Consider the following 60,948-nt stretch of genomic DNA (forward strand, 5'->3'; position numbering starts at 1 on the left):
TGGACCAAAGGACGACTATAACAGAATCATCAAATGAATTCTCACATCATAATGCTACGAATAAATAACATCTGGCCACCCACATCTGATTTTTGTGGAAGAAAAACATTTTCCTTCCAAATAATTTCCCCAGAAAGAATAGTGTTCATATCTCTTTTAATGCTTCTTTTATGTTCTGTGACAATATTTGATATTTGTACAGACAAACCAAGGATCCTCAATATTGGATTAAGGGATTATGTGCAGTGGGTTTTGCAACCATTTTCATTTTCTCACTCCTATCATACCAGAATTTGCCAAGCTGAAGTGGGCTGGAGGCAAGTTCAATTTCCATCTTTGCTCAGGGGAGTGATTAAATCTGATGCTGAGAAAAGGAAATTCAGTGTGATGAACATAACAAGACTTGACTTGCAAGCCTGTGAGACAGGATTAATACCACAAGCAGAGCAGAGCTACTAAAACACCAGCAGAAAATACAAGGAAAATACACTTTACAAATTTGGGGGAGGCGTGCGGGGAGTGCAGGGGGAGGAAGAGTAGGAAGGAAATAGAAATTTAATCTTTAAAAAAAAAAAAAAAGCAGAACCCAAACACTTAAGCACATTAAACTCAATTCTGTTTTCAATACCAAAGAGCATTCTAGTAAAATTTTATTTTCATGAAGATCCCCTTTAATTTTGAGACAGTTTGGAATACAATTTGAGGTTTGGATTGTGTGGTTAATATGCAACTTTTAACAAACTGTAATGGAAACCTAAGTGAGTTCCACTAGTGTTTGTAGTGTTTGGAGCTGATTCAAATTTTACAGGATTTATTAATTCCTGACAATAAAACATTAAATACTTGCCTCTGTTAGGAAGAGCTGTTCAAACATTTGCTTGTGGCAAGCTGGAATAACCTTTCCTATAAACTGAAACTTTCTACCAACAGAAATAGCATCTCTTCCCTCCAAGAGATCAATGACCACTTCAAAATTAACCACTGCACAAAAAGGACAATTTCTACTTACACAGTCAATTGAACACCTTATTTTGGAGTTATATATTAGTCCAATTTTTTTTTTTTTTTTTTTTTTGTAACCTAGATAGATTCAACTGAGAGCACCACCTTGTCAGGGCTGGCAAAAAAATTATTGACTCAGCACAACTATATACCAAGATTTTCACTATTTTTACTATTTTAAAAGAGTATGATGGCATCTTAAGAACATAATGTTATCCATCCTGTCAGAATGAAGGACTAGAATTTCTTTTCCAAGACTGAATAAAACATATGGAAAGAAGGAATTTTCTTTTAAAACCCTGCTTTTCCTCAAGAAGGAAAAACACAAAGATGTTTTGGGATTCTCTTAGCTTTTTTCTTTTTTATGAAAGCAAGCAGATCATCTAGAGCTAATGCTTGTTAACTTGAGTAAAACTTAGGGAATAAAACAGGTCCAAAATTATTTAATTCAATTTTCATTAGCTGTTGATTTTGAATCAGTTCAAAACTTTTCCGTTTTGAATTAGGAAAAAATATTATAATAACAAAATTATACAATATATAACTGGATTTTAATTAAGATGAACTACTCATAAGTATGTCAGATACCAGCATATGAATATCAACAAAATAACCCTGTTCATCGCAAAGTGCACAGAACCATTTCTACTTAAAAGCAGGTCCATTTGATGAATTACCATCCACAATATCTGTGTGGATTCATGTGTGCTTTAAAGACAGATCATATCCACAACTAGTTTACTGGTTTAATAATTTTAATAGTAAAACTGTACTACTGCATGGCCCACCTTCCCAAAGCAGTGTTTTGTTTTGTCTTTTCATCTACTCATTTTAGCAAATTCACTTGGTATGGGAAAAAACAATTATCAAAGAGCTCAGTTCAGCTGCTCCTTCCAGATGGTTCATGTCAATATCAGCACATTGATACTATCTGCTCTTCACATAAGACTCAAGAATTAGACATGAAGATGCTCAAAACATTGACCATCAGATTTTATATTTTATATCAAATATAAAAGATCTTTTACAACAGGAGCTGAATATATTAGAGTATCTGTACTCTAAGTCATATTAAGCGTGTTCGTGTCATAATTACACAACCACAATGCAGGAAAATGTCCCACACTAACACAGATGCCAGCTGGCCCAGCATCTGTTGTAAAAGTGAATTCATACCTTCTATAGGTAAGATGTTCCCATCTGTGTGCACATTACCACTAAAAAATACAGTAAATATACTTGTAATCACAAAACTCCTTAATGACAAAAGGATAAAAGCGCCTCAATTTTGCATGCAGAGCCATGTGAGAAATGGTTTGTCCTTGCAGCTCCCCAAAAGCTAGAAGAGTTTTCCTAACTGCCCTCTATATGAAGTTCAGAAGTACATTCTAAAGAAATGTATCTAACTTCAGCAATTCATTTTGCTGGAAAAGAATAAAACATTTCAATAGTGAATTATTTAATTACAAACAGCACCATCAATCAGATCTTTCTCTCCTTATTTTGTCTCAGCAGTGTCTCATCAGATGGCATCTAGATTATATGCCATAAATATAAAAGTCCCAGGTAATATAAGGAGAGTTCCTTCCACTTTTCCCAGGAGGCTGAGTGAACTGTTCACTGGTGAGGTTTTACAACAAACATTTGTGACATCAGACAGTGAGCAAATGCTGCCCTGGTGAAGAGGAGGGTGAAGGACAGAAGAATTCATTTAGTTTCAGATTTGCTTTCAAGTTCCAAAACTCATTCAGGCACAGTATAATCAGTCCACACTTTTAAATCTAGAACTAGAGCTAATTCTCTATAAGGCTTCACTCTTTGGGGATTCAAATGTCCCATGTAAAGAAGGCATATGATTTGCTAGCTACTCCTTCACATTAAGCAAATGGGCAGTGGCCAATTTTAGAGAAAAACAAACCAGTGATTACAATGAAGTCAAGGGAGGAACTGTAAGGGTAAACATTCTAATTGACTAAAACTCTAGACTAAATAAAAATTAAAATAAAGTCTGACATGAAAACCATAACAAGTAAACATTCTCACACATAGCTATTCCGTTATATTTGCTCCCATGTATATTAAATGAAGATTGAATACTTCCAAACAGCTGATTTGTGGGGTTCGAGTTTTGGGAATGAAATAATTTATTTACCATTCATTTGTTAAAATATTTCCCACTCTTTCCCTAAAGGGATTAGCAGAAAAATCTTGCAAGATTTTCCTTTCAAAGGCCCTTCTTCATAGATGAGATGTAAAAGCTCCATTATGACAAGTATTTGATACACAGAAACTAATGAGCTATTATTTAACTTCATCCTAAGTGTCAGAAGCCTAAAGCAAATAGGCTTAATTAAGATGATGTGTGCCCCAAGTCTTCTCCCAGGAAACAGGTAAATCACAGCAGATTCCCTTCTCTGCCAGATACATGCACAGAATTATCTGAGCACATCTGTCATCAATATATGAATGGCATGACATCTCCTGCTGTTAATTCAGATTGATTACTTGTTAAACACATTTAATTGAGGCAGAAGGGAGCTTAACTGATGTTTACATAAATATATTTAAAATAATGGAGAAAAAGTACTTGTGGCATTTAAAGAGAGATTGAAGGACTGCTTGAACATCAGATCTTATATGTGTTCAGATGCAACACATGAAATAACCATAAGAAAACTAATGTTTCCTTTATCTTTCACTGTTGTGTACCTAGTCATTTAACAAATTTCAAGGTCTGAATAATATAAACTAGACACGGCAGACCCTTTATTGTTTCTGACAAGAAATAAATTATATTCCTTCATCAAGCAATGACTGCTTCTAAACCCTAATACTTCACACTACAGGCTGTTTACAGAAACAGATGCATTACTAGACAAAACTTATGCTCCTGAAAATACATTACACCTAACTAGAGAAATATTTTCTATAACTTTTGTGTCCTGTGTTGATTGTCCTTCCATTGAATCTCAGAACCAGAAGGGATCCAGCCAGCCGAAACTTAAAGATTGCAAACATTCAGTGAGAGTCAAACCAGGTCTTTTTCAATTTTTGTAAACACACCACGGTTTTGCCTTGATCCTTCTGGGCTAGATCATGGGAAACGTACCAAAAAAGTCTCAGCTTCCTCTCTGGTTAATTGCTCATGCAGAAAAGCTCTGATTCAGGAAATGTATTTTAGGAACACAACTATTGTCACTGCAACCCCAGCCTCTTTCAGCAATGTCATCTCTACAAGTAAAATAACTATTGCCTTTATCTGCTGACTTCTAGGCATAGTGTTTCAATGTCTTCTGGAATATTACTAGTCAAATCGGTTTGCCTTTCCTGAGACTTAATCAACTTGTTGATTAGTAAAACCATCCATTGCTTTGCCACTTTAATCTTACCTGCTCATCTCAAAACACTCTTGATCCTTCACTTTGGAATTAAAATAGGTCAAGAAAGTTGGAAGGGAAAAAGGTAGCAAGACAGTATTAAGAATACCACAGATATCACAAGAGAGATTTTCATCTGCCAAAGGGATGCAGTTTTATGGATTGCAATAGAGCTATTCTGATTCAAATCTGTTGAAAATAGCCTTCTAAGTACAATTGTATCTATTCAGAAATTATTATGACCATTTCTCTTTCTCTCACTATCTTTGTCCAAAATAAAAAGTAAAATTAATTTCAGTTACAAATGGGGCTTATTTAAGTGAAGTATCATCAAATAGTGGGTACATTTAGCAGGTTTGTTTTTTTTTGCTAAAAAGTTCCCTTCTCTTTTCCCCATAATTCATAATTACAATTACTTCTGCAAAATTAAACTAGAATGAAAGTAGGCAAGCTCTCAGAATTTTTTTTCTGTTAACACTGGACCAAAAATCTCAAATCAGGGTAAAAGGTAATTTGTGACCTTAATGCAGGAAGATATGAGAGAGGACAAACTCCATAACACAGTAACTGAATTCCATCTAGCAGGAAATTATTAAAATTCCATTCCTCTCCCCACACACCCCAGGTGAATAGACCGCACAGACCCTAAGTTATGAGCTCTCAGACTCGCTCAAGGGCAAGTTCCACAGTCAGAAAGAGGAGATGGAATGGAAGATAGTTGTTGGTAAACAAATTTACAGCACGTGCTTAGAGGAAATGTACAACCTACCAGCTGCAGATACACCTAGGTCAAGAGAGGCAGCTTTCAAGAAATGCCTAGAACCACAGCTGAAAAGGGGAGAAGGAAAGGCTTGGTAAAGAAATACAATTTCTGGAAAAGCTCCAGAATTTCAGAAACTACAGTGTTTCCCAAAAATAAGATACATGGCAGTTTTGCCATTACTGTATTTTGATTCTTATTATATTTAGGTTTCTGTGTTTCTCATAACACAGCCAGAAACCTGTAAAAATGTTAGGATTAAGAAATGTAAAATTCAAAGTACTAATACTTCTATTTAGAAGCCTTTTCCCCGCCATTTTTGTTGTACTTCAGCATTAAGCAAATGAGGAGAAAGGTAACATGAACTATACAATTTAAAAGTGGACCTGATTTTTTTTTAAGCACAATGTCAAATAATCCTGTTTTATTACTGCTCGGTTATCAAAAGTGAACTTTCTGATCACAAGATTATTTCATACACAGAGTGAAAGGCTGATTAAGCACATATGGCAATAATTGCCTAATTAATAATCATACAGAGATCAATACAAAATCTGTACCTCATTCAAATATATTTCAAACACTGGATTACATATTAAAAGAAGCTTTGAGTCTCTAAGATCTCAGGCTGAAGAAGTGCTTCTTAAAAACATTCACAAACCTGGTAATGAAACCAACTGAATGCTATTTTCATCTCCACAGAAAAAAAGAATATTAATACACTCTCTTCAGGTGCTGGGTAAGCTAATTCAGCATCATATGGTGCATAATTAAACCTGTTAACTCAGAATTCCACAGCCATGATATTCTTTTGAACACAAAGGGTATAAACCTATTCACAAAGGTTTTGACGCTTGTCTCAAAGCAGCAGGTAAAGCAGCACCTCACAACACTCAATAGTATTTATTAATAATTATCTCAACCCAAAGCATCAATTACCAGGAGTTGTCAAGAAGAGTGGAAATGCAATACAGGTAGCAGGCATGTTAAGACTGCTGAAAGTTTTCCTGTTATGATTTATTTTCATCTGTAAATAACCTTGTAAGTAAGAGGCTTGGTTTTCTTATTTTAAACTCAAAGTATCATTCTTATTGCTTCATGCTAACCTGTGCAAAAAGTTGGGGTTTTTTTTAAATGCATGAACTTAGTATGTCCTTCTGTGAAATATCATAAATGAAAAAAGCTTAATACAGATTCCTTTCAGACAAGATTTTTGAGCCATAACTGTCTCTCTGATATAGTAATTCTACAAGGCAGAAATCATGCTTCTAAATGAAATCATACTTACTTCAGGAAGCAAACCACTGCAGGAGTAACAGAGAGTGCTTGGACCTAAATTCCTTACAGAGAAGTATAAGCTCTATTGTGAATTATGTTAATGCCTGGACTTTTTGCTCCCCATGTTTTCTCCTTACAGTTATGACTGTATCCTGGAAAACCACTGTTGGCTGTCAGGTACTAGCACTCATTTTTTTCATCTTTTCACTGATAGTACTGGAATCTCACAAGAAATCACTTACACCGGTAGTCCTGGTTTTGCTTTATCAAAGATGAAAAGAAAAACTTTGAATATTAAGCTAGGAAAAGGTTAGCAGAAATTTGTAGTGTATCCAAGTCCCCTCAGACAGATCCAGTTCCCTTATTTGGATGAGAGCAATGTGGTTTGAGTCTTATGCTGAAGGGAGCTGAATTCAGGTCTCTCCCCAAGTGAGCTCTACCCAGGCAAACAGGATTTCTGCATGAGCACCTGTTCTTCAGAAAACAAGGCCTGCTCATTTCTTTGGATAGTAAAGGAAAAGGCAGAAAGGTGCCTTCTCCTTCAGTAGAAGATCAATACATGTGGAGTCTGAAACAGATAATTGTGACCCCTTTCTGTCATAAAGTGCTAAAGCCTGAAGAGATGCATAATTTATAGTATACGATGACAGAATTTCCCAATCATTCACTTAAGCAACCTTTGCTCAATGCATGGATTGTAATGTCTTTTTGAATTCCAAACATTTTACCCCATGCATATTAACTTCAAGCAGCAAAGAGTTTGCAATCTCATCCAAGACAGCTATAAGTGAAATGTCATAGCTCCGAAGTTTTACATACTTAAGGGCATGTTTTCTGATGTTCTTACATTTTCTTATCTGGAAACAATGTTTTTTCATATTTTGACAAAGGAATGCAAAAAAAAATATTGTGGTTTAATCTGAATGCTTTGAACATTTATTAACACTATCAGCTTAAGCTGTTTTCACCAACAAAGCATAGATGGAAACAAGTTTCAAATGCAGGCGAGCAAGATACTGTCTAGAATGGTTCTATAAGTATTTTGCAAGAAAACACAGGCTAATAGAATCTGTTGTACTATCTAAATTCATACTGTATTTTTCCATGGAAAATTATTTATATGTAAAATGGGATGAAAAGTCAAGTCATTGCAAAGTTGTTAATGCAAAGTAAGGAGAAACATCTCTGAGACACTTCATAGGTACTCCTGTTTATTTCCCCTGAATATAGTATTTTGAATTCTGATGCAAATTTTTCCTTTATCTTGTGTTTTTCATAGAGGAGAAAAAGGACATGGTGACTAAACAACTAACTAAAAATAAAAGCTCTATCCAACATAATAAAAAAAGGAAAACAAAGAATAAAACAAAAGCAGTTTTCAAGTGAGCATGTTTGTTACTAGGAGAAGGTTGTTTACAGGAAGTTCCAAAAGTCTGGAAAAAAGAAAATAGGACAAAATTGTCTACAACAATGGATACTGATCATAGACATCAAATTTACAATGAAACACTGTTTGAATTTGTAGGAATTATTTCCAGATAAAATTACTGATCTAATGGCATTTCATGAAAGCTGACGCATAGGCTTCTCTTTAATGGAAATCAAAGTCAACTTTATAGGCTTACCTCCCCACTACACTTTGAGTATTATTTCCAATTAAGAATGCAATTGCATTATTAATTCAGCGGATACAATTTAAACACACTATTTTGAGTAGACTGCTATTCTCAAATACATCCATTATTACATGTCACACAGTCAAAACACCATGGATATAGGACAACTTGACTGAGTGTTGTTGAAAATCAACATGGCCTGAAAAGTTGAATTTTTTAAAAGTCATATTCAGTGGCATGAATTTCATGACAGGACTGCAATATGAAAATGGATTTTTGAGTAGAATTTCATATTCATGGAGTCTAACATGGCAAGATCCTCCTGTAAAGAATCAGGTTGAACTTACATATATGACTAATGCTGGGGAAATACTTAAACCTCTTCTATATATCTCCAAGTTCCACAAAAGCTTGTAGCCATTTCCAATTTCTAATGGAAACAATTCTATCTACACTTCTGAAGGATTTTGGTTTTAGAATATTTACTTTATAATTATTTGATAAATAGCAAAGAATATACTTCTATCCTCCTCCTAACTATTTGAAAGGTGAAAGTGTCAGAACTGGTTCTCTATTTCTAAAATTATTTAGATAACTTTGGTAAAATACTACTGAATCATTATACCCTGTTTTACACCACTGCTGCAGACTAGAGGGCTTACCATAATAGGGGGGAATTAAAGAATCCATTCTCTACAATGAAAGTGCTGTGACACACACAGCTAGGGAAAACCAAAATAAGGAACAAAATTTTTAATCATCTTGAAGTAGTTACACTTGCTCAGCTTCATGTAAGAATAAAACCTTTATATATAATAAATGTAAACTGAACGTAGTATCTAATAAACATAAAAGATGACTCTCAGAAATCCAGCAAAAGCTCCAGATCTGCAAAGCAAAAAGTGAACCTCTCTTCCAGTAATGACAATAAATCATTGCTCCATTTTAACTGTTACGTAATTGACTCTTCACTGAAACAAAATCGCCAAGAATTTCCACAATGAACAAAACCTCCTCTCCCCTAACCCACGTCCCCAAAAAGGAAATTCACATGCACAGCAAGGAGAAAATAAGCCTGGTAAGGTTTCACAAGCCTTCAACCAGAGGTGGTTATTTGAAGCTACTTCCACCTCACTACTGCTGCAGCAAAGATCCTGAACTCCCGTAGTCTGGTTTTGCACATCCACAGGCTCAGCTGATGAGAACAGTGCTGCAACACACAATTATGCATAGTCAGAACCTTGTGAAGGAAGACTCCATCCCAAGACATTCAGATTTCACTGCACACCAGTTGACAAAAACATGTAGCAGAAGTAGCATCCAAAACAGGCCCATTTGAACCCTGTATCACATCTGTAACATACTAGCTATAATCAATCTGCCTTTCTTCCCACCCTAGAAAGTGTCATGCAACTCCAAAATCTGCAGTTGTGCTCCAAGAGACTTGTAGGGAATGGACAGCTCTGAGCACCAGCACAAAGTACCTTGGCTGCCAGCAGTTAAGCTCAGCATTTACTTTAAAAACTGCCATACCCTCTTTGCCAGAAAATTCAGCTTTGTCTTCTTAAGTATTAAAACCCACCATGCTCCGATAGTACTGGCATATAAGAAACAATACATAAACATCAATGAAAATTATTATAAATTAAGAGACAGCACCAAGGAAGTACTAATCACACTGTCCTGTGCAATTTTTATCCAGTTACACAGTGACATACTAGAGAAAATACCACCACCTTCAGTAATAGAAATCATATACACAAAGACATGACATTCCAGAGTCTAAAACACTATCAACTTCAGTTTCTTGTGCTTCTCCTAACAAAAATCCTCACCATGTCACTGTAATAACATAGTCTGAACTAAAGCTTAGTTTACAAAAAAGCTTAAGAACTCAGATTACTAGGTGATAAAAAAAAATTCCCCCTTTGAAGCTTTACTGGTCCATGCCAACGCTGCTGCCACTGCACCATCACCTGTAACTCATGGTGATTTTCTGAACTCAGAGAATGTAAAATACAGAATTCGCACATCAGGATGCAAAGTCACACTCCACATTAGCCACAGGAACTCTCCACCATAAGTCAGAATTAAAACCAGTTTGTCTCCCAGCATATATCCTCGCCTATGTCGAAACATGAAAATGAAATGACAAAGGAGCTAATCTCACTTTCACAGAAGTCAACAGCAAAGCTCCTGCTGACTTCAATAAGAGCAAAAGCCAGCACTAGAGCTCCAAAAATCATTATTACTTTTTTCAGAGCACCAAATGCATTTCCTATCAGTCCCATGCAGAAGGATGATGGTCTCTCAGCTTCCCAATAATATTGAAAAGCTCTCATATAGAAAAGCACCTCAGACTGCCAGTGCTAATCTAATGTCTATGACTACCTGAGGAATACAGTTTGAATTCAGCATACAGCCCAAAGAGAATGAAAGAATTCATCTCCCTATGAGAGAAGATGATGCCTGCAGTAATTACTCTGTGAAAACTTTGGAACCAACAGAAGAACATCTGCCATATTTTAAGGAGAACTTGTATGAGTATCTCTTCCTCTCTGCACCATAAACAATTAAGATTCAGGGAATAATATTTACTTCTATACAAGAACTTCCTTAGATATTTAGCAGTAAATTACTATCAGAAGTAACATACAAAGAAGAACTTTGACTCTATGGAAAACTATGAGAAAGGGATTAAAAAGTAGTTATGTAGTTAATAGACTTTTAACAAGAATTAACAAGGGTAGCAAAACAAAATCTGCACTTTTCAAGTACCTTTTCTCTTGAACTCATTTGGAATTTGGAAGCAGTCGGAAAAAGCATAAGGATTTAATCCACAAATAAAGTGCAAAGGAAAAGCTATCTTCAGACCCTCAGGAACTGGAGCTTTAGCCACAGCACACAGTTTGAAACCTATGCCATATGAAATCCAACAAGAAGCTACTAATTATGCTCTCTTCTTAAGAGAGCTGTCAGAACACCTGCAACTACTTGATGGAACAAGCTCTGAGCAGAAAGCAACAACAGCTGCTTCTTATTGCATAAACTGAAATTTAGTTAAATTTGCCTTGCCAGCTACACAGGAGAGACCAGCTTCACCTCATTAGTTACACGTACTTACTGGTCCAGAGATGAGGGCATTCTTCTAGCAAGACACATGTGGGACCTGAATCTGGGTTTTCCAATTCAATACTTGTTTGCAAAGAAATCAATAGAGCAGAGAAGGATTACCAGCTGAAAAGTGAAGCTTTCTTCACATTGTCTGTTATTCCCTTCCCAGTGCAAAATTCATGTGGTCAAATTCACAAATGAACCTGTATAGAAATGCAACAGCTGTCCAGTTCTATGTGCAACATTTTTTGGATCTCCATTTCAATGCCAGTAACAGGGAGGAGTTTAGTTGGGGAAAAAAAAAAAAAAAAACTACTGAAAAGCAGAATTGATTCTGCAGGACAAGAAACAATGGCTACCTGGCCACAGCAGAGACAATACAAACCTCCTTTGGAAAGGGAAAACATTAATACTTTAATTACTGTTCTGCTAATTAACCCATGCTACTGATCAGAGTATGTTTATGCTGCAGCATTGCACATACCCATTTCCTAGTTTTCTCTATCAACAAAAGACCATCATAGCACCTTGGTGAAACATCCTTCCGCACTGATGTGTTATTTGTCCTGAGCCCTTGCACATTTCACATGTGTCCTAACTTAAGCAACTGCAATATAGGTACCCCCAGTTTTCTTTCTTTTCTGAATAAAATTTAAAAGACAAAGCACTTGCCCCTTCTTGAGCAGCTGCTTCACTCAACACACAAGCAGAAAGGTAACTTAGTTCATACAGTTTTAATAGAAGTGAATTACTAAAAAAGTTTTCCCTCCAAACATGAGATGTGAAAATCTAATAAAAGGGAATTCACTTGTAATTTGCAAGTACTGTATCGCCCTCTGCAGTCAATAGGTAAGTTCTGCAAAATGAACCTGGGCACATTCCTTGCAAAGATCAATTAAAAAACTTCTACAAGTAGAAACCCAGCAAAACTAAGTTTTTAAATCATGTCTTACTTGTTGGAATCATAGGAACACAATACACAAACTTTTTCGTGCTTGATATAAATGCTCCAGCTGTTACAGATGTGGAAAAGTATGTTCTGCTGTTCCTTCACAATGGGTCAGATTCCTCAATGATACTTCTAGCATTTACTCTCTTGGAATGTGACAGAAGTTTGCCATAGCTATTTCATTTTTTTTTCTTGTTGCTTCTCCTAAATATCCAAAATAAAACACACTTTTTAAAAGTTACATTAGCTGATCCATCAATGACAGAGAAGTATATTTTTACTTCTATGTTCAGGTATTGCACTACTTTATTTAACACAACTTGTAACTTCCATAGGGCATTCTGCTGAGATTTTTACAGCACTGTATTGGTTTCACCCTGGCTAGATGCCAGGTGCCCCCGAAAGTCAATTTTCTATCATTCCCTCTTTTGAACTAGAAAGAGGAGAAAAAACACAACACATCGAGAATAAGAGCAGTAAGAGCGTTCACCTATTACTGTCAGAGGCAAAACAGACTTGCCTTGGAGAAGCAGATCGAATCCTTCGCTGATGAAATCAGAGTAGGATAATGGGAAATAACACCAATTCTTTAAACAATGTAGTGTTTGAATACTGTTCCAAACAAAAGTTAACTCACATGATAGCCACCTGTCTCCTGAATTCTTCACTTTCTTGATCTGCAACGGGGTTTGAAGAAACAGCATGAAGCTGAGTCAGGGGAGGTTCAGGTCAGATAAAGAAAAGGTTTTCCACCCAGAGGGTGGTTGGCCACTGGAACAAGCTCTCCGGGGAAGCAGTCACAGCACTGAATTTGTCTGAGTTCACAAAGCATTTGGACAATGCTCTGGGGCATGTGGTGTCACTCTCAAGGTGTCCTATGCAGGGCCATGAGCTGGAAGAAGCGATCCTTGTGGGCCACTTCCAACTCGGCAGATTCTGTAATTCTCTTAACACTGAATCACACTGCTTTCCATCCAAGCACCTCCATTCCAACTAAACTTTACAACTGCTTGGGGTTTTCCCCTTGGCTCTAGGAATAGATTTTTTTTTCTCTTAAAATAAAAACCTTTGTGCTTTATGAACAGCATATCACCACTAAAACACACATGAAAGCAATGAAGGCAAATTCACAACTTTTTAAAACAAGATTGAACTTTTGAAGATTCACCCTTTTTGCTCTCAGCAGGCAGCTGTAAAGGTCATAGCAAAAATGTGCAAGGGAAAGTATTTAACAGCATTTCATGGTTTCACAGAACAGGACTGATTTGGGTTGGAAGGGACATCAGCCATCAACTACTTCTCACAGGGTGCCATAAGCAGGGACACCACTCACTAGACCATGCTGCTCAGAATCCCGGTACAGAGCACGCTGAACCAGATTCCCTGAAGCTAAGAAGGGTTCGAAAGCCCTCCGGGACGGGCCGTGGCAGCCGGGGCGGGTCGCTGGCGCTGCCCGCCTGCCGCGCTCCCCGCGTTGCCCCGCGACGCCGCCGCCGCCGTTGCCGCTGCGGCGCCGCGCGGAGTCCCCGGGCGGGCCGGGAAGGGCCGGGGCGAGCCAGCCCGGGGGAGGGCGGACACAGCCCTCACGCTGCTCGGCGGCCGGGCAGCCTCCCTCTGAGGCCCTGCTGACGTCGGGACCGGCTCCCTGGGCATACCGGGGGTAAGGCGGGAGCAGCCGCGGGGGCTGAGGAAAGGCGCCTCTCAGGCGCACCGAGCGCAGGACCGAAGGGGAGGCGCCGGCCGCCCGTGCGGCGGACAGGCGCGGCGCCGGTGGCTGAGCCCGGTTCAGCTCCGCGGGCACCCAGGGCCAGCAGCGCAAGCCGCTGAGCCGCTGCGGGTGCCGCCACCAAACATCGGGCGGAGACGCGCCGGGACGAGGCTCCCGGGGCACCGGGGCACGGCACAGCATGGATCGGTCACCAGAATCAGACCCTGCGGAGGAACCACAAAGTGCCTACCCGCAAGATGCCCGTGAAGTTGGGCATGGCCCTTACCAGCCGCACGAACCGGGTTATGGTCTTGACCAGCCCGGATACAGCCCGTATGAGGATGAGATTCCCGATCCCCAAACCCGGATGCTGGCAATCAAGAACGCAAAAGCCTATTTACTGAAGACCAGCACAAAATCTGGCCTGAATTTGTAAGTCTTAAAAAAGATCACAATCAAATAGGGTAGGAAGTATGAGTGGAGAAAAAGGTAAAAGGACAAAGGGAGGTGCATATAGAATGGGATAATGTTATACATCCAATATTTCATCACTAGTGATACTTGCATGTGTCCAGCATCTTTCAGATCCAAAATTCCCAATGGAATTTTATAGAAAGTTCAAAAAGAAGTTGATATGATGGAGGATAAGTTTAAATTCAGATTCAGATCATAGATGGGGTATATACTGGAAATGGAGGGTGGGAATGCTCTTAAGTATAATCAGACTAGTTTTAACTCTAATTTGCCTTAAGGCTCCATGATCCCCTTTCTTCTAACTATTCCAATGATTTCTCCAAAGTTCCAGATGATTCGCCTTTACTTTTTTTAAGTAAAAGCTTACTAAAAAGCATAATATTATGCTTTTACTAAAAGCATAATACTCTATGACTTTTGTATAGTAAGCCAGCAATATTTACATTTATATGACAGATATGATCATTTTGCTAATATACTAACAAAGATCCTGGACGAACAGCCCGCAAATACAGTAGACATAATTGAGAATATCAGCCAGGATGTGAAGAGGGCACAGTTTCGGAAAAAAATGGATACTCTTCGAGATGAACATGTGATCCCTCCCACAGTCGAAGCTGCAGAAAAGTATAAAGCTTTGTTTGTCAAGGAAGGTGGAGAAGATGAACAGGAAGAACTAGAAGAAGAGATGGTGAGTTATTATTGGAGTGAAACAGGTACCAAATATATCAGGGAAGGGGTGGGTGGATGGTGAGAAGGGAAAGGAGAAGGGGAGGAAGTTGTGGTCTCTTCTGTAGTGCTGCCTCTCCTGAACATGCAAATAATTGCAGTCACAGCACCATGTACCTTCCTCACAGCTGAGGTCGTCCCATGTCTAGTTCCGAAGGAAAAAACCCATCTGGTTACTTAGTTGAAATGTTTTCCTGTAGTAAATCTAATATCCTGAGCTGTTTTAATCACGGATGTCCCAGAGGTGATAAACAGAAAGTAAGGTTTATAGCATCCAGTTCAACATGGAATATTGCATCCAAGTTTATTTTCTTTTTATAAAAGGGATGTTTCTTTACCTAAAGTGACCATAGTTCTTGTTACCAGTTTGACAATATTGTACACAACTGCTGCTGTAAAATAGCAGAATGCAGAATTTTATGATTCTTCCAACTCCTGGTGTGGTTCCAGTCTGTCCTTCCCCAACTGAAACAAAATCCGGTTTTAATTAAGAACTAATATAATTGAAAAGCCATTTCTTAAAACAAGATTTTTAATTATTCAATTGCTTATATGCAGAAGCATTTCCACCCAAGAAAAAAAGAGAATTCTTATAATGAGAAGTTTAAGAATATAAATGAGAATTATAATAGCCATTCAACAAGATGTTGCTTTTCATATGAAGTTTACCAGTACATATTCAAATGAATTACCATCGCAGAATACAAATACCAGCCTCAGAAGAGACAGTCCTCCATCTTTCCCATAGCCTGTTATATATCTTACATTAACAGTATAGGATGCTGAAAATGAAAAAAAGGTAGGGTATTTACAAAAGGAATTCTGAATTTTTCATAATCCTGTCAGTCTTCCTTTGGTATAAGAAACCTGTCAGATCCAAAGAAATTCCATATGAAACTAGAACTAATTCTTCCAAATTCCCAGCCCTGTCATGTCCAACTTCTAATAACTGTCTGTGTTATATGATCACCTGACCCCCATTAAATGAGAGATGGGTGATAGAGCAACTGGAAATACTTAATTATTGACCTAGTTCTGCTTCCACTGAAGCCAGATGGAGTCTTACAATGGACTTTGATAAGAACAGAGGGCAATATTTTAAAAACTGCAGGCAGCTGTATGCCAAACAACATTCATTCCAGAGAAATGTTGTTGGTATGGTGCCTAAATATATAAAATCTCTATTATCTACAACAAAAGGCAACACAGTGTCACTGTTTGCAGCATCAAGACTTCTTAGCTGACATGCCCTAGCATTGAATCCCTTGTAGAGCTTGTGTAAGAATGCTGACTTCCCTTATTTTGCAGTAATTAGGAATTTGAATTTTGAAAATCTATGGTCTAAGAGCTGCTGTGTTCTCTTCTTTACCACTGAAAGACTTTTAATTTTTCTAAATGATAGCTTAAAAAGTAGTGAATGAATGTGTGCAAAGCACTTTGAGATAGTGAGTGGCACTACAGGAAAGTGAAGTATAATGTTCAGTAGATAACATGTTCAAGTTTTAAAATAGATAATTATCCTATTCTCTAGCTCTAACTCTGAATCTTCTTTCCTAGGGACAGCCCTCTCTACCAAATGTGATGGAAACAGCCTTTTATTTCGAACAGGCTGGAATTGGCCTGAGCAGAGATGAATCCTATTACATATTCCTTGCCCTTAAAAACCTAATTAATGTTCAGCCAATCCAGACTTGTCGCTTCTGGGGCAAAATCTTGGGCCTGGAAATGAACTATATTATAGCTGAAGTACAGTTACGGGAAGAGGAAGAGGAGGAGGAGGAAACAGAAGAGGAAGGAGAGGAAATAATTGCAGAAGAACAGAATGAGATGGATGAGGCTGAAGAAGATGAGCAGAAAGAAAAAGAACCTGAACCACCAAAGTCCACCTATAAACCCCCACCTGATATCCCAAAAGAAGCAAATGGGACTGGGACTAATAAATATGTCTACTTTGTCTGTAACGAGCCAGGCAAACCCTGGGTGAAGTTGCCTCCAGTGACACCAGCCCAGATTGTCTGTGCCAGGCAAATCAAGAAGTTCTTCACTGGTCACTTGGATGCTCCTGTTGTGAGCTTCCCTCCTTTTCCTGGAAATGAGGCCAATTACCTGCGTGCACAGATAGCTCGAATCTCAGCAGGAACCCATGTCTCTCCCACTGGATTTTACCAGTTTCCAGTGGACGAAGAAGAAGAAGCAGATACATATGAAGAAAACCTTGAGTTTGAGCCTCCTCCTGTGGCTGAAATGGTGGAGTCCCTTGCCACGTGGGCACACCACGTCAAGGAGATTCTAAAGCAGGTGTGTGCCAGTATAGCTCACGTGGGCCTGGGATGCCACTCACACTGCAGTGCTTGTAGGGTTACAGAATGTGAATGACACTCCTAACCTGCACATGCAAACTATTCACCAGAAATGGTATTGGATTGAAAGATTTTTATATAGGAAATACATTTTATATCATATGTATTATCCAAATATCTTACACATAAAACATGTATTTTTACATGTTATATAACACATAAATATCTTGCATGTGTTTACATATACCATCTGGTTTTATGTGTGTGTATATGTATATTTAGGAACCCTCTAGGTTTAGTATTTTTTCCAGTGATGTGTTCTTGAGATTGAAACTTATTTTTAAATAACAGTATGGAGTTAGGCCCTGATAGATAACAATAATTTCTTGCAATATTCTGTATGAGGTTTTCTGCTTTGAGATCCTTATTTGACAAAAGTGTTTAAAATTCTCTTTTCTTGAGTAGGATGTTAAAAAGCAGATAGCTTATGGCTGTACGCTAAATGGAATTTATGTGGTGTGTTCTTCTGGTTAATTTTTTGTTTTATACTTTCTGCTGTGAAACATTAACATGAAAAAACTTAAAAACATATTGTATCAGACTAGTGCTAGAAGGAGGTATTACTAATTCAGTTTTTATTGCTGGATGATTTGATGGCCAGTCTACCAAGTCAAGAATGCTAGTGTAAAATAACAGCAAATTATTGGAAATAAGGTTTAAACGTATTACCAGCAAAAAAATTACTGTAAAAAATAAAAATAGTATGCATTAAAATCTTAAGAACATTCTGTTATGTTCTCTGACTGGTAGCCAAATAAAAATGCAGATTTTAAAAAGATGGAATAAGTCCATAGTTTGCAGTAACTAGTAATCTAGCAAGGATATAAACTAAACTGGCCAGGAACTGAAGAATACAAAATGACAAAAAGCTGATAACAGAGGTATAAGGTTATTCTCAAACAGTAAGCAGGAATGAGTAAAGGGAGGATTGAGGGGAACATTCTGCCAAAAGGATGTTGGTAATAATATTTTATTAACAATATTCCAGTTATGGAATATATATTTTTCTTCTTCCTATCCCTTAACTGTGTATGTCTCTGAGCCAAATGTTTTAATTTGTTTTAACTTGTATTCTTTCAATTATTGTTAGATGTATTTATAACTTTTCCACATCAATTATAGGGTCGTTGTGTTTGGATTAAACCTGCTCAAAAATCAGAAGAAAATGAAGAAGATGAGGAAGAGGAGGAGGAAGAAGAGCAAGAGGAAGAAAGAGGACAAGCCCTTCTTACTCTAATCTCTGAAGATGAAGGTACTCTTCATGGAATATGAAGGTTTTGATAGAGAGTCACTAGGAATGTTGTCATTTAGCAGTAAATATTTGAAGTTATAAAACTCTGACACTTCTTGGAGCAATATACTTTGTAGGGTAAACATTCTTTTACAAAATCAATCAAAAGCAAAATGGTTAATAGTATTGACATTAAAACTGAAATCATCAGGTTTATTAGGTAACCATCTTGTTGAGATTAAAAGGAAAAAATAACTTGTCATGTTATTGCAAGTTCAAAACAGCTTACTACATGAAATACATTCAGCTATTTTTATCTCATCTTTTTAAGAAAAAAGAAAAATGTGTGTTTATGTGTAAGTAAATAGAATAATTAATGTGTACACACATGCACTGATACACATTACTTGTATAAGAATTTAGATCTTTTAGCATATTACTGCAGCAAATCATGGGAGTAAAGGAGCCTGAATATTAGATTACATCAATATTTGACTATTTTTCTACTCTCCATTCTTTAATCAAGGTAAAATATAGCTATACAATTTATCTATAAGTGATAAAAAGTCTTTGACAATTGCCGTAGGGGTGAATGTTATTGAATTTTTTCTATATGTGGGGATCTATCAGCATTCCTGTTGGAAAAGAGTGCCTACACTTACTGTTTCTGACTTTCTGTTGTGCAACTTAACATAAACCTTGCTTGAATTCTGTGCAAGCCTTGTAGCTCAGTCTTAAGTATTTTGTAGAGGCTCGTGATGTCCATTTGTTTGGCTGTCTCCAGGCATAAAAAACATCCCTGCTTGGACAGTTCAGGCTTCTACAGACCTGATCCCAGAATATGCTGTTGCAATCCTGCAGTCTAACCGATGGCCTGGAGCTTATGCCTTTGCATCTGGCAGGTGAGAGTCCAGCTGATATGGTTACAACACTGACTGTATGTGCTACACACAGATGCCTCTCAAATGCAGGCAGAGTTACTTTATTATTAATTCATTGATTGAATTACAGCTATTCCAGAGGCTGATGGAGAAGGCCACTTAAATGTGCACAGCAACAGTAAATAGGTATTTAAGACTGAAAAAAAAATAATCATTGGAAAGGCTGGCATAAAGTTAATGGATGTAAACGCTGAGTTAGCATTTGAGCACAGTCCTTGATTTACAACACATATTCTTGTGTTTGTGGGACTGTTTACAAAACCAGCTACATTCTGTGGTTCTAATGTTTGTTTGTTTCCCTACACGTGGTTATTACCCTCATGTGTATTTCCAGTACACAGTCTTTCCACTACACTGTACTGCAGTGCAGTGCAGTGACACTTCATCATTTTAAACAGAGGATGCATTAACAACCATTAGGGCAGTTAAAAAGAGGCGCCATGTTTAAAATTCTTCTGCTATAGGGTATGTGCACCACAGTGACTTCTTGCACAGCAGAGTAAGGATGCCTGACAGTCTCTCTGCTAATATTTTGTCGGGGGATGTGTGTGATCTTTCACTTCTCTTTCTCAGGAAATTTGAGAACATCTATTTTGGCTGGGGTCACAAATACAATCAAGAAAACCACACTCCTGCATTGCCCCCACCAGCAGAAGCAGAATTCCCCAGTGATCCAGGAATAACTGAGAGAGCAGACCCCACTGTGGAAGAGGAAATGGCTTTCAAGGCTGCACAGGAAGAAGCCTTAGCTGAAGCTGAGGAGGAGGAAAATGAGGAAGTGGAGGATGATTAAAATACGGAAGAAAACAGATTGTTTTAAAATATTGAATATAAAAAGCTTTTTCTTTTTTAGTCATTTTTTAGTAAAAATATTTAGTCTTTTTTTTTTCTGACCTCAAATTATTTTTGAGTGTGTCTTCTTTTTTGATTTCTGTAGGCTTTTCTTGGCAACTGTCTTCTTCTCCTTCCCCACCCCTCAAACCTGTCTACACTGGCATGAAGGCTTTTTCTGTTTGTTTAACTAAGCAAACATAGTCTGCTTCTTAAAATGGTGCTGCTTTGAACTAAGAACTACCACCCACAAGATGTTCACACAGTTTTTCTAGCCCTCATTTCAATTCATACATACATTTTACTTAAATAAACTTTTTTAAAAATCCCATTACAGTGTCGCTCTTATGTATAAAAGTGTACAGTAGGCAGCTTATTGAGGTTCTGGGGGATGAGTGTATGGCAGTGATAACCACTCATCATTGGCACTGGGGGCTGCATCTCCAATACCGTGCTCAGTTTTGGGCTGCATCTCCAATCCTGTGCTCCGTTTTGGGCCGTCACTGCAAGAGACATGGAGATGCTCGAGCGCATCCAGAGAACGGCAGTGGAACTGGGAAAGGGTCTGGAGCACTGTGAGGAGCGGCTGAGGGGGCTGGCGGTGTTGAGCCTGGCGGAAAGGAGGCTCGGGGGAGACCTTATCCCGGCATACAAGTGCCTGACAGCAGCGTGTATCCACGTGGGGGTTGGCCTCTTCTTCCCCAGTTACAAGCGACAAGAGGAAACTGCCTCAGGTTGCACTAGGGGAAGTTCACATGGCGTCTTAGGAAAAGCTCCTCAACGGAAAGGGCTCTCAGCCTTGGAGCGGCTGCCCAGGGATGCGGCGGAGCGGCCATGCCAGGGGGTGCTTAAAAGACCGGCGGGCGGCCCGGGGAAGCGGCGGAGCGGCCATGCCAGGGGGTGTTTAAAAGACCGGCGGGCTGCCCAGGGACGCGGCGGAGCGGCCATGCCAGGGGGTGCTTAAAAGACCGGCGGGCTGCCCAGGGACGCGGCGGAGCGGCCATGCCAGGGGGTGCTTAAAAGACCGGCGGGCTGCCCAGGGACGCGGCGGAGCGGCCATGCCAGGGGGTGTTTAAAAGACCGGCAGCTGGGTCCGGACAGCCTTTCCTGCCCAGGCCGCTGCCATCTGGGCAGGCGGGGGGGAAGGTGTGGCGGGAGAGCTCGGGGGCTGCTCAGCCCGCTGGCCCTGACCGCGCTTCCCTCGGCCGCCCCCCCCACACCTCCCCGCCAGCTCGTGCGAGTGGTGCGCTCCACGCAAGGCGTGCGTCCCTCGCAAGCCAATAGGGAGCGGCTGCGGGCGCAGTTCAAACCTCGGCGGCGGTTGGGGCGGGCGCTCCTGCGCTGCCAGAGCTGTCCCTCGTCCGCTCCCTCTCCTCCTGTCCCGGTCCCTCCTGTCCCGGTCCCTCCTGTCCCGGCCCCTCCTGTCCCGGCCGGCATGGCGGACGAGGGTGCCGTCACGGTGTGCGTGCGTGTGCGGCCGCTCATCGCCAGGTGAGCCGCAGGGCTGGCGGCAGTGGAGGCTCCCTCCTCACCCCCGGGCGCCGCCGCGCTCCCGCACTGGGGCAGGGAGGCGGACGGAGGGGGTCGCGGTAAGGGGGTTCGCGTTTTGGGAGCACAATCCTCGCCCAATAAAGGTAACACGGTGTTTCTTCTTTTAGAGAAAATGCCTCAGGAGATAAAGTGTCCCTGCACTGGAGAAGTGAGAATAATACTGTTTCCGACGTGAGTGGTACCAAAATATTTAGTTACGGTAAGAATATGAAAGCAATTGCTTTACTTAGATACTTACGCGGAGCTTTTCTGCTGTAGTCATGAACGTGTTGACTGTGGTGAATGCCCTGGGCTTCTTGAAATGTGCCCCAACCTTCCCAGCTTCCTAATTCCGAAGGAGTGCCATTGGGGCACGCAGGATTTCTGATGTAGGCAGTACTGGGATGTGCTTTTGAGGTCAGCTTCCTGATGGACATTACTTTATCTGTTCTGGTTCATGCCGTAGTGCCTCTGGAACACATTTTTTTGATCTGAAATCCAGTTGTAAATGGACTAAATGGCTAGTCTAGAACATATAGGGAGAAGGGTATGGGAGAACACAGTCCCAAAAGTGATTAGTGTGAATGTTGGATCCTCATAACTAAGTGGCTTTCTTTGAGTCTTTTCTTACTGATTCACTCTACTTGTTAATATGAGCCACTACAAATATTTTTCCCAAAATACAGATTCACATAAAAGTATGCAGCAGTCTAGGAGTTTAGCAATTAACCTGTCTTGTCAGGCTTACCATCCTTGTACGTAAATTAGCCAAAACCTTTTAGGATTAAATGGGATGACTGTTTAAGTGTGTTCATCATTCTTAGGTTTTTTTTTTTTTTTACTTGTCTATCATCTGTGCATTGTATCTTTCTTGATTTTGTGTTTAATATTTATTTTAAAACAAAATTTTTAAAACTTGCATTAGTAGTGATACAATGATAATTATATTGGCGTTAACCTGCAGATGTTGATCCACATTTACTGGATTTGGAGTCTGCAATACTGAATTTGAATTGCAATAGAGTGGATTCACATGCTTTATTTGTTTTGTTGTTTGTTTTAAGATCGTGTCTTTCACTCGAGTGACAACACTCAGCAGTTGTATGATGGTGTAGCTGTTCCAATTATACAGTCAGCTGTGCAAGGCTATAATGGTAAGTTTTAAAACTGTGTTTAAAATCTTTTAGAATGTATTTCAGAGATAGTTGGTAAAACTTAACCATCTTTCTAGGCACAATTTTTGCTTACGGACAGACTGCTTCAGGGAAGACTTACACAATGATGGGGAATGAAGATTCCGTGGGCATTATCCCTAAGGCAATTCAACATGTGTTCAAAATTATTTGTGAGGTGAGCAATTCTATTAAATTGAAGTGACTGAAAGGACTAGTAATATTTGTGCTGGTTACATAAAAGTTAATTTTAGTATCAAGAGGCTTATGAAGGAAATCAACTTATATTGGACTATATGTTGCAGTTACTTTGCCAGCCTGGCAAAGATGAGTATTTCAAACAAAAAGTTAATGGCACTCTAGTAGTTTAAATCAAATCAGAGCAAAACTAAGGAGGGTTCTTAACTTCCTAATATGTTAAACTGATTACAAATAAAAATAGATACTCACTTATTAATGTGGTAGATAAGATAGTGCAAAGTTGTGTTTATTTTGCCGCTTTAAAAGTCTAATAAATTAACAATTAATGACTTTTTTTTTTGTGGGAAGAATATGACACTATATTATTTTAGGCTAACAAAAGAATTTCTAATTGCTCAATATTAATAAAAGTAAGGAGAAAGTGTACATTAAAACAGTGATTTCCAAAACATGATTTGCAGAGTGTTTGCTTCTGCCTTGAGAGTTTCGGGTAGTTGTTACCAGTGAAGTGAAAAGGTCACTGCTCCTTTAAGGAGCTGCAGAGTACCCTTAGAGGGTTTATAGAAGTAAATAAAAGCAAGAAAATGTTCCTTGAGTCCATTGTGCAGCCTTTCCTCGCCCCAACATTCTCTGCCAAGGAGGCAGGGGAAGAAACAGCGGCAGCAGCAAAGTAAAACCGAGCAAGCAAAGAGAGAAGACAAGGTACACACAGAGGAAGGAGCCTAAGCAGGAGGAAATTGGTTATGGAAATGGCATTTAAGTAGGAGAACTATTGCCACGCTTCTGTTGAGCAGTTACCTTAATTTTATAACTTCTTAGAAGTGGTATATCCATTAATGCAGCTGGAAGGAGGTGGGGTAGAAGAAAAATTATTCTGTATTGTTAGATGCTAATGTACAGCAAGGATGAAGGGAAAGAAATCTGTGGAACAATATCCAAATCTTTATCTCTAGTTTAAGAATTAAACTGTATTAAAAAATGTTCATCAGTTAGTCTGATTTTTGTTTGATTTTTTTTTCTCCTTTCAACATTAGATTCCAGATAGAGAATTCCTGCTGAGGGTTTCTTACATGGAAATCTACAATGAAACAATTACCGATTTGCTTTGCGATAATAGGAAAAAGAAGCCTCTGGGAATTCGTGAGGATGTTAATGTAAGTGGATGTTAAATAATTGTTTAGCTAGTGGCACTTCTACAAACATGATGTTAAGCTCCATGTGTTACAAATTTCTGACAGATATACAGTTATTTTAAGATCATATAATCTACCAAGCAGATACACTTTTCTTCTGTGATCATAGAATAACCATGAGACTAGAACTATTCAGTAAGATGATCACTATAGAAAAAGAAGTCTGTATTAACACCATCTTCAGTTTCGTTATATAAAGGTTTGTAGGAAATTATAAAAATTGTTGATTTGGGTTTTGGGGTGTTTGTTTCCCTTTGGTTCCGTTAAGTGGTCATGGTTTTGGAACATAGGAAGAAAGGAAATTTACCAGATGTATGACTATGTTCTTGTAAGAGTTACTGAGAAATAAACTCCTAAATTCCCTTAGAAAATGTGAAGGATATTTCACACAGCCCTTCTGTTTTTAGGAAAATCTAAATCTATTGTTTGATTCATGTGCCCTTAGGCAACAATTGCCTTTGACAATTTTGGTCAAAATCTAAACTTTACCCATCACTTGTGATTAGAGTAAAAAGACATTCAGCTGTTGAATAAATACCATAATTGCTGGTAATGTGTACTTTATGTATTGAAGTGTGTTTTGGAGTTCAGTAAAATTTATTACTGTGTTCATTATATAGAGGAATACATATGTAGAAGATCTGATTGAAGAAGTGGTAGTTGCCCCAGAACAAGTTATGGAATGGATCAGAAAAGGAGAAAGTAAGTATTTAGACAATGTCAGCTGATAGCTTTAAAAAGTGTTGGTTAAATCAGGTACATTTAGAACCATGGGGTATCCCCTTGGATTTATATTAATAAACCAAAGTTTTTCAGAAAGTCTTAAAATGGTACTTTTTGTCTGTTTATCTCCAGTTTATTAGATTATAAGCAGAAGTATTCTAATATTATTTTTTGACAGGAAATCGCCATTATGGAGAAACAAAAATGAATGAACACAGCAGCCGTTCTCACACTATCTTCAGAATGGTAAAAAATGTTTCACTGTTGGAAGTGGTTTTATTGTTTTCAAAGTAGTAAAAACTTAATTGCATTTCATTGCATTTCTAGATCATTGAAAGCAGAGAACGAAGTGACCCTGCAAATGCAAACTGTGATGGAGCAGTCATGGTTTCCCATTTGGTAAGTGCCTATTTAATACCTTCTTGGAGTACAGGTTAACTAGAGAATTTGCTGTTACTGCTTGTTTGAGAGACTAATGGTACTGCATAATGACTTACAAGAGCTTTTTGTTGTTAACTCTGACAGATGTTTCTTAAGTATAGAGGAAGACTCCTATGGCATTATCTAGAGCAGATATTCCCACCAGAGGGAGTTCTACATGAGAGTTATTCATGCTGGACTGGGGAAGTGTTATGACATTCTAGGAGCATAAGGGACTATGTCAGAGTGCTCTTGAATTTTGTTCAATACATCTTCCCTACAATTGTTTCTGACCACTGACAAGTCCAGTAAAATAACTTGTAAAATGGGTAACCTTAAATCTTCACTTATCCTCAAATTTAGTTGTTGTTAAAAGAATGTGTGGCTTATGTGTGCAATGGCCAAAAGATTCATTTTTTTTTTCAGAAGTGACCCCTCTTAGCATCTCTTTGGTGGATTACTGGTATATGAAATACCATAAACTGGGGAGTATACCTCTGGACATCTCTAGTGAAATGTTAAGGTTTCAGAAGTGTTGCAGAAGATAGATAAATATGATTATCCATAAATAATACAGCCAGGATGAGAACAGTTCTCCCAGCTAGCTGGACAACGCCCCTGCCTATGGATGGGTCCTGGGGTCAAGTGGACTGTTCCATCTCACCCCCAAAACATATGGTTCACCCCGCACCTCTGTCCCTTCCCTAAAACATCAAGTGCCTGTAACCCCGAGCCTTGTTCCAGCCCACCCTGAAGCCCCTTGAAAAGGGGGCTTCGAGGGGCCACATGGCCTCTTGGAACTTCCTCCCCTCTCTTGGAACTTACCCTCTCCTAGAGCATCCTTTTGTCTCTCCCCTCCTCCATCCCCTCAAGCCTCGCCACGTGCTGCGTTTGGCAGCTCGAGGCAGGACCTTTCTGCATCCCCAATAAACCTCATATCCCAAGAGCAGCCTTGAGAGATCTCTCGTCTCCATTCACCCAAACCGTCCTGGAGCAGGCAGCAATCTTCTACACAGAAGCCTTTTCTACAGCCTACTTGAAGGCTACTTGCTCAGGCAAATCATTATGGGATGCCATAATGTTCAGAGTGAGGCTTTTCTTATGGTAGTTCATTTTTTTCCTTATTTCCACAATGATAGGCAAGGAGAGACATACAGCCAGCATCGGACAGGACACTAGCTCATCTCATCTAGGCTCTTTGCCATGAAAGATTCCTACAGCTGGAATTAGTAGTCAACACTTCTGTATTGAGAAACATTTATCTTTTTGTGACCGAGGGTAGAGATTGTTGCACTGTTAGTTTAAAACACTATTTGGGGTGAAATAATAGAGTTCATACAAACTTAACTCCACACCCTTATGTACCTTTGAAAGTATTGGTTGTGTGTAGTAAGCATTAATTCCAGTAATGACAGACCCTTTACTCTTTTGTTTTTAAGTTTAGTTTATTAAATTTTTAGCAGAGATTTAGAATTATGAGGGTTTTAAGTAACTTGGCTCAGAACTAACCTGTGAAATATTTAATGCATTTGCAGAACTTGGTAGATCTGGCAGGCAGTGAAAGAGCTAGTCAAACAGGATCTGAAGGTGAGTGTTAAATGAGGCTCCACTGACAACTCCTGTCAATTAACCTCTATGAGAAACTATGATAGAAAGGAACTTATTTTCTTCATGTGCTATTATGTTATTTATTGTTTATAAATATGGCCTTTTCCCCTTGGCAGGACAGAATCTACTCAGGAAAATACTAGAAATACTGTGAAGTGCAAACAATTAAGTAGCAATATGCCTTTTCTAGAATTGCAGGCCCAGCAATAGTTCTGCACTGAACTAATACAATGGGGATGACTCAGTGAAGATGCACCTGTAATAACAAAATCACAAGAAGCTTTTTAGGGACTTGTGTGTAGAGGTGAAGAGTGAATAGATGGCTCACTCTTCAGTTCAGAGGAAGCTCATCTGTCAAGCATGAAGCTACACGGAAGTGCATTGATCAGAAATAAGTGATCTGAGAGGGACACAATAGCCTCTCTTACAAAGAGTGACTAATCTAAAACTCGTATCTAAGTCAGGTTTGTTATACATGTAAATGTGGGCATTTACAAAATTTAATCAGGAAGAAAAATTGTAGTTGTTATGGCCTCAGATGTAAAAGTACTAAATGTGGGGTTTTTTTTAATTACTGTTTTATTTCAATGCATTTTGGCTATCATAAAGGATTGGGTACTGCCTGCTGATGGGTCATTAGTGTATTAAGGTTTAACTCTTGGACAATCAATCCCTCTGAGCATACAGAAGCTTGACAGGTTGAAAATGTATCTTAATATTGTTATAAATTTAAAATAGTAATAATAAAATGTGTGGTACCTAGGTGTTCGACTGAAAGAAGGCTGCAATATAAATCGGAGCTTGTTCATTCTGGGTCAAGTTATCAAAAAACTTTGTGATGACCCTTCTGGGTAAGCAACTATTTGTGTACCTGTTATAAGATAAGGCACTGCTAACCTAAAGAATTAAAATCCTTTTTTTGTAATCTTATGTAGGTAACTGTTTCACGTAACCTGTTACCTCTAGAAAATGTATTTATCAGGTTTATGCCAAAATCTGACATTTTTTGTTGTTGTTACCTCTTTTTTATTAGCTTCATAAATTACAGAGACAGTAAACTGACTCGAATTCTGCAGAACTCCCTTGGAGGAAATGCTAAAACAGTTATTATTTGTACAATTACTCCTGTTTCTTTTGATGAGACACTCAGCACTCTTCAGGTAAAGCTTCTCACCTCTTCTCCAGCACTAGTCATTGTAGAAAGGTTTGAGGGGTGGAAAATGTAATCTGCTGAATCTTTAATGAGCTGGATCTTCTGTAGGGCTTCTGTAAACTCAGAACTTGAAATATTTTTTGTACACAGCATTTTTTCCCAGTCATCTTGTGCTAGGTGGTCTACCTAGAGCTTTCTGGAAGCTGGAACAAAGCTCCTTCTCTCACTTAGCAGACAGGAGACAACCACTCTTATCTCATTTGCCTTTTCCAAACACAGTTAAGCAAAGTCTTTGCTAGCACAAGAATGCTTTGCTTCACATTTTAGGTATAAATATCAAGCAAGGAAAACTTCATCTTTTCAAAGCTTAGAATATATTAAAAATAAGCTAATTCAAATATTTGTGTCCTATTATATGCTGCTCTTTATCTAATAAACTCCCCCTTTAATTCTGTTGGGAAATATGGGACAAAATAAGTCTTTTTAGATATTTATTCTTCAACTATTACCTATGAAAGACTGTTCTTCCAGTTTGCCAATACAGCCAAAGGAATGAAGAATACACCAAAAGTCAATGAAGTTCTTGATGATGATGCTCTCCTGAAGAGATACCGCAAAGAAATTCTGGATTTGAAAAAGCAGCTGGAGGAAGTACGTAATAAACTCAAAAAAATCAATCCTTAGTACTGATAGCTATTTGGAGACTATCTGTTTTAAACCAAAAGCAGTTAAATTTGGAGGGGTATGTGAACTTTTTCAAGTGATTTCTGCCACTTTTATTGAAAGAAGAAAAATTGAGTATTTGATGAATAGTCTAGAGCAACTAATGATAGTCAACATCTCTGTGTGCAGGCTAAGGCTGAATGAGATCAACTGACAGAATTGTGAATTTGTTGCACCTAATCAGTAGGTTAACATAATTAAGAAATAGAAATTTCTGATGCCTATAGCACACTTTAACAGATCAAAAGAAACAATTCATATAATTAATCTAAGAAGAGATTGAATGTTCGTTAAAGATCCCAACTTCATATTATTTCCTTCCTTACTGATATCTAACTTCAGTTTGAGCTGCAGGAAGTTGCAATTGCATGAATATCACTGGCAAAACTTAGGTCACCTATAGGTGGAAGTTGCGTTTAGAAAATTAACAATAGTAACTTCTCACCAAACATTGTCATTTCTGATGTTTTTCCTTGTCTAAAAATCTATGGACCTGTGGAACAATCTTGCAAGTCTTGTTAGACCACAGGTGATAATACATAAACACAAGAAAATAACAATGCCAAATATACTGTTCTAGTGCCTTAAATCAAATAATGCACTTTCTTATTGCAAATTATAAATATCCTTGGAGAATTTTTTTTTAATTATTCCTTATTTTTAATGATAATGAATTTGCAACATGAACTTGGGAGTATGTTTCATATCTTCTGTGATAGCAGGTAGTGAGTTATATTTGGAAGAATGCTCTTTTTATACCTAGAAGAATCTGAGGCTGTATTGTTTCTGGAAGTTTTGACCACTTTTAAATACTAAGTCTGCAGTGAAAACGTAGACTAAACTGTCAGTTTCATTCCTCAGGATTAAATATTTCTCTTCCATACTTAAAGAAATGTATGTGTGTAGTTGTTTTTAAGTATCAATGATTGTGTATCTGTTGCAGGAGTGGTTTCTGCTCTTAAGATGTCAGTGTGATTAATATTCTCTTTTTGGAAGGTGTCTTCAAAAACTCAGATTCATGCAATGGAAAAGGACCAACTGGCCCAGCTGTTGGAAGAAAAAAATTCCCTTCAAAAAGTACAGGAAGACAGAATACGAAACTTAACTGAGATGCTGGTGACTTCTGCTTCCTTTGCCTCAAGACAGAATGTTAAAGTAAGCTCCTGTTCCAGATCTTACCTGATAAGTCTGAAATTCTTTGCAAAGGCAACGTTACATACATAGGTTTATATTGATCATGAAGAGTAACTATGATGGGCAATTTTCACTCTTTTTTTTCATATTTTTAAAGGGCTAACTTGTAAATTAACTTCTGTCAATTCTATGTTGCCTTGTGGTGAACAGACTGCAAAGACTTTTTTGGTTTCCAAATAATTTTGAGGAAACTGCGAAATACTGTCCAGTTAACTGGTGATGCAAGTATGGATGCAGAACTAGCCAGAGGCAACATTTACTCTCTGCCTAGTAGTTTGGCTTTACCACTTTTCCTGTAAATACTTTTTTAAAGGCCAAGAGAAGAAGAAGAGTTACTTGGGCTCCTGGTAAAATAAACCAGGCAAACGTGAGCTTTTTTGAAGACTTTGAAAATGCGATGCCGACTGAAACAAAAAAAATGAAGTTGTCTCTGCCAGCAGTACCAGATGTGGAGGATTGTAAGTAACTAGGTGATCTTTGAGGTCCTTTACAACCCAGACCATTCTGTTTCTTTTTCTGTGAAATTCCCGACAAATAACTTTGCAAGCATTGCATTACATTTCCCAAAGGGAATAAATTGATCCTTTGAGAGCAGAAATTAAAAACCAAAATAACAAGACGGTAAGTGTTATTCTGCACACTTTTCAACAAAAAGTGCTTCTACTACTTCAAATTGCCTGGATATTGAGTTTTTAATTCTTTAAACCAAAGGGGGAGAGCTGTGAGGTAAATGGCAAGGTCTATAAACACTTGCCATGCAGCCTACCCACACCCCCTAGTTTTTTGGGAAAGTGTTCTTTAACACAGACTGTCCATTTCAACTCATGTTCTCTCCCATTAAAATGAAGAGGTATATGTGTGAAATCCCCAAATCCTCAAGAATAGAAATTGTTACTCAAAGATGAGATTGAGACAGAAATTCAAGGATTCATACGTGGAGTGAACTGAAATTGGAAAATAAATTTTCTAACAAAAGTCAACTGAGAACAAGAGGACAATTTAGTAGTATTGTTGTGGAATTACATCCTACATCCTTATTACCTCTTCTGTGAAACATGTATTTGCTTGTAGGTGGATTGTTCTGGGCTCTTTTTTTTCTGTATGGGGGTGGGGTGCTTTTTTTCCCTTAAATCTTGCAGGTTACTGTTGGGTGGTTCTTTCCTTGACACTCAAACTTTTCCTAGTCTGTAATTAAGTATATGTTCTGGATTTGGTTTAGACTTCATTAACTTGTGATAAGATGGCCAACATAAGTATATGGATTGGACTTCACTGGTGTTCCCTTTCATAACAGAAAATCATGAAAGTCAGAAGTCTTGCTGTGGTTTTGCCATTGAATGATTTGTTTCCAATGTGGTAAAATTATTTGATGAAGAAATTCTTGATGCTCAGTTTAAAATCTACTGGTGCTTCTGTTAATACACTTTTCTTTTCAGCTACCTTAGAGAATTCTGGGTATGAGAGCCATTGCCTGATGGTTCCTGATCAAACTTCAGAAGCAGAATGGATTGCTGGTCCGAACATGAATTGGGTAACAACATAATCTGTTTTGACTTTCTGATACTGCACATATTGATAACATGCTTCTCAGTAAGATCAGCTTTACTCTTCTGTAGAACACCAGTGTTCTGTGTCTGCAGAATTATTGAAAATGGTTAGAAAGTCTCTTGCCATCTCTGTGAAGCTGTGGTATGAGTTTGTGGCAAATGATAAAGTCAACTTTGGTCTTTAAACAGGATTAGCTGTGTGAAAAGACAAGCAACAAGGAATAGAATACTCCACTTACTTGATCTTGTAGATCTGCTAACAGAGAGTGTTCCTTTTTCTAGACCCAGAAAGACTTCGAAGAATCTGTGCAGCTCTGTGAAGCATTAGCACTAGAAAAGGTAGATCTATTCTGAATTCTCTAGCAATAAGGCTGACATTGCAGCAACAGCTTCTAAAGCTTCTTGTGCCACTTCTTTAGGATATTGCTGTAAATGAGGTCAACATCCTGCAAGCTAACTTCGATAATCTAGTGCTGGAAAATGAGCAGTTAAAATTGGAAATAAATGAACTGAAAGAGAGACTGAAGGAAAAAGAAGAAATAGATGAATTTGAAGCCCTGGAAAAGCAAACACAAAAAGATCATGAGGTAAGGTGCACTGAAATAGAGAGATATGAATTCTCTATGCTCAAATGCTTTCTGGAGTTTATTCAGTGTAATAGCCTTGAATGTTGATTCACAAACAGATGGTGTTATAAGCTACATTCAGCAACAGAATTAATGAAATCAGGCTTTAAACTGGATGTACTTGGAGTGTAGAGTTCAGACAAATTTTTTGAGAGTTGCATACTGAAGCCTGGTTAAACGTGTGTATATGTATCTATATGTTATTTTTATAAATGTGTGATCTGAATTTCACTCTAGACTTCTGTGCGGCAGTTGTTTTGCTGCTTAAATACATTTTAGTACTGTTTTGAAGTTTAAATATGGTTGCTAAACGGTATTTCCCATATTTCTTGTGTGAAACATCTTGTCTTACATTCCAAGATAGCTCATTTTGGTAATCCATGGACTACATGAGCATTAACTTTTAACATGATTCATCTTAGTCATTAAATTATTTTAAAATAATAGTAAGAATAGTAATAGTAAAATCAAAACATCGTATTTTGTGCCAGGAAGTCACAAAAAATGTGACGTTATCTACTAGATAACTTGGAATATAGGAAATGCTAACTTTCCATTCTCTTCACTCTTTGTGTGGTTATTGGAGATGTTCCTTGATAATGTTTATGTTCTGATTCTGTAGTCTAAAATACCTACTACTTGTATTAGGTTCTACCTACCTAAAAGCTGGATTGTGAAACAAGTTATGGCAAAAAGAACTCCAAACAAAACCAGTAATTCGAGGTCTTGAGATGTGGGTGTATTGTTCCCTTTCTTTCCTGATACCTTTGCTGGACATTACTTGTGCACATTAGTCTGTGTAATATCTTCTGATCATGATACCCATGTTGAATTTTGTTACATCCTTTTGCATATTTATTTCAGGTTACAATTTAACAATGTCACTGCTCATTTGCATTGTGTTCCCTACAATGATTTATGAATATTAAAGAAAATGGTTCCATAAAATATTACCATCTAGCTTGTATTTAAGATTCTATTTAGAAGACTCTTTGTATGCTAGACTGAATGTGCTGTCTTCCTTAGCTAATGTTTAGCAAATCCTAAGTTACAGTTTTCCCTGCAAAGTTCTTGGGTATCTAATAGCAGATGTAATGTCTAAAGTAGCTTCCATTGCAAGAACTATTTTTTGAATTATTTGCTTTCAGATATCTGAAAACAGTTAATAAAATCTAAGCATTTATTGATAGCCATGTAGTAGATTACTTATAGCAATACTGAAAGGTCACATACTTCACCAAATACATTAGATTAAATATATCAGTTTCTATAGGTAAACTACATAGGAATTCTCACAGCTTGTTTTAAAGCTTTTCACTAATATTAAATTTGCAGATTGCATCTTTTTACCTTTGCTTGTGACTATACATAAGTACTCATCTGAGTGCTTATTGTAAAAGTTTTCTAACAGAGACCAAAAGAGAGAAATCTAAAAACCTCCTATCTGGTCGTCTACTTGTGACCTCTTTGAGAGAATGCTAATAAATGTGTTCATGGCTTGTTTTGCTTCCGTTTTGGCACCTTCTCATTCCTGTCAGTGAATAGATTAAATAATAAATATCTGCACTGTGTCATAAAAAGCTGCTTAACGTGACTAGAATTTGAAGTGTTGTATGTGTACAATTTCTGCATTAACTGCTTTGATCACATTGCTCTTGCTTCTCAAACTATTGCAGATTAAATTGTACTTGAATCCTTTCTAATTACTGGGGAGCTAAAACAGAGCTTTGCATCTCATATATCCATTTTGAAAGAATATGTAGCATCTTGCTTTGTAGCTGTTTAAGTAGATGTGTGAGTATATACTAATAAAAAATAAAACACAATTGACCTGGCTTGTTTTCATGGTGTTGGCAACTAAAACTACTGGTGTGGGTGCTTTCTAACATCCTCTGCAATTTTGCTTTAATTTGCTCCACAGATTCAACTAATGCATGAAATTACCAGCTTAAAGAATCTAGTTTCAAATGCTGAAGTGTACAATGAGGAACTTGAGGTGAGCCTCTCCATGAATTTACAGGTAGTAAGACTTGTATGAAATGTGCTTGGTTTGTTTAGCTTGAAATACTATATCTGCTGAGGACAAGCTAGACATGATTGTGCTTGGGTTAATCTTAGCAAATATTAGGAAGATGTATCTAAGAAACACAAATGCTTTCTGTGTAGGTTTTGATAAATTCTGACCTGAAAAACCAAACTGAGCACTCCAATCTTCTTTGCCTCTTTCTCCCCTCCAACTTTTAGGCAGAAATAAATTCCAAACTGGAACAGCTGAAAGAGAAAGAGAACAAAATAAAACTATTACAGAATCGTGTGGAAGAACTACAGAAAGCAGGAGGGGAAAAAAAGGAGACATCTTTTGCACTGGTAAACTTGAGTTTTCTATTGGTTTGAGAAATTACTTTGTTTTTTTGAGCTGGATTAAATTTAGGTATAGCCTTGATATGATGAACATCTGCTTCCCTACAGGTCTTGGGAAATTGTGTTTTACAAAATTTAAAATTTTTATTACTACATATCATAGAGCAGTACTCTGGGGAAGTTAAGCTATGAGAAATGCTGCTCTTTCTCCAATCTCTCAAACAACCTGCTACTCTTCCCCTTAAAGTAAACTTACTTAGTTTTCTAAGCCTGCACTTAGATTTTAACCACATTAAAATGAACTCATTTACTTTATTATGGCTCTGTCGATTTTTGCTTCTGTGAGTGTTGTCTTTTTCAGGGAGATTGTGATAAACTAACTGAAGAAATTCAGCAGCTGAATAAATCCCTCTTAGATAGTGAAGCCATAGCCTTGGATGCCAAAAAGGAATCTGCTTTTCTCAGAAGTGAAAATCTGGAGTTGAAGGAGAAGATGGCAAGTACTTGTTGAACTGCATTTATAGTTGTATCAAATATCAAATGCTGTTAAGGGCCTGTCTGCTTCCAGGCTTGTGAAGAAGACCATCAGTGTGGTGGAGCACTCATCATTAACTTTCTCCAAATACTCTAAGTAATACTTATGCAGTTTGTGGAAAATGAGTCTCCAGGAAAGAGATAAAAAGAAAGTAAAGGCTTTTTCCATAGGAGTGGATGGTTAGTTTTAGTTTTACCAGGAGGGAAAGAGAGAGATTAAAGAAGCAGCCTTTAGTGCATTATTAGGATGTAAGACTTAAGACCCAATTTTACCAGAGAACAAAGAAAAATAAGAGATGTGGACTCAGAAGTGGGATGGAGCTTACTTTGAGCTTTGGAAGAGTAAACACAAAAGAGTCGCAGCCATTATGGCCCTGAACTCTAAGGCAGGTTTTGTTAGAGGACTCTGACAGGAATACAGTTGTTAAGTTGTGCCTTATTCTGCCATATTTATCAATGTCAAAGCTGGTCAGAGTGACAACAGAAAATGTACCAGATGCATTATTTAAATGTCAAGTACGTAGACTTTTATTCTGTGTGTGACTTGAATGTTGTATTGTTTTCCTGAAGAATGAACTCTTAAATAACTACAACCAAATGCAAAAGGATGTTCAGTTATATCAAAGCCAAGTAGAAGCGGGAAAAGCAAGTTACCGAAAAATGCAAGCTGACTTGCAGAGAGAGCTGCAGTCTTTATTTCAAGAAAACACAAGACTAACTTCACTGATGGAGGGTAAAGTTCCAAAAGGTACTGTTCCAGGTGGTGCCTTTTCCCTGCTCCCTCTCTCCTTCCTTTTCCTTGTAATGGTGGGAGGATAGGCAGGGCTATGGCTCTTGTCTTCCTCAATGCATGGAGGTTCTGTCAGTATAAAGCAACCAGGATCTGGTATTGCTGGCATGGAGTAACTACTTGAGCATTTCCTTGAACATTCTGGAAAATTGCAGCTTAACAGAGTGTTTTGCACAGTCAAGTTAATCAAGGCTGTTGGAGAGAATCTAAAATAAACTGGAATACCAACCTAAGAAGTACTGACAGAATTCAGACCTGGAGCTTAGTCTTTTAATTGTTTGCAACAGTAACATGTACTTTTCTGGAATTATAACTATATGACATCCAGAATGCAATATAAATCTTCTGCTTAATTTAAAACATTTTTTTTTCTCTTGCACTCGCTTATTAGTCTAAATTTAAATTTCTAGATTTGCTTTCTCACGTGGGGCTGGAAAAAAAGGCAGCTGACTTAAAAGGAGAACTAGAAAATGCTTTGAAAGAGAATGCACTTCTACAGAAACAAGTAAATGAACTATCAGAATTTCAATCTCTACCAAATACTGTTGAGATGCAAAAGAAAGAGGTAAAAAAAAAAAAAATCTAACCTTTTTTTCTTGGTTTTGTGTTTTACTTCACTGGTAATGTACTAATAGAGGTCTGTTGAGTATGAAGCTTTAAAGCCAAAAGTTGTCATGAGTCAACCTGAGATTTTATGGTTAAGTTTATTAAATTGTTGCTTCTAAGATATTTAATATTTGTTCCTAGGAATAAGTTTGTTTAGTTTAATGTTTAGTCACTGACTACTATAATTATGCCTTATTTTCTAGTCCAACCTTTTCATGTCTATTTGCTGTGGTCACCACTGACAACTGAATGTATAGATAAAATGGTGTTTGATCCTGGGCACTATTCTAGAACTGATTTTTTTTTTGTGTAATTGAGCAAAGAGAAAATGTCAAGATCTCTTAGCAGAAATTCTGCTTGAGAAGTTAGAGATTTACCTTGCAAATTCTAGAAAATTTGTTAGGAAACTCTTTTATTTCCTAACAGGTAAGGGGTTAGTAGACTTAAGTATGCAGTAAATGTTTTAAAGGCTTTGCTTGCACACACTTTCTAGCGTTTTTTGTTCTACAAACCACTTGCTACTAAGTATGTGCAGTGAAAATTATTCAGGGCAAGTAATCTGCAAACTCATTAATGCTTTGCAAAAAATTCCAAACCTCCAAGGGTCTACTTCCACTAATCAACAAAATGTAATTAAATGTTAACAACTTCATCTCTCTGTTGATGCCTTAAATTTTTAGCTTCTATATTGTTCAGATTCTGTAATGCATTAGTGTATAACTCTGAACTCTATACAAAACACTAGTTAGCTTTCTTCACATTTTGTTCGGACTGAACAGTCCTTCTGGGCCTGGGAACAAAGGTCACACCATTTACCTCAGGCCCTGGAAAATAGAAACAAAAGTGAATCAGGGACAGGGGAGAAGCAAACTGGGGAAATGTGACTTTTACCTGAAGCTATAGTTGAACAATTAACCTCTGATATGCAAACTGACCAAACTTCTATCCGTCTGAGAACTTGTGACTGTTGTCCATCTTGAGTGTAGTTTCTGCCAGGCTTTTGCACTACCCAAGGTATATCCTTTGAAGGCCTTTAATAAATACCCACTTTATTCTCTAACTCTGCCTTGTCTCTGTTCTAGGTAGCCAGTCCAAGGGATCAGTATTATGAAGAAAGCATTGATAAATGTATAAATTCAGTTTAGGAGTCCAGTCTTAGCTCAAATATAGGAAATAGAAAGTATTGAAGAGTTAGAGATTTCGGGTCTTGGGAATCCTTCTTTTTTAAAAATTCTTTCTTAGAGAGTTCCATCCCAACAGAGCAAAACCCAATGTATTGTGTATGTTTGCCTGTACTTTATTTCCTACATCTTCACATGTACCTGGTTTTTATTATGTAGTTCTACCAAATACTGATTTAGAAACCATTATATATTAATAATGTTTTTCTGTTGGCAGATTCTTGAAACATGTGAGGAGTTACGCTTATTAAAATTGGAAAATGAAAAGCTACTTTCTGAAGTAGCTGATAATGAAATGAGACTTAAACATATGTCTGAAGAAATTGAAAAATCAAAAGACAATCTCACAGATCTACAACTGAAATATACGAAGTCTGATGAGGAATATACAGCACTTAAACAGCTCCATGAAGAAGTAGAACAAAAATACATAGCTGCATCAGAAACCAATGAACAAATGAAACTCCAAATAGAATGCCTATCTAAAGAAGCACAAGAGTCTAAAACAATTTTGGATGAAGTTAAATTAGAGGTCAGTGTCAGCTTGCTCCTTTTTACATATGAGACTTGAGGAATTAATTGAAAGTGCTAAAAAAACTGTTTTGGATAAATAATCTTAAAGGTGTAAATGACAATATCACTGGCTTCCTCTGGTATGAGTGGGTATTACTTATTCTGTGCCAGGAGTATATTGAATGATTAGTCAGCTCAATGGACTCTTTATAGGCAAAGACGTATAATTGCTCCAGATTCTTCTGTAATTAACCTTTTAATTATTCTTTTTCCATTTTTAAGTAATATCTTCATTATTTAAGTTTTTTTTCCTATCAATGCTGCTCTCACCTACTGTATGTAAAGTCATAGAAACTTGTTGGTATCTGGAGACCTGTTAGAACAGGAGTTCCTTCAAACCAGACAGAATCAACACAGAAATTGGCCATTAGAATGGAAAAATAAATATAAAACATTTAAAAATAAAAAGAAGTGAAGCGTATGTATTTTTAACAAAGCTTTGGGCCCAGCTATGGTTTTGATAATTCCTAAGCTATGCTACAGTTTGATGTGTATGTTTTAGTAAGACTTTCACTCCTAAGGAGCCAACACAGGAAGGTTCCTGTAATGTGACATAAACAAATCCTTATTTATTGTGGGCAAGAGTATAAGCAGTGACCTAGAGAGAAATGACCTTGCTAGCTAGCATCTTTCTTCCTTTCTAAGCTCATAAAAGAATCTGTGAGAACATGTACATATAATGGAGTTCTGCATTACAATGAAAGTGTCTGTCCTTTTCCTTTGCAAACTAAAGCTCTCTTGCAAAATGAAAGAAGTGGAAGAGAAAGAAGCAGATCAAAAACAACTTCTTGAGCTAAGAGAAAATCTTGTTCGGACTCAGCAGAAGTTAAATGAACTGGAACAATTAAAAGCGGAAGAAAGGATTAGTGAAGTGAGAATTGAGGCAAAAGATTTGGAGATCCAGGCAGTCTTGCAGCAGCTTACAGAATGTCAGGAAGAAATAAAAACTCTAACCCAGGAAAGAGATGACCTGAAGCAAAAAGGGGAGTTTCTCCAAGCTGAGACAGAGCAACTCAGAGAGGATATAAAGGACACTGTTTCAATGGTAGGAGAAAAACTTATGAACTATATTAAAATATTTAGAAGAATATGGGAGTGGGAGTTTGTGTGGTCGTTTTTAATTAAGGAATGCTTACTAATATTACAAAATGCATGTATTTTCTTTGTGGATTTTCTCTCTTGTATTCTAAAGAACATCTTGGCACATGAAGATTTGAGAAATACACAAAATTCTCTGAAGGAATCCCAGAAAATTGTCAAGAAGTTGGAAAAAAGTATTTCTGAAAAAGAATCTCAGATTGTGAATGTTGAAGAAGCACTAGGGAAGACCATTGAAGAACTCCAAATACGGGTAAAACCTTATGCAGTAATGAAAACAAGCCCAGTTAATCTGCTTATAGTCTCTTCTGCATGTCCTTAAACTTTTTAGGCTCTTGATAGCAAGTGGGCAGGAAAAAGAGTACTGCTTAATCCAAGTCTTGACCAGCTGCTGCTGTTTCTGTAGACCTTCAAGATGTAATGTATAGTCAATAAAGCTTTGCTTAACTGGTGTGCCACATGGTTGTGGATTTGAGTGGTGGCATTGGATGGGAAATGGAAGAGGAGATGAGGGTTACTTAAGTGTAGAAATGAGGCTGATTTATATTTAAAAAAGGAATTTCATGATTTATAACAGTCCCAATGAGAAGTATAACACGTGGTTGTCAATGGCAGCTCAGATCCCAACACACTGCAGAAGGCTGTTATATAAATACTTTAGGAGAAAGAATCAAACAAAAATTTGGCATTTAATTTTATATTGAATTGATGAGTATGCTGTCTTTGTATTTTTTTAAAATAGATCTCAGAAATGACAGAAGAAATGAAAATCATCACATCAGAGAGAGATCAGCTGGCTGAGGAGAAATCAGGAAGTACTATCTGTAGAGAAAGTGATCAGCTTCAGCTGCAAAAGGAACAAATAATATTCCTTACACAAGAGAACCATTCATTGCAGGAGAAGCTGGACAGTTTACTTTTGAAAACAGAGGAGCTTGGGGAAGGAACTTCGGTAATTATGCTAAATCTGTAATGGGAAGCTTGCTTACTTAAACTTTTGCTTCAGTGAAATGTTTGCAAAACATGGTACAGAAAAGAATCGTGGAAATTGACTGCACCTTAAAAATCCAAGTTTATTATGGATTACTTGTGATAGAGGCCACCCATAGTGTTTATATATATATACACCTCTATAGGAGAATGTCTATAAATAGAGTATTAACTTGATACAGGATAGTTATGATCTGTACTGATCGGCAAAGGAATGTTCAATCATTAAGTAGATGAAGTTAAAAACTGCTCATCTGAAAAGGGTGTTTTGACTCCTCTAAAGCGTAGGTAGAACTGACTTTTTTCCTGGCACTGAAAGGGACATTGCAAGCAACATTTGATGTAAGGGGATGTGCTGATTACACTTCTCTGTGTATGCTTTTATAGCAGTGGCTCTGATTATTGTACATAATCATCCTGTCTGTGGTGTCAGATGAGTTTTTCCTAAAGCTGCATCCTGAATGTGTTTATTTGAATCTCTTACAAAATAGATACCACAGATTCAAGGACAATCTATGGAGCAAGAGTTATTTCTTCTGAGAGAAGAGCTGAACCAGGCACAACGGAGATTGCATGAAATGGAGGAAGCCAAGGCCAGTGAATATCAAGGGGAATCTGTAAAAATGGAGAGAGCAGATGTTACTCCAAAACCACATGACTCCGAGGAAGTCAGCACCCAGACAGAAAGAGATGATGATGATGAGGAGGATTTTAAAATACAACTGGAAAATCTCCAGAATGAGAAAGACCAGCTTAAAGAAACTCTACAGGAGACAATTAGCAAGGTAATAAAAGTAGTTCTCCTCCCATAGGAGAACAGCTTTAGTAGACTGCTTAGCTTTTGCAAGTGTTGTTCAGGTGTTAATGTACTTTAATTGTGTCCAAAGAACTCTGAGATGCAGGAAGAGTTGAGATGTACTCATGAATCTCTTGGACAACTTCAGGAGAAGATTGTGGAGCTGAAAGGAAATATTTCAGAGAAAGAAAATCAGCTTTTGAAGGCACAAGGGGCATTGAAAGAAAAAACTGATGAACTGCAGCAGAAGGTCAGAAGCAGTTTTGTCAAGAAAATTACAAGTTCTGCTGGGTTTGGCAGCTCGTGTCTACTGCATACTTCCTTTTCTAGGGCTCATACATCTGATAAGGAAACCCATTTTTTATAACTAAATATGTCTTGGTGCTGAATGACTGAATATTATTTGGAGCACATAATGCACTTTAACCTCTCTCCAATTTCCTAGTCTTAAATTTTATAATTCTAATAATGTAAAATGGCTATCTAATGCTGGAGATCTTTGAGCAACTTTAGGAGAGCGTAACTCATTCTTTAATTTGTTTCACTATTATGAATTTGTTCTCAAGTTCTTGTTTTCATGTCTGAATACACTGTGGATTGTAGGCTTCATTTTTAACACTCAGTAATGTCAACTGTGGATACAGAAACTGAGGCATTTTTATGGATTTAGAATGTCTTGCACGTTTTTCCACATTTTACTTTTCCCTTCCACTGAGCCAGAAGCACTGACATTTGATGAGCTTTTCAGCAAAATTTTGTCTTTTTTGGCTTACTACAGCAGTAAACTTTCCTTAAAACAATCCATTTATAACAACCATAGGTACTGACAGTGCTTCTGGATGATGATGCAACAACACTCTTCAATCCAAACCTCATTGCTGGGTTCACAAGAGCATTTAGGAACTTATCATTCATTATGGTTGTATTTTCTCTAAGGCATCAATTTATTTTTGGCCTTGCAGGAAGTGATTATAAATACCAATACTGGTTTGGATTTGTTCTTTCCAGCTCACTGAAGTCACTGAAAACCTGACTCGTGTCTCAGCTGAGTATGGCAACCTCCTGGCAGAAAAGCAACAAACTGAAAAGGCAATGAGTGAGCAAGTGTGTCAGCAGCTTGAGAGCATCACTTTACTTAACCAGGAGAAGGATGAGCTTCAGCAAATGGTAGAGACTTATAAAGAAAGGGAAGAACACTTGCTAAAGGTTCAGAGGCAGGCAGAGATTTTGAAGGACAGCCTAACGAGCAAGGTGAGGGGTGTTGGTGTTTAGTCTCTATTATGTATTCTGACGTTTTGTCACGGGTGTGCCAAATTCTGTCTCCATATCAATCCTATTTAATTTTTAACTCTCAGGGTGTCATTTTTGTGTTTGGCAAGCAAGTGTGAACATGGGCAAAGGATTTTGTCTAAGTTGCTTTACTGGCATTTAGTAATATCACTGTTTAGTGGTCTTCGCCTTGTAACCCATTGAATGGCTCCAGCTTTGGAATGAGTGTGAATTTATCTGATGAGTGCATATTTAACACAATATTCAGGTCTTGAACATGTCTTCCAACTTTTATAACAGCATGGGCTTAACTGGGTTTTTTTATCTTTGGTGCTTTGCATGCTCTCGTAGGTGCAAGTGGCATTGAAAGAAAAAACTGATGAACTGCAGCAGAAGGTCAGAAGCAGTTTTGTCAAGAAAATTACAAGTTCTGCTGGGTTTGGCTGCCCGTGTCTACTGCAGACATCCATTCCTAGGGGTCTAGTACATCTAATAAAGAAACCCATTATATTTATGTGTGGGTTCTAAATGGCTGACCATTATTTAAAATCAACAATGCACTTTAATTTCTCTCTATTTTCCCAGTCTTAAATTTTATGCATTTTAATAATGTAAAATGGGTATCTAATTCTGAAGATCCTTGAGCAACTTTGGGAGAGCTTAACTCATTCTTTGTTTCACTATTATGAATTTGTTCTCTACTCCTTGTTTTCATGTCTCCATATAATGTGGATTGTAGGCTTCATTTTTAACACTCAGTAATGTCTCCTATCAACTGTGCTTGTGGCAACTGAGGCACTTTTATAGACGTAGAATTTCTTACGTGTTTTTCCACATTTTACTTTTGCTTTCCAGTGAGCCAGAAGCGCTGACGTTCGATTGGCTTTTCTGCAAAATTTTGCCTTTTTGGCTTACTACGGCAGTAAAACTTTCCTTAAAACAATCCATTTATAACAACCATAGGTACTGACAGTGCTTCTGGATGATGATGCAACAACACTCTTCAATCCAAACCTCATTGCTGGGTTCACAAGAACATTTAGGAACTTATCATTCGTTATGGTTGTATTTTCTCTAAGGCATCAATTTATTTTTGGCCTTGCAGGAAGTGATTATAAATACCAATACTGGTTTGGATTTGTTCTTTCCAGCTCACTGAAGTCACTGAAAACCTGACTCGTGTCTCAGCTGAGTATGGCAACCTCCTGGCAGAAAAGCAACAAACTGAAAAGGCAATGAGTGAGCAAGTGTGTCAGCAGCTTGAGAGCATCACTTTACTTAACCAGGAGAAGGATGAGCTTCAGCAAATGGTAGAGACTTATAAAGAAAGGGAAGAACACTTGCTAAAGGTTCAGAGGCAGGCAGAGATTTTGAAGGACAGCCTAACGAGCAAGGTGAGGAGTGTTGGTGTTTAGTCACTATTATGTATTCTGTCACCGGTGTGCCAAACCCTTTCTCCATATATATCCTATTTAATTTTTAACTCTCGGAGCATCATTTTTATGGTTTGCCAACAAACATATACATAGCCAAAGAATTTTGTCTATGTTTGGATACTGATATTTAGTAATGATATTGTCTAGTGGTCTCCACCTTGCAACCCATTGGATTGTTCCAGTTTTGAAATGAATGTGAGTTTTCCATATGTATGCATTTTTAATTAGTACTTGTACATGTCTTCCAACTTTTAAAAGGCACTCTGTAGACAGCATGGACTTAAATAAATTTTGAATCCTTGGTGCTTCTCACACTCTGAATAACATGTTTGCTTTGGAAGATTTTCTGCTTTGGTTATAGTGGTTTGATGTTAAGAACACTGTAGGAGAGTGGATGAAACAAAAATTTGGTATTTAATTTTATATTGGATTGAAGAAAATGCTGTCTTTGTATTTTTTTTAAATAGATCTCAGAAATGACAGAAGAAATGAAAATCATCACATCAGAGAGAGATCAGCTGGCTGAGGAGAAATCAGGAAGTAATATCTGTAGAGAAAGTGATCAGCTTCAGCTGCAAAAGGAACAAATAATATTCCTTACACAAGAGAACCATTCATTGCAGGAGAAGCTGGACAGTTTACTTTTGAAAACAGAGGAGCTTGGGGAAGGAACTTCGGTAATTATGCTAAATCTGTAATGGGAAGCTTGCTTACTTAAACTTTTGCTTCATTGAAAAAAAATTGCAAAAGACTGCAGTAATGTTGTGTTACTTTACTGCAGACCATTAAACAGCAGATTTATTGTTTACTTGATATATAATGCCTCCATTTATTTACCTATGGACATCTAGTACCATGATGTGACAAATGTTTTTCTGTAAGTAAAATATTGATACTGGATAATGATGTTCTACATTGATCTGCACATGGATGTGGTTGTAATAATCAAGTAATCTGAAGCTATAAATGCTCATCTGGAAAGGGTCATTATGCTTTTTTTACAGTCTGTGTAGAACTGACTTCTTTCCTTTTTCAGTGGATGGGACATAGCACTCAACACTTGACATAACTGCATGTGCTGACTGTACTTCTGTATGTGGGTGGATATATATATATTTATATATATATATACATATATAATGTTAACTTATAAGTAAAATAATCTCTATGCATTTATTTTAATATTTAAGATGCCATGGACAAAATTCAAGTAAATCGTTTTCTGGGCCTAGATAGCACTTTATACTGCTGAGACAAGAAAAAGAGATAAGGTCTCTAGTTTTGAGATGGGAGAGGTTTGCTATGGAGCTTATTTGTTGTTGCTATTCCTCACTATGCTAAAACTAAGACAGTGAAATTTCTGATAACTTCTAAAATAAGTTCTTGCTTCAAGTTTTATTTTCACATGTCTCTTATTTCACGAAACTTAAATTGAATAAGGAATTTGATCAAATTTTAATACTCTAAAAGAGTACCAATCTGTCTAAAGCAGTTCTGCTGTCTGTTGTACATAATCATCCTGTCTGTGGTGTCAGATGAGTTTTTCCTAAAGCTGCATCCTGAATGTGTTTATTTGAATCTCTTACAAAATAGATACCACAGATTCAAGGACAATCTATGGAGCAAGAGTTATTTCTTCTGAGAGAAGAGCTGAACCAGGCACAACGGAGATTGCATGAAATGGAGGAAGCCAAGGCCAGTGAATATCAAGGGGAATCTGTAAAAATGGAGAGAGCAGATGTTACTCCAAAACCACATGACTCCGAGGAAGTCAGCACCCAGACAGAAAGAGATGATGATGATGAGGAGGATTTTAAAATACAACTGGAAAATCTCCAGAATGAGAAAGACCAGCTTAAAGAAACTCTACAGGAGACAATTAGCAAGGTAATAAAAGTAGTTCTCCTCCCATAGGAGAACAGCTTTAGTAGACTGCTTAGCTTTTGCAAGTGTTGTTCAGGTGTTAATGTACTTTAATTGTGTCCAAAGAACTCTGAGATGCAGGAAGAGTTGAGATGTACTCATGAATCTCTTGGACAACTTCAGGAGAAGATTGTGGAGCTGAAAGGAAATATTTCAGAGAAAGAAAATCAGCTTTTGAAGGCACAAGGGGCATTGAAAGAAAAAACTGATGAACTGCAGCAGAAGATCAGAAGCAGTTTTGTCAAGAAAATTACAAGTTCTGCTGGGTTTGGCAGCTCGTGTCTACTGCATACTTCCTTTTCTAGGGCTCATACATCTGATAAGGAAACCCATTTTTTATAACTAAATATGTCTTAGTGCTGAATGACTGAATATTATTTGGAGCACATAATGCACTTTAACTTCTCTCCAATTTCCCAGTAATAATTTTATTCAATCTAATAATGTAATTCAGAAGATCCTTGAGGAACTTCACGAGAGCATAACTCATTCTTTAACTTAGTACACTATTATGAATTTGTTCTCAAGTTCTTGTTTTCATCTCTGAATACACTGTGGATTGTAGGCTTCATTTTTAACACTCAGTAATGTCAACTGTGGATACAGAAACTGAGGCATTTTTATGGATTTAGAATGTCTTGCACGTTTTTCCACATTTTACTTTTCCCTTCCACTGAGTTAGATACACTGATGTTTGATTGGCTTTTCAGCAAAATTTTGTCTTTTTTGGCTTACTACAGCAGTAAACTTTCCTTAAAACAATCCATTTATAACAACCATAGGTACTGACAGTGCTTCTGGATGATGATGCAACAACACTCTTCAATCCAAACCTCATTGCTGGGTTCACAAGAGCATTTAGGAACTTATCATTCATTATGGTTGTATTTTCTCTAAGGCATCAATTTATTTTTGGCCTTGCAGGAAGTGATTATAAATACCAATACTGGTTTGGATTTGTTCTTTCCAGCTCACTGAAGTCACTGAAAACCTGACTCGTGTCTCAGCTGAGTATGGCAACCTCCTGGCAGAAAAGCAACAAACTGAAAAGGCAATGAGTGAGCAAGTGTGTCAGCAGCTTGAGAGCATCACTTTACTTAACCAGGAGAAGGATGAGCTTCAGCAAATGGTAGAGACTTATAAAGAAAGGGAAGAACACTTGCTAAAGGTTCAGAGGCAGGCAGAGATTTTGAAGGACAGCCTAACGAGCAAGGTGAGGGGTGTTGGTGTTTAGTCTCTATTATGTATTCTGACGTTTTGTCACGGGTGTGCCAAATTCTGTCTCCATATCAATCCTATTTAATTTTTAACTCTCAGGGTGTCATTTTTGTGTTTGGCAAGCAAGTGTGAACATGGGCAAAGGATTTTGTCTAAGTTGCTTTACTGGCATTTAGTAATATCACTGTTTAGTGGTCTTCGCCTTGTAACCCATTGAATGGCTCCAGCTTTGGAATGAGTGTGAATTTATCTGATGAGTGCATATTTAACACAATATTCAGGTCTTGAACATGTCTTCCAACTTTTATAACAGCGCTTTTTAGACAGCATGGGCTTACTTGGGTTTTTTATCTTTGGTGCTTTGCATGCTCTCGAAGGTGCAAGAGGCATTGAAAGAAAAAACTGATGAACTGCAGCAGAAGGTCAGAAGCAGTTTTGTCAGGAAAATTACAAGTTCTGCTGGGTTTGGCTGCCCGTGTCTACTGCAGACATCCATTCCTAGGGGTCTAATACATCTAATAAGGAAACCCATTATTTATAACTAAATATGTGTGGGTTCTAAATGGCTGACCATTATTTAAAATCAACAATGCACTTTAATTTCTCTCTATTTTCCCAGTCTTAAATTTTATGCATTCTAATAATGTAAATTGACTCTCTAATTCTGAAGATCTTTGGGCAATTTCGTGAAGCTTAACTCATTCTTTAATTTGTTTCACTATTATGAATTTGTTCTCTACTCCTTGTTTTCATTTCTGAAGACACTGGATTGTAGGCTTCATTTTAGCATATTGTGATGTCTCATACGGATACAGCAACAGGGGCATTTTTATGGACGTAGAATGTCTTGTATTTTTCCATTTTACTTTTGACTTCCACTGAGCCAGAAGCACTGACATTTGATGAGCTTTTCAGCAAAATTTTGTCTTTGGCCTTCCCCCAAAGTTTTACTGCCATAGTGTCTTCCTTAAAACAATCCATTTATAACAACCGTCGGTATTGACAATGCTTCTGGATGATGATGCAACAACACTCTTCAATCCAAACCTCATTGCCGGGTTCACAAGAGCATTTAGGAACTTATCATTCGTTATGGTTGTATTTTCTCTGAGGCATCAATTTAGTTTTGGCCTTGCAGGAAGTGACTATAAATACCAATACTGGTTTGGATTTGTTCTTTCCAGCTCACTGAAGTCACTGAAAACCTGACTCGTGTCTCAGCTGAGTATGGCAACCTCCTGGCAGAAAAGCAACAAACTGAAAAGGCAATGAGTGAGCAAGTGTGTCAGCAGCTTGAGAGCATCACTTTACTTAACCAGGAGAAGGATGAGCTTCAGCAAATGGTAGAGACTTATAAAGAAAGGGAAGAACACTTGCTAAAGGTTCAGAGGCAGGCAGAGATTTTGAAGGACAGCCTAACGAGCAAGGTGAGGAGTGTTGGTGTTTAGTCACTATTATGTATTCTGATGTTTTCTTACCGATATGCTAAACTTTTTTATGAACTTGTTGATTTTTAATTCTCAGAGCATCATTTTTATGGTTTGCAAACAAACATGAACATAGCCAAAAAATTTTGTCTAAGTTTGGATTCTGATATTTAGTAATGATATTGTCTAGTGGTCTCCACCTTGTAACCCATTGGATTGTTCCAGTTTTGGAATGAATGTGAGTTTGCCATATGTATGCGTTTTTAATTAGTACTTGTACATGTCTTCCAACTTTTAAAAGGCACTCTGTAGACAGCATGGACTTAACTGGTTTTGAATCCTTGGTTCTTTGCACACTTTCTGAATGCCAGACTATGTTTGAAGGTCTTGCATTTAGTTCTTGTCAACTCATTCTTTTCATAGTGTTTGCTTTTGAGCTTTTCACCTGTCAAAATTTTTGCTTTTTAGATCAAAATGTGTATTTGAGGTTTGCTTCAGTTTAACAAATCTTACTTTTCAGTAGAGGAAATACAAGTGCATTGTCAATTTTTAATTATCATCTTCTATTTTAATTTTGTTGTGATGTAGGTATAGGTTGATTGCCTTTTCCTTTGATTCCTCTTGTTTTACAGGAGACCAAAGTTGATGTAGAGTTTTCTGGGTGTCACGCTATTCCTCTTCCTTGTAAATTTTTTTCTATGTTTTTAGAACACTAAAATTATTTTTAAAATTTTCTTTCTACTGGTGTGATTATAGTAATTAAAAATTGTGATTTTTGGATTTGACTACTTCATAGGATGCATAAAGACGGCAACCACCAAATTGTGATTTGTTTTTCTCCACTATTCACTGTAGATTCAGCAATTAACTGAGACCCTAAATAGTGTATCATGTGAGAAGGACGAGTTATTAGCTGAAAGAACTAGTCACTCTTTACAACTTAAAGAACAAATCTCATCAGTTAATCATGAAAAAGATGAGCTAGAAAAACTTCTTCGGGATGTCAGGTCTGAGCGGGACCAGCTCAAGACAGAATTGCAAAGAAATTCTGAGATGGTGAGTGTTGCAATTAGCATACCTGAGTGACTCGTAACTTCCGGTCTTGACTGCTACTTAAATAAGTGTGTTTTTATTTTAGTGTGTTGAAACCAAGGCAAAACTGGAAGATGCTTTAGAACAACTGAAGCAGAGAAACCTGAACAATATTCAGGTAGACCCAGTGGCTATTGCAAAGGAGGTGGCTGATGACAACTTGAAAGAAAAAACCTTGAAAATTAAGGTAAGCTTATTTTTCTGTTTGTTGTAAGGATGCACATAGGAACTTAATGACACTCAACATGAAGCATAAGCCTTTTGTGCATTATGTATAAAGTGGTTTGGTTTGCATATCTTACTAAGATGCTCTATACCATGGGATCAGTTGATTTGCTGTTATTGTTCAGTGATTGCACATCAATTTAATGTTCACAGAATATCTCACTTACTTTCATTACTGTCCAGCCCCCAATGAAGATATCTAGTCATGTAGGATCATAGAATCACTTAGGTTGGAAAAGACCTCTTAGATTATACATTTCAACCCTTAAACCAGCACTGCCGTGATCACTGCTAAACTGTGTCCCTATGTGCCAGATGTACACATCTTTGAAGTAACTCCAGGGAGGGTGCTTCCACCACTTTCCTGGGCAGCCTGTTCCAGTACTTGACAGCCTTTTCAACTGAGAATTTTTTCCTTATAATCAGTCTAAACCTCCCTTAGTGCAATTTAGCACATGTTACTGGACAGCAGAGGCCAGCCCCCACCTGGCTACGCCCTCCTGTCAGGCAGTTGTAGAGTGGTAAGGTCTTCTTGCAGTCTTCTTTTCTCCAGGCAAAAACACCCCCAATTCCCTCACACACTCCTCACAGGACTTGTGCTCCAGACTCTTCCCTAGCTCCATTGCCCTTCTCTGGACACTCCCCAGCACCACAATGATGTTCCAGTAGTGAGGGGCCCAGAACTAAACAGAGGATTTAAGGTGTGGCCTTGCTAGTGCCGATCCCTTTCCTAGTCCTGCTGGCCACACTACTGATGACACAATCCAGGATGACCTTGGCCAGTGGGGCACATGCTGGCTCATGTTCTGCCAGCTGTTGACCAGTGCCCCCGAGGTCCTTTCCTGCTGGGAAGCTTTCCAGACACTATTCCCACAGCATGTAGGACTGCATGGGGGCGTGTTGTGATTTGGCAGTTCCCTTTGTTGAACCTCAAACAGAAGCACTTTGCCATTTTGGTTTTGTAAAATCCCCCACCAAATCCTCCCTTCCATTATTCCCCATCAAATACTAAATTGATGTAAATAAAATAATTTCATTAAAGTGCTTCTGCCATCAAATGAGGAATTCCTCAGACCTTTTGAGTATATTTTCACAGATATGAGAAGTACTAGTAACCTGCCAAAAGCCAAAATAAACCAGGATTTATGAATGTGTATTGTTGCATATAGGTAAAGCCTTATAAAATAAGGGCCTTGTTAACCTTGTAAAATCGTGGCTCAGGCCTGCTACTTTGGCTAGGTAGCAGGGAACTATGGGAGAGTGACCCAGCTGGAATAGGGGTACAGTGGGGTACAGAGACGTGAGACACGTGCCGTGTGACTGCCACGTGTCCCCATCGTGGTGTATGGTGGTTGGTTGACTTGGGCTTGTTGTGCCTTAAAGCTGTGTAAACTGATAACTGGCTAACTGCTTAAAAAGGCCTGGGTTTTGCAGTAAAGGGCTCTCCTTTGCACTGCCTGGGGACTCTTGCTCTACATTGTCACATCTGGCACCCAAACAAAAAGAAATAAAATTACAATGAAAAAGTAAACTACAACCAACAACAAAGCCCTACAAAACCCAAAGTACTAAATTACAATGAAGAAATAAACTGCAATTCAACAAAAGAAGTCCTTACAACCTTTAAACTACAAAGAGCAGAGTTTAAACTCTACTACAGTAACATAGAACTTTATTTAAGAACCACAAATCAATGGAAAACAAAATACCAGCACAGCTTATAAAGTTAAATCATAATGGAGTTAACATCAGCTGACCCCTTTTAAGAGCACTCGCCCCTTCTGACTTCTGTAGTATATAGGATCTTGTCTGCCTCTTCCCAATGTTCCAGTGTTTTTACTGTGAGGTGAAGAGTTAAGAAAACTGGTGAATCTTTATTCTTTCAAGTAAGAAGCAATGATGGAGAGAGTATGTCAGGGGAGTTTTATACTTATTTTAAAATGTGTAACATAGACTATTAAAGATGATTCTGGAGTTGCAGTTTACTGGGTTTTCAAGCCTGTAGTGCTACTGAGCCTGCTCACTGCTTGTTCACAGCTTCCTTTTCATGGCATAGTGCTAGGACCCACTTCATGAGCCCTTTCCTTCAAGAAAGAAGAAGCAGATAAACCTGGGAGTCCATCCTGACAGAAGACCAGCTGGAAAACTTGCTAATAGGGATTTTTTTTCCCTGCCTGATTTACAAGTCTCGATGTGGCCAGGCAATCTAAACCACAAAGAGAATTTGAGCTTGTGAAATTACTTGCTGGAAAACTGAGAAATTATCTGGGTTTGTGCCTGGATTTGTTTTTTTCTTATCCCTGTGGCAAGTCAAAACTGAAGCCTTAATCATAACTTTTCCTGTTGTAAAACTAGTACATACCGTAGGGGTTAGTCCTGAAGTCAGGTAATTTATGTTTCTGTTTATAGCTAATCACACTTTTCCTTATTATGAACAAATTCATTTATTTCTCTTGCATTTAGGAGCTTCTTGAGAAATTCCCAAATATGGGGAAGAGATATGAATGTCTCTCTACAGTGTCTCTTAAGCTAAAGAGTGAACTGAACAGTCAGAAAGCACTGATAGCTATGATACTGCCTCAGCTTACACTGGAGCACAGTAAACAAGTCAAAACACTTCAAACTAAAAATGAGGAAATGAATACTCGTCTCCAGAAGTTATTGACCAAATTGAAGGTACCAACTTATAATGCTGAATATGTGGATGCTTCATATCACTTGGATTTGGGTTTAGGTTTTTTTAAATAAGCTCTCAATGGTAACAGCTAGGATTTTACTCTAGCTTGGGTTTGGAGAATCCATACATTGGAGAAAATAAGTTGATAGTAGTTGCTGTACAATCTTAGAAAACTGCAACTACTTAGTTATGTAAATCAAACTTAGTTTTTAACTGTAGTTCAGCTGTTTTGCACAGGATTATTTAATTAATGTTATTCCATTTTAATTGGAAAATGGAATTTCCTTTCTGTACTCTATAAATCAAATAATAGATTACTTTCTCTGTGGGGGAAAGAGACATGCAAGATGGCTTGGAGATGCATGCTTACTCTGCTAAACTATCCAGGTAGTTTGATTTGACAGCCTTGAAGATCTTTCCCAGTTTGGAATCAGTTTCTCCTCTGGACTAAAATTATTAGCAAAAAGGTTAAGAGTAGTTGGGAAAGAATTCCTGTTAACATATGCAGAAGTACAGTATATGACAGAGTTTTTTCTGTTTCTTTATTTACCATGAAATATTAAGGGCTGGGGTTTTTTCTGGGTTTCAACATGGAAACATGCACAGGCCTGGAGAGAGAGGGTGAGGTTCTTGAGAGTCAGTGATGTCTACAGCTACCCATTAACTTGCAAGCTGACTAATATTCCAAAGAGCCTCATTTTATAACTTAACCCAGCCATTTTAGGTTCAATTTTTTTCCATAGATGGCTTTTAACTTTCATGGTTAAAGATGCTTAAGATTTAACTAGTGAGCTCTGCTAGAATAAAGTTTTGAATCAGCACAGCAATATTATAATTTGCACCTTTCACAACTCCAAGAGAAAATAAATATAACAAAGAACACTTTGTTTTTCAAAGTTTAGATTTGTTGAAGGCTGTCTAGAGCCTTTTAGACTTCTTGGCTCTTTTTTGGAGTCTACAAAAAATAGTGTAGTGGAAAAGTGCTGTCTCAGATAAAAGTTTTACATGCCATTACTATAATGCACATGTGAACTTGATTTTCTTGGTTATGTGTTAGTTATCCTGGGCATTTAGAGGTTCAGAGAGTAAAAGGATTGAATTATAAAATACTGTATTTTGGGTGGATGCAGGGTACCAGTTTAAAACAGGCTCATTAATACATCCTGTGCTTCTGCAACAGCTTCTGTTCAGCTCTGTTTGCACAAAGAGAAGAGAGTACCACACTACTGTTCACAAGTATGAAATTGAGTTGTTTGAGGAAAAGAGAAGACAAGATGACCTACAATCCCAGATTCAATATCTCAGGAAGATTAATTCAAAGCAGAATGAAGTATCATCTCAAGAGTTAAACAGCAGTGAAGAGCTGCAGAGTTTGCACTTGGATGTAGAGGTAATATTTGGTAAAAAAAATAGACATAAAAACCCAAAACTCCAAGGCATGGGGTCATGTGGTGGTGGGAATCTAATGGCAGTGGATTTATCTGTTAAAACTTTTCTAAAGAGGGGGTGAAGGAGTAGAGTTATTTTTTTATGCTGCTAGTTCTATAATAAGAGGATTTTACTTCGTAAAGCAGCTGAAAATAAAATTAAAAGGTTAGAAAATAGTGAGAATGTTATTTACTAATTTGCCCTTTCCAATACATACTATCCAGTACCAAGATGACCTGTTCTTTAGGAATGTAGGTTTTCTTGCTTTCCCAATAAGGTGTAATTTTGAATCTAACAAAACTCCTTTTATATGACAATTAGATGCTAAAATGGATTTCCTGCTATACTGATAGCTGAGAGGACAGAAGGTGTATTTAGACATATGATAATCAAACCAGTACTGAAATTTTAATTCCCTTTTTTTCCTTTATAAGAGCATTCACAAAGATGTATCAGAAATGGAAAATGAACTTCTCTGCATAGAAGCAGAGTTACAGCAGGAAGAAAGTGCTAGAAAAGAAACAATACAGTTCTGGGAAGCTTGTTCAGGAACTCACTGGGATGCAGAGGAACTGAAAGAAGAACTAAAGAAAGATAATGAAAGACTCTTGCAAGTCTTTAAATTCTGGACTCCTAAAGTAAAGGTATAATTAAATGTTCTGGAATCAGAAATATATTTTGTGTAAACACTCTGTGAATGCCTATGATTGAAAAAAACACTGAAATGGCTCTTAAATGATCATTCATTTATTATCAGCACTTAATTATACTTTAACTGTAAGATGTAGGAATACTTAAAAGATTTTTAAAGTTTTTTATAAAGTGAAAAACTTGCTTTCTAGAAGACTTTCTAGGTAATAAATGTGAGGGGATGTGGGGTTGTTTATTTGGGGTTTTGTTAATCTGAATTCTGGTAAATGTTGCTTTTCTTGCCAAACTTTATCAAAAGTACTATAGCCATTTTTGAAACTCAGTTAAATTTATATTTACACTCCTTTCTTTCTTATGCTTACTGCTTTCCTCTTTTGGAAACCTGAACAGCATTTTTCAGAGTTTAGTGCATCATGAACAGAATTTCACAATATTTCATCTTTCTGATTAAATATTAAGTTTAGCCTATTTTAAAAAGTTTCTTCTGTAGAGTCAATAGTGAATCTTGATATTTTTGGGATTTTGCAGTGTTGGCAAGGTTCTTGGAAGAATTCCCTGACCCTAATATTATGTGGATCAAAGCTTTTAACAAGCAAACAAAAATCTAGTAAACATTGTCATTTCCTGACAATTGTGATGTTTTTATTTATCTGACATGTTAAACATGTGGGTTTCTAGAACAGTCCAATGTGTAAGTTTGATTTCCTTTAGTCAGTGTATATATTCTAGTTAGAAAATTCTGTGAATAATTATGGTTTTCTGTGGCTGACTTTAAAGAAGTCTTCCCAATATAGTTCCTTTTGTTTCTCTAATATTAGACGCTGAGTTAATGCAAAAATACTGGTGAACCTGCAATACACTGTTATCTTCTCTTGTGTCCCTTCCTGCCTCCCTCTCTTGAAACTGTTCTTTTGAGTGATAATGTTACCATTTGACAGCAAGCATTGTCAAATAGGGCACCGGAACAAGAATATGAAAATAATACAGGCTAAGGTACTTCCTGTTTCTTCACTTGACATATTTCTAGCAGATTAAAAAATTATTTAAAATTATGGTGTCTGATGCTTCTGATTTTCAGATACTCCTTGAACTTTCTTCAGAGCTGGATGCCAGAACTGCTAATTACAGTAAAAATGCTGATGCTGAATTAAAAGAGAGAAAAGAGAAAAATGAAGAGTTGCTTCAGGATCTAAACACTCTAAAAGAAAAACTGGCCCCTGGTGGCTCTTCCAGTCTGGCATTAGAAGAAGAAAATTATAGGCTTCATAATAAATTAAAGACTGCAGAACAAGATAAAAAGGTACCAATATTTGCCTCTAAGAACTTCTTTGATGCTTGCTTTCTAAGGGAGAGTACTCCAAACTGAAAATAAGTATTGATGGCAACTGTAAATCTATGCCACCACAATACAAATAGAGTACACCTTATTTTAGTAGGTCTTTTATTTCCAAAGTGGAATTTTGAGCTCTTGCTTGTAACATGATTATTTTAATAACCTGATTTCTGTACATAAATAGGTTTTCAGTTTAGAAATTATATGAAAGCCTTATTTGCTTTTGAAGTGTTGACTTTAATAGGGTGATACTCTTGATGCTTCCTGTGAGTATATGGTATTCACTATGTCAGATATGAAGCTGGAGAAGAATTCTCTATTTAATCACAGGAATTCAGAACTCATTTCTTTCATTTTTTTTTATGCCACAGTTACCCTTCTCCAAAGCACTTTTCTCTTTTCTTAGATGTGAGTGTTCTAGACTATTAAAAGATGGCACAAAACAGTTACCTGGACATGAATAGTTGCTATAGAGCCTGTAGTGTTGGGTTTTTTTGTGTTTGGTTTGGGTTTTTGCTAGTTTTTCCTAAGAATATGACCATTTGCTGTTACTGTCTTTTAACATAACTGCTTATAATTGAGTGATTGATATATCTCAATAGGCTATGGAAGTGAAAATTCAGAAGTTAGAAAATGTAATATATGAAGTAGGAGAAAGTGTCAAAGAGAAAGAGGACATGATAAGCAAGCTACAAGCTCAGATAAGAATAAGAACAGAGACAAGTGAGCTCACTCAACTGCAAGCCAAACTGAATGAGATGGATAATTGCCTCAGGACTGCCTTAACAGAGAAGCAGAGTCTTCAGGTATGAGCAAAATACTTCACTCTTCTTTCTCTGATGAAAGACACAAAGCATGCTTGACAATAGTTACAGGTGAAACTTAGCTCTCCATAGTCAATGTATTTGCTTTGTATGGCATTCCTTGAGTAAATTCCACTTGCCTGTTTAGCAAGCAGTTCCACATTCTACCAGTGCAACCTTCAGTGGCAACATTTTGAATCCATATTATGCTACTAGAAACTTATCACTTGTATGCGATGCCTTTCTGAAACACTTCAAACTATTTAACACTTTTAAACTGAACCATGAACTATTTACTCAATGTGATATAGTTGCGTGCTAATTTAAAATTCCCAGATATATATCTGCCCAGAAGTCAGCAAAACTTGCTAAAATGTGGTTAGCATGTAATACACCAGAGTAGGATATTAACTGCTTCTATAGTGCTGGTTAGTAATGTGAGCCACCTTTGTGAAAAATAACTTCCTGCTCCTGGTCTTCTGCAAAATCTAGCAGATCATAGTAAAGATACAAGGTAAACAACCCTTAAGTTCATCGCTAAGTAAAAAGCCCTTATTTGTACTAAACATTTTATTTTCAGGCAAAATTAGATAAAGGTTCTGAGCTGTACAAAGAAGAAATTGACCACCTAAAAACACAATTGGTAAAATGTGATCTGGAAAGAATGAAACAATCCAACTCCTTTGAAGTGAAGTAAGTTCAAATTTTATCTTCTTACAATTCTCAACTACTCCATTCTTAGTTTCTACTTTGCTCTTTTCCCACATAATAAGTAGTAAGTATTCAGCTTGAGGTGTTGTAAGTTTTTATGGTGGTTAGAGAAAGTAAAATCTATATGCACCTTGGGCTGCTTACAAAACTTCTCCCTATACACCCACCAAAATTTCTCAATCAACCGTGTTCAGCCAAAAATGAAATAACTGTTCTGAAAAGAAGGCAAGGGGAAAGCACTAACTGAAAGCATTCTCTATTTCATTTAGAGAGAAGGGGTACACCAAGAAGAATTAGTCCAACTTTTGGGTGCACTTTAAATAAAATCTGATAACCAGGTTTATGTAGTTTTTCTTGTATAACATGAGTGTGTCTTGTATTTGATTGCTCATTGGAATTCAGCTGAAACTGTACCAACTATTAAACTGAGGTTTTCTGATTTTTTTTTCCCTTCCTGCTTCACATAGACTTGCTAATTATAAAGCCCTTGCAGAACACCGAGAACAACAGTTAACAAAGCTAAAAGAAGAACTGAGAAGAGCACACCAAGAGCAAGATGTTACTGGTAAATCCAAAATAAATAGAAGGGACTCTTTCACGTTAAACACTTGAGTTTTGAGGTTAAATGTTTGAAGACCAGATTGAGATGCAGGCCTTGCACTTAAAGGATATGAGGAGAACTGAGTGCATTGGAAGATGAAGTGGAAAGTAGATTACACCAGCTGCATATGAACTGCATTAGAATCACAGCAGTTGTGTTTTTCTCCAGCTACGTTTGCCCTTGTGGAGGGATAAGCGGCAGTGGTGGTTACTCGTGTTGCCACTTTCTCCTTGACATATGAATATCTAGTTCTAATCAAAGCTATGACATACCTGGAACAATAAGTAGTTTGCCTTTAAATGGCCCAGTGAGGAATCTGTCATGTTTCTTAATATTTCCCTGGCAATGTGAATACTGGGAGGTGTATTTTGTGTAAAAAAGACTAACTGTTGTAATGGCACTTGTAACCCAGTGAGGTTTTACATATAAGACCACAAGAAGGATTACGCTAAAAAATTGGTTTGGTATTGGTTTGGTTTTAAGCACTCTCCGAATAAGCACACACAAATGTATAAATCTGTTTTCTAGTGCTGAAAGAAGCAGATCCTCAGCAATCTCCAATACCCCTTACTTGTGGTGGTGGCAGTGGTATTGTGCAGAGCACACAAATACTTGTTCTAAAATCTGAACAAGCTAAGCTACAGAGAGAGAACTTGCAGCTGAAGAAACAAAATGACCTTCTACTGAGGTAAGTGGACAGCTGACTAGCAGCATGTCAAATAATTTGTTGTATTTATGTATATCATTAGTGTTTGTTTCTGGGAGACTATGGAAGCAAGTAACCATGAATTTTGCATTTCACGTCACAAATTTTTATTTAAAGCTAGTGTTTTATGGCTCAAAAAGCTATAAAGGCCTTTTGAACTTTAAACTGCTTGCTTTCTCAAGAATCTTAAATGCTGGAAGATAGACTTGAGTTGTATGTTGGAAGGAATTTCAGCTTCAAAAAAATCTTCTGAAACCAAGATAGACAGCTATTGTACTGCCATGCCTGTCATATGTCATCTGAAAATACAGGAACTGTTGTTCAGGACTTTTTTCTTAAAGAAACTGCTTTAAATGCTTCTTAATTGAATGCTGGGGTTCTTTTCTTTGCAGTGATGAACTTCAGCTGAAAGAGGAACTCAGGAAATGGAAAGAAAGAGCACTAAAATGGAGAGAACGATCCTCAAGAGAAACTACTCAAGAGACAATACCAAGGTCTCCAAAGAAGGCAGTGTCCTATTTCTTTAAAGAGCAAATGCCTTCACCCTGCAAGGAAACTGTTTCTCAGGAAACAGTGACTCAGGACCTTCCAAAGCCTTTGCCTCTGACTTGTCCAACGAATTTCTTTGATAATTCCAATTTGGGTGTGCTAACAGGTGCGTAACTGTGGGAGTGTCCTATACTATTGGAAGATGCAAAATGTAAGGGATGGCCTGAGATCTTAAACTTGCATGATAATTTTTCCTGAATGGTCTGTCATATGACTGTTGAAAAGATGACAATCTGACCTGTGAAGCTTCTGTATGCTCTACAGAATTGAAATACCAAAATGAATCCTTCACCTGCTGAAGAATATACAAACTTTTTTTTTTCCTTTTCTGCAGTGGAAGTGTTGATGAGTGACTTTTAAAAGTGAGTCAGCAAAATATTGGTATTAGATAGCTGGTGCTCTAAAATGTTTTGCTTTTAAACTTTACATTGGTTTAGCACTGATTTCTGGTACAACTATATAAAGTTAACTGCTGGTTAACTTTTTTCTGAAGTTTTTTAACATGGTAGATTTTAGTCTTTGTTGCATGTGCTACTCTGCCTGGCTCCAGCTGCAATAATAGCCTGTTTTGATGAGAACTTCTGTTCCTCAGCCTCACTTCATATTTCTTATATCTGGCCTGCTGACTTTTAGTGACCTTCTGCCCTCATTTTCAGAAGGCCCCAGCAGACATGTTAAAAGAGTAGCCAGATTTTGAGGTATTAGTAGCAGACTTCCAGAAAGAACATGACTCATTGTTGGCTTTGTGATGGCCAATTTGGTAATAGCACAGTTTTCCTCACAACACAAAGCTCCTCAGAGGAAAGCTTTCATAGCTGATGTACAACACACTAATCAAGATTAAATCACTGTATTCCTGCTGCTTGTCTAACTGAGAAAAGCTTTAATGTTCTTATCTTCTGTACAGATACACAACCTCTGGGCACAGAGTCCACAGAAGAACATCTTAAGCACTTGTTCGGGACTTCAGACAGAGATAAAGCCCCTGATTGTAGCACACAGTAAAGATGCACAACCTGCTAATCTGCTGATGTTCTGCTTAGATGTTTGGATGCAGATTTTTTTGATGGCCAGGAGAAGCTAATGTATTTGAAGAAAAATATGGAAAAAAGGAATGGATCACAAACTAATCTACTGTGAAACTTCCCAGTCTCAAACTTTTCCTTCTGTCATTCCTAAAACAGCCCTTTTCTGGGGTGTTGATATTTATATCTTCAGAGTGCTGTTGACTTGTCAAGAAGTATTCTTTTTGTTTCTTAGCATGTGGTTTTTATACCATACTTTCTTTAGGCCAACAGAAACTGCATTTTCACCACAATTTCGACTTCTTTGGACACTACAACCGAAGCTACTGATCTTCTGTTTGTAGAGCACACAATCAAGGGTTCCTCTTAAACTCCTTAAAAGTTTCTGCAGCTCAGCTAATTATGGTACCGTAAGTAACTTTGAATTTTGCATCATTTTTCAATATATCTGTCTGAAGTTGTGTATTGGATTTTTTTTTAATAGT

General features: G+C 37.5%; 2 protein-coding genes across 2 annotated transcripts; both read left to right on the top strand.

The window, feature by feature from the left end:
* Window positions 1-13,854: 13,854 nt before the first annotated feature.
* On the top strand, window positions 13,855-20,701 carry LOC110471163 (radial spoke head component 4A). The gene is made up of 6 exons (XM_021531473.1): window positions 13,855-14,236; window positions 14,735-14,969; window positions 16,565-17,305; window positions 18,490-18,619; window positions 19,383-19,500; window positions 20,113-20,701. Exons 1-6 carry the CDS (start codon window positions 14,004-14,006, stop codon window positions 20,330-20,332), a joined length of 1,677 nt encoding a protein of 558 aa, XP_021387148.1. The 5' UTR covers window positions 13,855-14,003; the 3' UTR covers window positions 20,333-20,701.
* A 1,047-nt stretch (window positions 20,702-21,748) lies between these two features.
* CENPE (centromere protein E) lies at window positions 21,749-60,594 on the top strand. The gene is made up of 48 exons (XM_077782598.1): window positions 21,749-21,861; window positions 22,029-22,120; window positions 22,965-23,054; window positions 23,132-23,250; window positions 24,308-24,427; window positions 25,087-25,168; window positions 25,368-25,435; window positions 25,517-25,588; window positions 27,145-27,196; window positions 27,981-28,068; window positions 28,251-28,377; window positions 28,902-29,021; window positions 30,090-30,248; window positions 30,601-30,745; window positions 31,724-31,818; window positions 32,117-32,173; window positions 32,254-32,421; window positions 34,382-34,456; window positions 34,705-34,827; window positions 35,183-35,317; window positions 35,926-36,103; window positions 36,556-36,710; window positions 38,150-38,464; window positions 39,239-39,550; window positions 39,698-39,856; window positions 40,346-40,555; window positions 41,085-41,378; window positions 41,481-41,639; window positions 42,398-42,640; window positions 43,010-43,054; window positions 43,810-44,052; window positions 44,562-44,771; window positions 45,688-45,981; window positions 46,084-46,257; window positions 46,988-47,230; window positions 48,420-48,662; window positions 49,518-49,718; window positions 49,801-49,941; window positions 52,443-52,655; window positions 53,837-54,046; window positions 54,519-54,728; window positions 55,814-56,035; window positions 56,671-56,874; window positions 57,452-57,564; window positions 58,050-58,147; window positions 58,712-58,871; window positions 59,282-59,544; window positions 60,346-60,594. Exons 1-48 carry the CDS (start codon window positions 21,806-21,808, stop codon window positions 60,441-60,443), a joined length of 7,653 nt encoding a protein of 2,550 aa, XP_077638724.1. The 5' UTR covers window positions 21,749-21,805; the 3' UTR covers window positions 60,444-60,594.
* Window positions 60,595-60,948: the final 354 nt, after the last annotated feature.

Source organism: Lonchura striata, chromosome 4, assembly GCF_046129695.1.
Source record: "Lonchura striata isolate bLonStr1 chromosome 4, bLonStr1.mat, whole genome shotgun sequence".
In the NCBI taxonomy this organism is placed as follows: Eukaryota; Metazoa; Chordata; class Aves; order Passeriformes; family Estrildidae; genus Lonchura; species Lonchura striata.

What these genes read in the sequence shown, in the direction of transcription:
- LOC110471163 (XM_021531473.1), top strand. Translation starts at nt 14,004, where the DNA reads ATGGATCGGTCACCAGAATCAGACCCTGCGGAGGAACCACAAAGTGCC. An exon ending in AAGAACTAGAAGAAGAGATG is followed by an intron (nt 14,970 to 16,564) that starts GTGAGTTATTAT and finishes CTTCTTTCCTAG; the next exon opens with GGACAGCCCTCTCTACCAAA. An exon ending in TCAAGGAGATTCTAAAGCAG is followed by an intron (nt 17,306 to 18,489) that starts GTGTGTGCCAGT and finishes CATCAATTATAG; the next exon opens with GGTCGTTGTGTTTGGATTAA.
- CENPE (XM_077782598.1), top strand. Translation starts at nt 21,806, where the DNA reads ATGGCGGACGAGGGTGCCGTCACGGTGTGCGTGCGTGTGCGGCCGCTC. An exon ending in AGGACAGCCTAACGAGCAAG is followed by an intron (nt 44,053 to 44,561) that starts GTGAGGAGTGTT and finishes TTTTTTAAATAG; the next exon opens with ATCTCAGAAATGACAGAAGA. An exon ending in GTTTGCACTTGGATGTAGAG is followed by an intron (nt 54,047 to 54,518) that starts GTAATATTTGGT and finishes TTCCTTTATAAG; the next exon opens with AGCATTCACAAAGATGTATC.